Source organism: Phascolarctos cinereus, unplaced genomic scaffold (genome assembly GCF_003287225.1).
Source record: "Phascolarctos cinereus isolate Bilbo 61053 unplaced genomic scaffold, phaCin_HiC Scaffold_1;HRSCAF=81, whole genome shotgun sequence".
NCBI classification, from domain to species: domain Eukaryota; kingdom Metazoa; phylum Chordata; class Mammalia; order Diprotodontia; family Phascolarctidae; genus Phascolarctos; species Phascolarctos cinereus.
The window spans coordinates 234,639,433-234,711,521 of NW_027555514.1; the positions used below are offsets into that span (position 1 = coordinate 234,639,433).

The 72,089-nt window shown below is 39.8% G+C and overlaps 1 protein-coding gene across 1 annotated transcript; it reads left to right on the forward strand.

Annotated features, from left to right (window-relative positions):
- Positions 1-40,266: 40,266 nt before the first annotated feature.
- On the forward strand, positions 40,267-45,314 carry LYZ (lysozyme). Its single transcript, XM_020990236.2, has 4 exons — positions 40,267-40,516; positions 41,008-41,172; positions 42,626-42,701; positions 45,127-45,314. Exons 1-4 carry the CDS (start codon positions 40,384-40,386, stop codon positions 45,191-45,193), a joined length of 441 nt encoding a protein of 146 aa, XP_020845895.1. The 5' UTR covers positions 40,267-40,383; the 3' UTR covers positions 45,194-45,314.
- Positions 45,315-72,089: the final 26,775 nt, after the last annotated feature.

A 72,089-nucleotide genomic window follows, 5' to 3' on the forward strand; every position in this document is an offset into this window, starting at 1 on the left:
TTGAAATAAAAAAGGAAAGTCAAGAAGTCTGCATAATGGGTTCAGGCGATTTGGAAAGATAAATAAAGGTTTGATTGAAAATATGAGAGGCAGACAAGAAGGTTTGGGGACAAATGAGGAGCATCCAAGCCCTTCCTGTCCCTATAAAGTTGCTTTGTATGCCTTTTTGCCAGTTTCAGATGGTTTAAGTATGCTAAGTGTGAGAAGTTTGATAGTATTTGTGAGGAACTTTGACAGTATTTTAAGAAGAAAGGAAAATTATGTAGCTTGATGTGAAAAATAATAGCTCAGTCGAGTTTGAGATGGCCCTATCAGGAAGCACGCCAGCCCATTTTTACCCTGCTTCTGGTTATTTTCCTCCTACTTCTTGTTGGCTCCTTGCCAGACTTGAGTCCTCTTGCTCAGTGCCTTCCACTTGCAAATGACCACTCAGGCTGGCCATCACCCTCTGTCTGAGACCATGACCCATCACCCTTGGACTTGAAGTCAGCTGAGTTCTGAACACTGGCTGAAGAACCAACCATTTGAACAGGACCTGAAGAGGCAGGTTCAGCTCTAACGTCCATTCCTAGCAGGAAGCACTTTCAGAAGCCAAGATCTTCATCTCTTACCCTAAAAGATTTTGAGTCCCATTTATTTGAGGGGGGAAGGATGGGGCAGTGGTGCTCACATCCCAGCCCTAGGATCATGTCTCTCTTCAACCTTTATATGATATTATTATTGTTTATTGTTTTATTATTCTTCAACTGTCATGTATTTTGTCATCTAAAACAAGCATACTTTCACATGTTACATTTTATTCCTGATGAACTTTGGGTAGAATGACACCTTACTGATAGGCTGCCAAAATTATTGCACAAGGCACCAATAACACTGTTTGTCTCATGTGTTACAGCTTTGCGTATGCTACAATGCCATTATTGGTGGAACCCATATGGGATACTATAATAGATACCCCTCGTTTCCTTTCTGGAACTGCTTTTTACAATATTACACATAATCATAGTAAGCATTATCATCCTGTATTTATAAGTATAGATATGCAAACAGTGGTAGGTCCCTTTACTTTTACATGCGTTACTGTTGATAATCTTACTGCTTTTCCAAAAAATGTCCCTCATGTTGCGCGTAACTATTGTAGTGCTAATAGAGTAGCCTTTAACAAGATGAGTGTTTTTATGTATCTACCTAATAATTGCTCATATTGGTTTCCCAATGGTATTGTTTTGTATCAAGGAGAAAGTTATAACAATGTTTCTTATATACCAAAGCCATCTAAACCTCCTCCCTCGGGGATGACTTTAAATCATCTGTTGAAAACACCTCTTTGCCCTTATGATATATCATAATGTAACCATAGTACTTCCTGGTCTCAGCATATGGTCTCTATGCTAAAGAACAGTCACCATCCACATTATTCAGTTTGTGCCCCTAAAGCATATCCTTTTTTGTGTAGACATTATACTACCCCTATTTGTGTATGACACAGCCCAGCCCTCAGACTATCAAAGAATTATGCTGTCCTATCCTTGTCGTATTTCCTACAGTAATTATGGAACACGCACTCTGGGGTTGGTGAATCCAAGGATTGATGTAGTGCCTACAGGAAGCTACTAGCTATTGAAGGAGTATGTATGCTAGTAAATACTTCAGGTTGTGTGTACATAAATCACTCTAGCCAAGTTGATACTGGGATTCACCACCTCCACGAGATTGCCCAACAGATTATGTCTTATTTGATTGGTTTAATCCCTATTGGCATATTAATTCTTATATTTTGGATGTTTTGGTCCATGTACTTTTAATTTGTTGTTTCTCAGTTCCAAGCATTCGCCTCTTACAAATGAGCTCAGTAGAATGTAGGGCAAAATGTGATGAATGAATTCAAAAACACACACATTGCCTAAGACATTGGAAAAGGCAAGCCTAGTGCATCCCTTTGCATACTATAATCTGCAATTGATACAACCCCGCCATGTTGTTGCTATTATGGTATTTATTGGACAGCTCTTACTTAAGAAAGGCTTAGAGGACCAAGGGGTGTATGTTGGGAGGTAGCTGGCTTTCTGGTGATGGCAGGGAAGGGAAGCTATTGATTCAGCTTACCATGAATACTGGAGGCAGTCCCTCGCTCAGATGAGGCCTCCAAAAGAGCAAAGGTTTAGTAGTTCACTTTCCACTCCCTATGGAGACATTACGGAAAGGGAGGTCCTGACTGGTGGGCTAGAAACCACTGTAGGAGGAGGAGAATGTATGAATCCTTGGTAGCAAGTTTGCCCCTTGGTCAGGCAAGAAGGTTCTCACACTTAGCTAATTTCCCCTAGTTTCCTGGTGTTCTAAAACAAATGTCACCCCCCAACAGCAAGGAGGTCAATGGATGGCTGTCTCAACCCTCACCAACATACCAGCACGACTAACCCAGGGGCAGGGAAACTGTGGTCAGTAGAGTCAATGCCATATTCCTATTGATGATCCTTTCTTTGATATGACTGCCACGATCTCCATGCCAAGACCACCCCTCTCATTTTACTCCTCTGTTTTTCTATTAGGAGACACCCATTTTCTAGAGCTAAGGGCCAGTAAGCAAGCTGTGCCCTGAGCTTAGCATAACAGCAATCCTTGGCCCTTACTCTCTGGTTGAACTCTGCTGCAGAAACATACCAGAATTGCTTCACACTATTCCGAGGTGGTCCCTGAGTTTGGACAGGCACTAGCAGAACCCATCTTCTGCTCATGAAGCCCTGCTATAAATCAATCTTGCCTCCTAGTGTATGATGGGGTGTTTCTAAATACAAAATTCGGTAGTAAAATGTAAAAGGAAGCAATTACATTATTAAAATGGGGCTTAAAAGAAAGGACTAACACAGAGGAAGCATGTACAGCTGAAGGGCTAGTCACATTGGAACTTTACTCTCATCTATGTAGGAAAGGAAACAATGTCTACGTCTGGAAGGGTGTAGAAGACTTCTGAACATGTAGAGAGGTGAGAGAGCTGGGGGACAGCACTGGGGAGGGACTTCAGAGTGGTCTGTGGATTGTGATTTGGGAGGGTGGTAGGAGAAGATCAGAGAGGGAGTTTTGGAGGGCTGTGTACATTGGGATTGGAAGGGTGGGAAGAGAGTGTAGGGGGCACTCTTGGAGGCATGGGTGCCATAGGGAATGAGAGGGTGAGGAGGAAAGATGAGGTAACAGGAATAGGGTAAAAAGAGAGACAGAAAGAAAACTAAGTAAAAATAAGATAGAGATTCATGAAGAGTTATTATAATTTTGAATGTGAATGAGATGTTTATAGTATCTCTCTTTCTGGGGGCAAAGAACTGGAAATTGCAAGGATGCCCATCAGTCGGTGAATGGCTGTACACGTTTTGGTTTATGGTTGTGATGGAATATTACTGTGCCATAAGAAATTATGAGCTCAATGATCTTAGAAGCAAGAAGGACTTGCATGAAATGTTAAAGAGCAAAAAGAGCAGAACCAAGAAAACACTGTGTACAGTAACAGCAATATTGTTTTAAGAATGACTTTGAACAACTAAGTAATTTTGACTATGTAAATAAACAACTTAAAAATAAAGGCTATATGAAGAAAGATGCTATCTGCATGCAAACAACCTATAAATAGAAGTATGTATAGAAAAAATTTACATACATACATATATATATACACACACATACACCTATTTTTATCTAATGGTAGCCATCTCTAGGGTGAGGGTAGAGAAGGGAAAAAAAAAAGAAAAAAGAGAGAAAAAGAAATGTGTATGATAGCTTTATTATATATTTAAAAGAAATAGCAAGTTGTACATAATAGATTGACAGTTTCATGGGCAATTTTTTTATTATATTGCATTTTAGAAATTTCTGTTTTATTCCATATTTTTTTTTAAAGATAAGTATAAAAGCTGAAGCAAGAGTAGGAATTGGGGGATGGATATGATGCCATGGAATGCATTTGTAAGATTGATGTGAATAGTACATATCACTGAAGCTCAGAGGAAGGTAAGGAAGGGGCTAAAATGTAACTGCAACAAAAGGGGCTTTAAAAACTGTATACCACTTGTGTGCATGCAGGTGGGGCCATTCTCTGAAGGAAAGCCTTGTGACACTGAATACATTGACCAAGTGACCTTGGAGCCTGTGACACTGAATACAGCATCCGTGAGGGATGTGGGACTTCAGCCTTCAGAGAGAGAAGCAGAAATCCTAGCTAAGACCCCACATGGAGCCTACATGGACCCACATCCATACCTGATCTCTTACTTGCCAACACCAAGTTGTCAGGAACAATGAGAGTGTCTAATTTGACCATCTCTGAGAGGTTGGGGTTCTCTTCCTACAGCTTTCAGCAAAGCCTCTATTCTAGTGGGTTACCCCTCCACCATCAATGTCTGGTAACAGTTACTTCCTTCTTATTGTAACCAAAATCTTGATTTCCTGTTGCTGCTGGTTAGTTGATTTGCCGTGATCCTGTTTGGAGTTTTCTTGGCAGAGATACTGCAGCAGTTTGCCCTTTTCTTCTCCAGATCATTTTACAGATGAGGAAATGCAGGCAAATGGGGTTAAACGACTTGCCCAGGGTCACACAGGTAACAAATGTCTGAGATCACATTTGAGCTCGGGCTTCCTGACTCCAGGCCTAGCTCTCTATCCACTGCACCACCTAGCTGCCCAGCACTGATTAGCATCCCACTATCAATTTTACCATTTAATAGTCCCAATACCCTTGATGACCAGTCAACATCAATTAGCTTTTACAAAGGGATAGTTAATAAAAGATAGTAGCAAAAAAAAAACCAGTGCAATTTATTGAAAAAATAAAGTAAAAACAAATATACAAAAGAGAAAGGATTAAGAGCTCCTTGTGAAGGATTATCTTTCGGTCAATTTTATGTACTGAAAGCTTGACACAGTGCCTGGCACCTAGTTAGTACTTCATAAAGGATTATTCATTGATTGATTGATTGATTGATTGGATGGCCTCCTTCTTTCTGTTGGTGCTGATTTCATACTATGAGGAAGTTCCAATTCCCTCAAGGGGATTAGATAGGGTAGTAAGCTGTCGGCATGCAGCTAGGAACAGATTTGCATAATTTCTGTGTCCTTAGGAGGGTTGCCTAAAATGATAACTAATACAAATTCTTCTTTGGTGAATTTTCATTAATGTTGTATTGGCAATGATAATGATTGACATGTGCATCAGCTGTAGTAGGCATGGGCACTCCTTAAAGCTAGATTTGTGGGCAGGTCTTAGAATTGTGTCCAAAGAATTGTTCAGAAAACTTTATGAATTTGGGAGTCCATTGGATTTTGTGAGATTCCTTGGCACAAGGCAATGTGGGAAGCATCTGCAGGGAAAATATTTGATCCTTCCCAGAATCCTAGAGATCTTTCTGGAATTGGGGTATGAACACTTGTGCCAAAGACTCCCCAGTTGATTTGCTGAGAAAAGAAGCTACACCAGTTTTCAAATTGTAAAAGAGAGTTTCTTATTCCTGTGAATTATAAAGCTTTCTCTCTGTAATTTCTATTGAGGGATGAGTGAGGAGCCCCTCTGTGATGGCTCCCAGAACCGGCCTTGGAAATAGGGGGATAGCAGCATCTCCCATAGTGGTGCTCAGCCTGGCAGAGGGTGGCAGTGCTCAGACTGCGGCAGTGGTAGAAGCTGGAAGGATCCTGGACCTGGAAGAAGGGGACATTAGCAGCACTCAGACCTCCTCATTGGGTAGTTCTTAGGTCCCAACAGTGACATGGCCTAGTACTGATCAGTTCTAAGACCTTGGAACAGAGTCACTGTTGAGACTCCAACAGACCTCCAGTGCCCCTAGCTTCATTCAGACAAAAACAAGCACAGTGTTGTCAAACACAGTGGAGCAGTGCTTAAGCCCTGGCAAAGGGAGAAGGTGCCAGGTCCCACTTGTGGCAGGGTCCATAGCAGTCTTGGCCAGGGAGAGTGAGGAAGACACATGAGTATATGCCAGCAAGGAGAGATCTTCATTATTACTCTACTGACACAGAGGTAAAGATCTCAGGCCAAGGAAAGAAGGAAGGAGGGGAGAAAGAAGCATTCATTTTACGCTTAATACTTGCCAGGCACTGTGCTAAGTGATTGACAAATATTATCTCATTTGATCTCCCCCAAAACTCACAGAAGCAGGTGCTATTATTATCCCATTTTATACCTGAGGAAACTGAGGCAGAGAGAGGTTAGGTGACTTCTCCATGGTCAAACAGTTAGTAAGTGTCTGAGGCTGGATTTGATCTCATTGTTTCCTGACTCTAGGCCCTGAACTCTGTCTACCTCACCATGTAATGCCTCTGCGATTAGGGGACTTTGGTGGATAGGCACAATGCAGGGAGTGGGGACATTACTTGGACTCAGCAAAATAAACAGTGAGGAACCTAATGGCAATTGGAAGTGATGGGGGTCCAAGAGCAGCAGGCAGTGGGATGGCCCATGGCCCAGGCTCCGTGGCAGCAGAGTAAGCAGCCATGCAGGCTTCAAGGGAATGGACATTGCCTTGGACACTGGAAAAAGCAAGTCTAGTGTAGCCCTTTGTTTACTGTAATCTGCAACTGATGGAGCCTCTCCATGCTGCTGCTATTACCTTACCCATTGGCTAGCTCTTACCTAGGAAGGGCTTAGTGGATCAAGGAGGGACTGTTGAGGTGTAGCTTGCTTTCTGGAGATGGTAGGGAAGGGAGACTATTGATTCAGCCTACCCTGAATACTGGAGGCAGTCCCCCCCTCAGCTGAGGCCACTAAAAGGGCAAAGAATTGGTTATTCACTTTCCATTCCCTATGGGGACGCTAAGGAAAGGGAGATCCTGACTGGTGGGCTAGGAACCGCTGTAGGAGAAGTGGTATTTTTGGGTCTTTGGTAGCAAGTTTGACCCTTGGACAGGCAAGATGTTTTTGACGTCTTAGCTCCCTTCCTCCTAGCTTCCTGGTGGTCTAAAACAAAAGTTACCCCTAAAGCAGGGAAGCCAATGGATAGCTCTTTCTTAAACTGACCAATATACCAGCATGACCAACACAGAGGCAGGGAAACTGTGGTCAGCAGAATTAATGTAATATTCCTATTCAGGATACTTTCTTTGACACGGCTGTCAGGATCCCAATGCCAAGATCACCCCTCTCTTTTTGCTCCTCTCTTGATCTACTAGGAGACACCTGTTTTCTAAAGCTGAGGCCCAGCAAGCAAGTTGTGCCCCCAGTTTGGCATAACAACAATCCTTTGTGTTCACCCTCTGGATAAAATCTGCCACAGAAAAATCCCAGAATTGTTTCACACCAGACTGAAGTGGTCCCTGAGCTCAGACAGGCACCTTCAAGGAAGCACATTCTGGTCATGAAGCCCTGTTATGAGTCAAACTTTTTTCTTTGTTGCTATGACCCATCATTGTCAGGACTACAGCTTACTGCACAGCCATTGCTATATGTATTAAGATTTGGCCTCCCTAAAATGTGTCTCCTCCTAGAGAAGACCCTAACATATGTGTGTAGCTTCCTTCCTCCAAGGGAATACAAAAAGCTTTTTATTTATGACCACTGTTGGCCCTATTTTTTATTTTGTTTTTCATTTTATTTTATTTCTTCGAGTTAACTGTGATTGTGATGACTTGTGTGAGCTTTTGGGTATTTTCAGAGTTAACAGTGGTTGCGTAACCCCTGTGACTTTTTGGTCATTTGGTTCCAGACTTGACATGACTGAGTAAACTTCTTTCAGTTCACTGTTGAGTGGAGTAGAAGTGCCCCATTTCATTGGCATTTTGAACCTGATCCATTAGAAGAGGTGAAAATCAGGCCTAGCCCACAGTATTTGTCCTGGTAACAGCTAATTGGAAACAGCTAAGTGGAGAAGGGGAAATTCAAAGAAAGAGAGGCCTGGATGACCTTCCTGCTTCTGTTGGCTCTGGCTGCATCCCACAACGAAACTCCTATTGCCAAGAATGGATTAGGTAGGAAACAGGTTTTGGCTTTCAGCAAGAATGCCAGTAAAAAGGAACAGATGCAAAAGTACTCTGTGACCTTAAAAACAATTCCCTGATGATGATAGATGGTATAAGTTGTGGTTTGTTGTAAATTTTTGCATCAAATGGTGACAGTGTTCTACAGACCCAGGGTCTGGGTCCTCTCTAAAAGCCTGAACTTTGGGGCTTGCCTGAAAACTGTGCTGAAAGAACTGTTTGGGACTTTTCAAATAGAATTTGGCAGTTTATTGGGAGCTCTGTCTATGAACTTTGCAGGATTCTCTAGAGTAAGGTATTAGGTTAAGCACCTGAAAGGAAAATCCTTCCATCTACCCAGCATTTCAGAGATTGCTCTGGAATTGGGATATGGACAAATGTGCCAAAGGCATCCTAGTTGATTTGCTAAGAAAAGGGAACATTACTGCATTGATTTAAAAGAGATTCTTCTACTCTTGTTCCTATGAAGTATCAATCTCTCTCAAATTTCTAGTGAGGGATGAGTAAAGAGGTCCTGTGGGATGGTACCCAGATCAGATCTTAGAATATGAAGACAGCAACAGTTCCTACAGTGCTCAGCCTGATAGAGTGGGGTAAAGCTCAGACTGCAAGAATGGCAGTATCACAAGGAGGTAGTGCTCAGTCACCAGCATTGGACAAGCTCTGGAACAAGAACAACTCGTGAGGTCCCAGCAGTTCCTATAGTGCCTGCAGCTGCTTTCAGCCCAAAACTGGGTGATAAATACAGTGGGCAGTGCTCATGGTCTGGAATAGGGAGGAAGTGCTGGGCCTCAATATTACAGTGCCCATTGCAATGTCTGGCCAGGCCTAGGGTAGAAGAGGATGATTATATCCCAGCAGTGGGAGTCCATCCTTGCTCTACTGACATATAAGTGAAGATCTCAGACCAAGGAAAAAAGGAAATGAAATAGGAAGGAAATTAAGAAGAAAGGAAAGAAGGAAGGAAAGAAAGGAGGAAAGAAATAAGTAAGGAAATAAGTGAAGAAAAGAAGGGCCAAAAAGTAAAAAGAAAGAAAGGAGGAAGGAAAGAAAGAAGAGAGATAAACATTTATTTAATATGTATTTAACATGTACCAGGCACTGTGCTAAAAGCTTTACAAATATTATCTGATCTGATCCCCACAAAACCCTGGCATGAACGTGCTATTATTATCCCCATCTTATAATTGAGGAAATGGAATCAGACAAAGGCTAAGTGACTTGCATAGAGTTAAGAAGCTTATAAGTGTCTGAGGCCAGATTGGACCTCTTCCTTTGACTCCAGGCCCTTAGCTCCACCCATTTTCCCAGCTAGTGTCCATGGCACTGGGTGACTTTGCTACACATAATGCAAAGAGTAGAGATGTTGCCTGGATCCAGCACAATAACCAGTGAGGACCACCAATGGAAATTAAAAGTGGTGGGACCTCCAATGGCGGTAGGTGGAAGAATGACCAGGGGCACAGGACCTAGGGGAAAGGACATTGCCTTAACATTGGCAAAGCCAGCCCTACTCTACACCTTTGCTATTATTGTTTTTCGTCCTTCATTCTCATAGAGAACCATGACATCAGGGAGATGATGCCATGACACGCAAATGAATTGGATTTAAGTGAGGGAGGGCTATGCAAAGTCACCAGCCTCACTTTCTCCTCCAGAGTCATCTGGGTCCAGTGGCCAGATATAGACCAGGACAACCGGAGATGGCCTAGGATGCAGTGGGGGACCTTGGCCTTTCAAGCTAAAGTCTTTAACAGGTCTCAATTTGACTGAGGCAAAGCCCATTCAGTGATTAAAGCAGAGAACAGCCTCTTTACCTAATCAAAAAAAACATCAGTCTAGCAGGGGAAGATCCTCAGGGTTTCTGGCCAAAACTGATAGACATCTTCCTGTTGAAAGTTTAAGTTCATAAAAAAAAAAATTCAAAAAAATGGTACGTGTGTCTTCTCTTCCTCATGCACCTCCCACACTGACTTTTCCATTTGTTTGTTGTTTTGGTTTCTTTTTTCGGCATTTGGGGTTAAGTGACTTGCCCAGGGTCACACAGCTAGTAAGTGTCAAGTGTTTGGTCTGAGGCTGGGTTTAAACTCAGGTCCTCCTGACTTCAGGGCTGGTGCTCTATCCACTGCACCACTTAGCTGCCCCCATTTGTTTGTTCTTATCTTTGCTAATTTGCAACATAGATATTCAGGTCTCTGGTTCCTTTGATGACCCCAGTAGTTGTGTAACTTTCTTGTTTTAATACATTAGAAATGTAGTAGAGCCAGCAGAATGGAAACTTCTTGAACACAGGGACAGTTTCACTTTTATATTTCTACATTTAGTGGCTAACACAGTGGGTGACACAAAGTTGGCATTTAAGAAATGCTTGTTGATTCATTTATTTAGTATAGGGCTTTTGCTGTTGGTTTCAAACCTAGTGAGAATTCTCAAGTTCTAATTTCTTTTCCTATACTTTGTAGGAATGCAAAACTTTAATTACCTCTGAAGAAAGTGTTCCTTGTAACAGGTCTCTTCAGACAACAGGTATTACTGGTTTCCTGGTGAAGAAACTGTCTAATGATTTCCTCACTGAAATTAACCTAGTTTGCATTACTAGGAACGAACTTATTACTGTATAATATAATTCCCTTTTGCCCATGTGCATCTTTTCCTGTAATAGGACTTTAATACTGTTCTGGAATGTGTATGTCCTTGATGCCACTGGCTAGAAACCATTCCTGTCAAACAAGAGAAACCACGAAGAAGCCAGAAGTCACATGGAAAAGAGAAAATTCCTCAATACCAGAAGACTATGTCTTTGTCTATTGACAAAGGAGAAAAACTTTATATTATTTGGAAAGACTTTGCATCTTTCTTCAAGCCAATTGCTCTAGAGGCAATGTAAACTTCATATTTTAACACTAGTTTCCATTTCAGAATGAAGCTCAGTCTGTTGTCTTTATTTTTTTTGAACTTTATTTTTGAAATTTGTTTCATTTCTATTAACTTTTTTTGCACCTACCAATTTTATAACAAAATTTTTCCCCTTTACTTAAATGTGTAGGCATTAATGGCAAGCCATTAAGAACCCACTCTGAAATTTGTGATCTTGCATTTACACACAGATACAAACACTTTTCATTCTGATTTTTTATCCCTGGTTTACATTATGTAGCACAGATGTTTCTGTATTTCTGTAGATTCTTCATATTTGTCATTCTTTGTGGCAATACAGTAGAGGTATTCTGGTGTAGCACGATGGTCGTCAACAAATGGGAGATTAGGAAGAGAGAATTCTGTCCTCACAGAGGCAGCCAATTATCAGGCTTGTTTCCAATACAACCACACTTACCCTTATCCTCCAACACCCCCCACCATTCTGCTCCATCTGCTGTGGAAGCTCCCAACTTCCCTCCTTTCTAAGCTGTATGTCAATCCCTCAGGGCTCCCAGGCACCTAGAACAGCACTTGTGCAGGTATCATGAAAATTCTACCTCCATCCCCTACCCCAAGACCACCTAGAACTACAGTAGGTGCCCTTGGAAGAGTAGATTCTGTAATGGGGCAGAAAAGGGAGAGTAAGGGCTCTGCCTCATCCCTTTTCATTTTAGATGTGGCAAAATAAATAACAAAGGACAAATAGGCTTGGATAGATAGATTGGGATCTGTTTGGACAATATCATTACTTTACTTTCCCCAAAATCCATCTCTCTTCTAAACTGCCTTATTGTTGACAAAGGCATGACTCTTTCCAATCACCCAGGTTTATATATCATCTTTGACCCCTCACTTTCCCTTACCCCACATATACACCTTCATTTAGTTGCCAAATCTTCTTGGTTCTACCTCCCCATTCTCTCACTCATGTCCCCTTCTCTCTACTCATTCGTCCACCACCCTGATTCAAACCCTCATCCTCTCTTGCCCATGCAATCATCATGTCGATCTCCTTGCCTTGAATCTGTCCCCACTCCAATTCATTCTCCACACAGTTGGAAAAGTGATTTTCCTGAAGCACAGATAGGACCCTGTCACTCTCTATTCAAACTCCAATAACTCCGTATTGGATCTACATCCTCATAGTCATCCTTGTTCCTTCTTAAAATTGCCCTTTTAAGGTAAGTTTCTGATGTACATACTTGTTAATAGAGTAGCACATTGTGTAATTCATAAATAAGTAGTATATACACATGGGGGACCGTGCTCAAGATTTTTTTGCTGATAGAGATGCTCTATTAAAAAACTTTGGAGAGCAGTGATGCAGTCGACAGAATACTGGAATAAGAGTCAGAAGACCAGGCTTCAAGTGCCATCTCTGTCACTAGCTCTGTGATTTGGAGACAAGTCACCAACTATCTAGGTCTCAGTTTCTTCTTTGGTAAAATGAAGAACTTGTAGGAGCTCTAGAGTGCCTTTCAGTTAATCTGTGAATCTAAAAGCTGGTAATGTCTTCCTAGCACCTGTGTCTTTCTGCATACACCTATTTCTACTCTCAAAATTACAAAAAGCCTTCATAGTACATAAAGAGTATAAATGTCCAATTATTTTCTGATTTCTGTACTTATGAATAATTTTCTTAAGTTGTTTTTTTCTGCTAATTTCTATGTTTAAGGTTATCTTAGGAATTATCATTAAAAGAAGTAAAGGAAAAATAAGTTTGAAAAGGACTTTGAAAGGTTCCAGAAAAACTAAGAAAGACAAGTAGGCAAAGGTATGAATTTTGATAATATTTTTAGTTTTTTTCTTCAGATTTCACTTTTTCAAAATCAAAGAATTTGGCCAGGAAGAAATCTTGAGATCCATGAAGTCCAAACTATATCTTGAATAGGAATTCTACCTACAATGCAAATAGGAAGAGCTAGATTTGAACTTCTACCTCAAATATTAGCCCTATGACCCTGACCTTTACCCCCCTGGGCCTCACTTTCCTTATTTGGAAAATAAGAGGAGTAGATGTGATGACCTCTAAGGCCTTTCCCTTTGTAAATCTGTGGACTAATGATTTAGAAAAAGGCATTATCCAGTCTTCACTTGAACACTTCCAATGATGTCTTCCAATACCTCCCATAGCAGCACATTCCATGTGTGGACATATGAAATTGTTGGGATGGTTTTTTTTTCATGTTGAACTAGCCTCTCTTTTTCTGAAATGTTTACATGTGTTATTTCTCTTCCAAGTGACAACCCTTCAAATACTAAAATGCAACTATTATGTCCATTATGTCATATCTCTTCTCTAGACTAAACATCACAAATTTACTCCTCTGATTCTCTTATCTCACGGGCTGGATTGGTTTCAGGCCTGTCAGATGTTTCAGGTTTGGAACTGGAACCAAACAAAACACTCAGGCCATCTGACAGTTAACTAAAAGAGGTTTCCTTAGTCATATCATGGAAAGGATATTCAAAAAGATTATATCATAGATTCCAACGTGCAGGGTTACCCTGCCTCTATGATGGAGATACTGCGGTGGTGGTCAAGCCCGTGAGAAAACCACCCCAGGAATCCTTCTTTTGTGAGTGATTTTTGTACTTAGGCACACAGGAAGTGAGGTCAACAACTATGGTCTGAATCTTAGTTGCATGATAAATTAAACCTGTAAAATGGTTTTAATGATATTAAAGAAAAACTAGCCTAACCTGTATAGCTATTATGGCTCCTACCAAAGCACACCCCTTCATGGTAAGTTCTTAAAAGTCTTCCAGGGAATCTTCCATCGCTTATATGACTTTAGCTCTAATACTGGACAAGCCTAGACTTAGGGATGTGAGTAGCCTGGTTAAGAGTAGGTAAAGAAATGCTAAAGCAAACAGATAACAATAACACCCCAAATAAATACACAATAAGGAGAAACAATATACCAGGCCCCTGAAGAAGTTACATCATATGGAACAGAAAGAAGAGCAGAAATCCCAGGCCTTGTCTTCCTCTTGACAAGGGCAAAGGGGGATTGAAGGGATTTCTTTGCTGGTGTTGAGGTAGGATTCTCTTGCTTTGCCCATGCTTGGATCTGGGTCACAGTTCTGGGGGTCGGTTTGGGGACAAGGCAGAACATTAGCATGGTGGAACTTATAGTAGTGGTACAGAGAGAATCCTCCTCATGGTTCCAAGACAGAAAAGAGTGCTTATGGTCACTCATAGAGCAGAGCACAGGCCAGGAAAGGAGCAAACATCTCGCCTTTGATCATAGCACCTTGGAAGAACTGAAAATTTACAGATTCCTAGAAGTATCTCTGAAAACAGCTGCACAAAACCCCCAAAGCTTGGGACGGTACATGCTCCACACTGGAAGCAGACCCCTACTTTAACAGACTTTATAACTCAAGTAATTGTCTGGGATCATGAGTAAACCACGAAAAAAAAAAAGTCAGACCATAGAATTTTTCTTTGGTGACAAAGAAGATCAAAACATACAACCAGAAGACAACAAAGTCAAAGCTCCTATATCCAGAGCCTCCAAGAAAAATATGAATTGGTCCCAGGCCATGGAAGAGCTCAAAAAGGATTTTGATAAGCAGGTAAGAGAAGTAGAGGAAAAACTGGGAAGAGAAATGAGAGCGATGCAAGAAAATCACGAAAAACAAGTCAACAGCTCGCTAAATGAAACTTTAAAAAATACTGAAGATTAATATTAAGAACATTAAATGAATTAAATTAATAATTAATTTGATTGATTTAATTAATATTATAATACTAAAAAATAGCCTAACTCAAATGGTAAAAGAGGTCCAAAAAGCCAATGAGGAGAAGAATGCCTTAAAAAGCAGAATTGGCCAAATGGAAAAGGAAGTCCAAAAGCTCACTGAAGAAAATACTTACACATTAGGAGGGAACCAGCTTGTGAAGGACTTAGAAAACCACACAGAGGTTTTCATATTTGATTCTAGAAGTAATAGGGAGCCACTGGGTTTACTGAATGGGGTTGGAGTGAGGTGACATGGTCGGACCTATGTGTTAAGAAAAAATAATTTGAAAGATGAGTGGAGGGTGGACTGCATTGGGGAAACACTTGGAGAAGGGACATAAACATTTTACAATAGTTCAGGCGTGAGGTGATGAGGACCTTTACCAGGGGGGTGACAGTATCAGAAGATAGGAGGAGGTGTATACCATTGAAAGTTATGTTGACTCAGTGACCCATTGGTCCCAGCCCAACTTATCGATCAGAGTTGGAGGAGGTTCTGTTAGGAAAGGCAACAGAAAATCAAGTCTGCAGTTTTTTGCATTACCTGTGATGCAAGGACACAACCTCTTTTGCTGACATTGACCTATATGAATTGTCTTTACTCATTACAAAAGTTCTCAATAAGAGTTGGCCTAACCTTGAAGCCATCACTAATCTCCAGTGATGTGTTACTGCCTTGACCTACTTGTAATAAACTCCTTTAATCCTCTTTGTCCTTAGTTTTGTCTCTCTAATCAGGGCGAAAGCCCAGATGAAGAATTTCCCTTTCAACAATTCCAAAGACTTTGCTGTAATGAATGGGATAGTGACTTAACTGGAGTTACTCATTCTACTTTTGGACAACTCTAATTATTCGAAGCCTTTTCTTCCTGTGGGCTGAAATTTATCATTTTGTGATTTCCATGCATTGTTCCAGATCTGCTATCACCCTAGAGGTTAAGAACCTGACACATTCCTTCCTGATGACCTTCTTTCTAATATTTGTAGAATATAAATCATTTCAAAGCCAAATATAATGTAATTAATAGCTGATTTAGCATTTTCCAATATCTATTCTTCTGTTCCATGAGTAATTATAATAACTGGTATTTATACAGTAACATGTACAGTCTATGAAATGTTTCACATATATTATCTCAGATGGAGGAAATAAAAGTTTCAAAATTCTTAAAATGTAAATAGATTTTGGATTCTAGCAGAGGTTGTATGACTATTCATCACTTGTGTTCCTAAGAAGATTACACATAGTTTGGGAATGCATTGGAATCCATTCCAGCTCTGAAGTTCTATGATTCTCTGACTCTCTTGTCTTGTATATATGGAGATCATTATTAACCTTGGTTTTCACCTGTTAGAGATTTCTGTGACCCTCTGACTTTGAATTGGCATTAGCCTTGAGGAAGGTAGATTTTAGTCCATCATCTGAACTGTATCTTCCTCTGTCACACTTTGATTCACTAGTAAATCAGTTCAATTAAGGTTTGGTAAGTCTGGTCTAACACCAAGAAACCAGAATCTGTCCCCTTCCCCTCACCTTCATTGGTCTTTGGGATAGAGGGAGAGTTACCATGCCATACCATGTGCTAGGTCTTCTGCCTTCAGGGAAGTAAAGAAATGTAGCCATAAATAGATCTTGATTTCCACATAACTAGGATATGCAGCTCTCAAACAGCAAGGAAGAGGATTTTCAGAGAGAAATAGAATACTGGGGAGCAACTCAGCCTCAATACTTTGAGTAGTTTGACTACTCAGACAGCATGAAAGTATTCCTTCTTCTGGGATTCATCTTCCTCACCATGGCAGCCCATGGTAAAAGATGAAAAGATGTGAAGTTGCCAAATAAATAAAGCAGCTACATACGGATGGCTACCATGATGGCAGGCTGCCTCAGTCTTAATATCATGTGAATCTCCACAAACACAAGCAGAGGAGGGCTAAGAATAAGGGTGACAGTTTCAAAGGAATTCATGATTTGTTGTTCTTATTTTTTTAATTACTATGGGTGATAATATAATTTAAAACAAAAATTCTCCTTTTAAAAACATAACTGGACCACTCAGAAGCCAAATTTTCATGAGTAAGCTGTTAGAGTGGCAACAGGGAATTCAAGCATTATTTAACTTAAAACTTGATCTACAGTCTTCTTCAAAATCCACTACACTAAATCAGTAAGCTTATTTCCCTATGGGTTTGCATAAACTGAGTCCCAAATTTTCTATTAGATCCTTAGCTATGTCCCTATGCCCTGCCCATACCAAGTGCCTCCACTTCAACATTCACTGAAGCCTTACAGGATAGTAGAATATAAAAGCATTCCCTGTCATAAAGTAGTCACTTACAGAAGGTGGTCTCTCTCAGAAGAGAGTTCAAGGCTTTTGTACAAGTATCAGAAATTCTGACTAAAAAGACCCTTCTGCCTCAGTATATAGCTCATTAAAAGTGCTCCTTGGGGCAGCTAGGTGGTACAGTGGATAGTGCACCAGCCCTGGATTCAGGAGGACCTGCGTTCAAATCCGGCCTCAGATACATAACACCTACTAGCTGTGTGACCCTGGGCAAGTCACTTAACACCATTGCCTAGGCCCCTCCCCCCCAAAAAAGTGCTCCTGCACTCTAGTGTTGAGGTATCCAAGGTAGAGATAACAATTCCTATCTCTGTCTCATAGCTTTGGAGGTAAAGTTCCAAAGTGTTCTCCAGGATTAGGTTGATAGTTTTCCTAATATTGCAATGCCTTTGCATTCACTGTATAAATCCCACCTGGTCACAGTGCATGATCTTTCTGGTATATTTCTGTAATCTCCTTACTGGCCATGGCAACAGCCAGTGAAAATGATCAGAGTCCAAAGACAGAATTTCTCATTCAAGGAAGACCAAGGCAGTCAATGTCAATGAATAGAAGAATGTGGGCGGCTGGAAAGAATGGTGTACGAGCAGAGGAAAACTGGAAAGGTAAAAGTAGGGCCAGGTTATCAAGGGCTTTGAAAGCAATCTAAGGATATACATTAAAAACAACAGAAAAATAAGAACTGCCATCTAAATAATGCTTTAAATTTACACAGGACACACTTTAAAGTTTAATCTGCACCATTAATATTTCCTCTATCAATTTCTCTAGTCTCGACAATAGAAAAAAAAGAGTAGGCTAAGCCCTGATTGGTAGTGTTGCCTATTTCCAAAGTATAAAAGCTCACACTGAAAACTTAACCATCGGCTCACTCCAGCAAAAGTAATGCTTCATTCCTGTTGAGTGCTTTCAATCATGTCTGACTCTCAGCTGCCCTATTTGGGGGTTTCTTGGCAAAGATACAGGAGTGGTATGCCATATAGATGTAGACATAGATATAGATATAGATATAGATATAGATATAGATATAGATATAGATATAGACATAGACATAGACATATAGAAGATATAGATATAGATATAGATATAGATATAGATATAGATATAGATATAGATATAGATATAGATATAGATATAGATATAGATACAGATAGATATAGATACAGGTATAGATATAGATATAGTGTGTGTAAGTATGTATATGTATATATGTATATATGAGTATGTATGCATGTGTGTATAGACATATTTATATCTATTTATATATGTGAATGTATATATACACATAAACACACACACACACATAACTGAGGCAGAGTGAAGTGACTTGCCCAAGGTCACAGATAGAAAGTGTCTAAAACTGGATTTGAGCTCAGGTCCTCTTTTATTTCGGGCCAGCGCTCCATTCAATATAGACTATATCAGTGATCAAAAAAGATGACATGAATTCAGGTGTATGTTCCTGGACAAAAATAATTGGAAACGAAGTAATCACTACTAAAATAAATTGTTTGCAGGGAGGTACTTGGCAGAAGTGGAGAGGAATTTGAAGACCAAAGCTACACTCTACAACCCTGGAGATAATAGTATTTATTAAGGGATATTTCAGATCAACAGTCACTATTGGCACAACAATGACAAGATGCATCAAATGAGTGTAAAGTTAAGGGCCTCAGGTAAGAGCAATGGCATAGATTTAGGGCACAATGACACTGCTCAACAAGGGAGATAGCTATGCAGATGAAAATCTTACACAAGGGAAGAAGTTTAAGAAACTGCTAGTTTCTAATTCGCTTTCCAGTCCCTGTCTAATCATTCCCAAGCCCAAAAATGCTATCTCTTCTCAGGAGAGTATCATTTCTTAGTCCTTTGACTGGAATGTAATCAATCAATCAGAAGGAATGGACACAATCCTTCAAATTCTCTTTTAATTTTAGGTAGCTACCCAAATAATGCCACCATGAAATGCCCTTAGGCTAGGGAATGCCTGTAATGGAAATTTTCATCAATTCAGGCTGATCCTATTAGTCAACACTAAAGAATCATAGATGTAAAGGGGATCTTAGACGTCTTCTAGTTCATCACTCTCATTTCACAGATGGTTAAAGTGAAGTCCAGGGAAGTAAAGTGATTTGTCCAAGGTCATACAAGGAGGTGCAAGTGCCCAAGGTGACATTTGAACCTGGGTCTTTAGGCTCCAGAATCTGTGCCTCAGAGGTGTAGCTATGCTACTTCCAGCCCTAACTATTTTCTGTGACCAGTGAACCAAGAGGTTTTTTTTTCCAAATTTCTATTATGAGTGGCCATTCAACTTGGTACAGTGGCTAGAAAGCTAGGATTGGTGGCAGGAAGACATGGGTTCAAATCCTTCACCTGTCACAAGCGGACAACTGAGTGATCACGCACAAGTCACTTCAACTCAGGCAGCTCCCTAGTATTCCTCTCCTCTTAATTTGTTTTAAGCAGGAGTTAACCAAATAATAATAATAATAGTAATGGTAATAATAATTCACTCCCCTTTTTAAATTTGAATTTCATTCATTCATGCCTGACTTTGTTCCTGACTTTTTAAATGGATGACTCTCTACCTGCTGCAGTGCACCCCACACCTTGGTCCTCAAGTCAAGATGCCTGGCTTTATGTTCTGACATTAACACTATGTGTTTGATCATGGACAATTCACACCTCTTCTCTGAGTCTCAATTTTCTCATCTGAAAAATGAGCATAAATGCCTGCTGCACGGGGTTATGGACAGAACAGCACTTTGTAAGCCTTAAAGTCATATAGAAATTCCAGTCAGTTTGATTGAAGTGCTGTGTTCCACTTAGGTCTGGAAGGAGATGAATGAAAGAACAGGCCTTTCTCTACTGCAGTCCCATTAACCTGAAATTTAGGAGAATAATATTACAATATTGTTTCTACTGCCTTAGTGAGTAAGATTGTTTCTTTTAGATAAAATGAACTTGAGATTTGCCTATGCCTGCTTTCATTTCTCTTTCAGAACTTCTGTCAGATAACCTCATTAAAGCAGTAAACTCTATGAAGAAGATTGTAGCTCGATAAAGCATGCAGGCATTGTGTTTTCATTCACTAAAAATAATAATTTATGTCTTTCAGTGATGAGCATGTTCAGTGAAAAAGAGTGTTCAAAGCTAAAATAAAGTCCATTCTTTTCTGTATTGCATAGCATCAACTAAGGTGGTAGAGTATATTCATATTAGCAATCATTTTTTAAATAATAATCTGTAGCACAACCCCTCCTAATAAGAATCCTAAGGTTGTGTGGTGCCATTTTCCTAATTGTAGAGAGGGACAATATGTCACTGTAATAATTATCCAGCAAGGAAGGACAATGTTGGAATTGCGCACTTGAACCACCGATCAAGTGATCTTGAAAGTCTTTTTTCTGGGCTCTCCTGGAGATAATTCTTTTTTAAGAGGCTGCAATATGCATGCTGGTCAAAAGAGGGTACTCAGGCAGAAGACGTTGAGGTTACTCTGCTCACTCTCCAGTCATGCTCTGGCTGTGCTTTTAGCACAAAGCAGCTAGTATTAAGGTCATGCTGGCAGGGTTCAAAAAAGGGTCTGAAATGAAATATTGTTCAAAATGTTAGAATATGAGGTCTTCGGTATCCTCATCCTCTATAATAAGAGCTGGTGTTGGGTACGGTAGAGGAATACTTCTTCAGTGCTGTTAATATATTTTGAATAGACTTCTTCAGCATTGGGTAGGTACAGTTTATAAAGTTCATTTCAGTTACAAAAGGAACTGTATTACATACTTAAAATAAACTCTAACTCTAAGAAGCTTACAACCAAAAAGAAAGAAAAAGACAAATAGTCAAATGGTTATATAAGGAAGTAGAATGTGGTTAAATGTACAACAGACATGCAGAAAAAAATATTAGTTGAAATTTGAAGAGAGAGATCACTTTCACTTGGATGGATCTTGAGAAGTTTCAGCAAGGAGATGACATGGGATGAGTGAACCTTGAAGGAGAGAGGAGATTTTATATGCTAAAAATGGTAGGGCAGAGGTGAGTGACCATTCTATGCATGGGGAACACCATGATCAAAAGCACAGAGATGGTAGGTATTGGAACAAGAACAGGAAATACTGAAGAGTCTACTTTGGTCAGAATATAGAACAGTGGATTCATTTATTGGTTGCCTCAACACTAAGAATCACTTTAGTTTGAGACTCAGTGTAATGCAGAACATTATTTTACCATTTGGGTAGTAGAACCCTTTAGGCCATGGAAAACTCCAAATTCCTTAGCAAGACCCTTATCTGGCTGCTCAGGCTCCAGCCCTCAGATCATGTCTCTGGAAACCTCCAAATTCCTTAGCAAGACCCTTATCTGGCTGCTCAGGCCACAGCCCTCAGATCATATCTCCGGAAGCCTCCATTGTGAGAAAGTTTGCAGAGCATTATCATATCTACACAGAGGGAGAAGGGTGTCCTTGACCAGCCCCCCCAAAAAAACCTCTTCCTCTTGCCAGACTTCAAAGATCCATCCCCCTCCCTGTCCTGTATACTCCCTATATAAACCCTAGCTCAACCCCTGATGGGGGCTGCTTGATTTGGATGTGAATATCCCTGGCAGCCGCGCGCTAATAAAGTCCACAATTTAAAATTAGCTTGGGTCGTCAACTCGCTCATTTCTCGGTATAACATTTTGGAGGCCCCAGCGAGATAGCAGCGTACCGTGTCGCTGCAGAGACCCACCTGGAGAGGACATCGGCCTCGGGAGGGGGAATTGTTCTGTTCTGACTTCTAGGGGAGCCGGCCCCTGATGATGTTCCAGGGCCCCAGGACTCAGGACTAGGAGAAGCCTCCCTCCCCGACTCCGACTGTACCTCATTTCGGCCCTCGTGGACCTGGTAACCCTCTGGAGGTAAATGTTTGCAAACCTGTTTTCTGGTGGGGAACGAGTGCCAGACGTGGCAGAGCACCTAATTAGTGCCTCAATCCCCCAGGCACCCCGAGACGTCGGGACTATGCCTGTATCTGGTTCCTGGTACCCGGTTTCTGGTTCCTGGTTTCTGTCTTAGTTCTGTTGGGCCCGTGTCTCGTTCCTGGTTTCTGTCTCAGTGTTGGTCTATTAGTTTATATGTGTAGAGATTGTGTTTTTAAGAGATTCTGTTTTGCAATCATCTGCCTGAAGCCACCTCTGTTTCATACTGAAAGACAGGTGTCAGACTGGATTGCAGACAGTTTTCTCCAGACTTCCATTGGGAGGATGTGTTTGTGTTCAGGCTTTATTGTTTGTCTGTGTCTGTTCTGCAATAATGGGGGGATACGGCCAGTACATCATTTCCCTCCCTTTTGGGTTGTTTGCAGCCAGACAGCCAAAGGCTGCAGCAGGACTCTGAAAAGTTGCCTTCATTCTCCCCCTCTCCCTCCCCAGGTAACAGCAGCTTCAAAGCAGTGCGTGGATGGGAGAGGGAAAGAGAGAAGAATACTTTATTATTTAGGTTATATGGTTGGTAGAGGGCAAGTTGGGAAGGATTTTTGAAGTGTCAGGTCAGAATTAGAAAGGAATGAGATATGTACAGGTTTTAAGGGATTTTAAATCATTAGAAAGAAAGGCAAGGAAGTTTAAGCATGTAGGAGAGAGGAGTGTGTGTAGAAAATTTGAAGGGAATATGATTTAGTTGCATGGTGTGACTGGAGGTTTTGAAAGTGAGAAGGTTTTGGGACTTTTGCATGAGTAATAGTTTCTCTCTCTTGCATTCTAACTCTGGCCAAGTTTGAGTGTGGAGACAAAGAGAAAAGTTCTTGTGTACCAGAACATAGACAAATGGTTTATATGCTGAGGACTACGGCTTGCTGGGTTTAGTTGATATTTTCCCACGAGCCCCAGCTCATCCAAATTGGTAAATATGTGAGGTTTTCAATTTGAGCATTTGTTACACTGTTTTGCACTTAGGTACATTGAAGGAAACTCAGACGAGTGGATTGTTTTGAGTGCACAGTGAGGGCAGTTTGAGGAGAGAGAGGGAATTATGTCCACCCACCTTTCAGGCTAGATCCCCGGGTGGGTTCTTTTAAAGACTGGTCATTATGGGAAAGAAAAAGCAATCAGAATACTGGTCCAGTACATTTCTAAGTTAACAAGGGTATTGCATTTGGGAATATATTTTGTCTACCCTCCAAAACTATAAATAAATAGGGAGAATGAATGGGTTAGAATAAACTTCCAAATTTTATTTGGAGGAAGTTTCACCTATAATTCTTATCAAATCTGTGTAAACGTTTTCTGTGTTGTGAAATTCCTGAGTAAATGAGAATTCTTGAGATAAAAATTGAGTAAATTTTTAAAGTTTGATAATATTTGTTATTGTGGTAATGTTCTTCACGCATTATAAAAACTGAATTTTTTTCTGTTTTTGACTAAAGAAATTTGATGTCTAGGAATTGTGTAACAACTAGGAATTTAGTTTGTTATGGTACTTTGGGAAGTTATTTATGTTACTTGAGGACATTTTACATCAACTTAGTTTTAATGAATTCCATTTTTAAAGGTTTATTTTTACTTTAAGGTAGAAAGGAAAGATATCTATCTCCTTAAAAATTTCTAACAAATGTTTTCATGAAAGTTTAGTGATTATTCCTTCTAACATCAGGATAAACTGTAAGCTTTTTTAGAAAGGGAAATACTTTTTACAAAGTAATGTTTTGCAAAATCTTTTTGTATGATTTTTAGAAGGCCTACTAAATTTCCATTTGCAAGCTAATTTGTTGCAATAATTTAATACTGATAACAATTATGTCTTAATCCACTGTGAATTTTCTATGTTTCATTCCTATGTAAATTGTGTCCTTGAATTGGCCTTAAATGGGTGCTTTCAGAGAAACAGAGTCAATGGTTCCTGCTTCAGGTAACATAAGAAAGGGCACTGGTCTCAAGAATGTAGGTTTGAAAGTTCAATGCCCCACTCTAAGTTTTTAAGGGGTGGACGTAGAAGTGAAAAAGATAGGACAGCTAAAACATTTTAGCAGAATCTGGAAGTTTTTGGAATAGATCATTAAGGAGTTTTTAAACACCTCTTTACAATCTTGTCACTCCTTTCCCCCACTTCCTCCCCTTGAGTCAAGAGGGTATCTCTGTGTGGGGATCCCAAACAGCGCTGGGTTTCTCTGTTAACCCCTTTCATCCCAGATCAGATTAGGAAGAGAGTGTTTTACCCCCCTCTCCCCTGCCCGCAAATTCACCTTCCCCCACCTGGCTATAGGAAGGAAGGGGAGGGGCAGCAGCTACAGCCTGGAAGTATTTCCAGCACCAGCCATGGGGAGTAAAAGGGGATGGGTCAAGGTAAAGAAGCCAGTCTATAGGGATGGAGTGGCCCCAGAGACTGTTGGACCTGGTGAAAGGGTCTAGAAAGAAGAAAGATTTTTTATTGGGTCAATTGTATTAGTTATGTTGCTGGAAGGGCAATTTCTTTTATAATCTAGAATGTTAAATTAATTGTGTCTTCAAAAAAAAAAGGAGTCAATTTGGCTGTTGGGGCATTTTATATGATCCTGTTTTGTAACATTTCCTTTTAAATATTGTAATTCAAGGAAGTATAAAAGTTTCAAATTTTGTCTCTATTGAAAGGGAATTTTCAGTTGAAATTGTTTTGTTATAATTTATAAAATTTGTGAGATTGTTAACTAAGTTATTTGGGGTTATTGTTTTAATATCAAAACCTAAGATTGTTAATTGATTACTTGTGTGTGAAAAGGAGGGGCACATGGCAATTCCCCTTATTTTGTAAACTTGCCAGGATCCCTGGAAACTAGGGTGGGGGGGGGGCAAGGTCATCTGCCCTAAAAAAAAAAAAATGCAGCTTCCATATGTTTGTTTGACATGTGGCATGGGAAGGAATTTTCTTAATTGAATGGGTTGTAAATTCAATAGAGGGAGGTGTCAAAGTGTCAGTTGAAATTATAGACCAAGATATTTGTGTTTCTTTTACCATTAACATGACATAGCATAGTCTATGTCCATAAGATACCGAGATAAGAAAAGTCCCATTGTTCTGGAGAGTGTTTGGTCCCAGACAGTGATAACAAACAGAAAGAATGTTGGTCAGTTCTATCTGGTCCTGGAAAGGGGTGTTTTTGGTTCACTTGAAAAAAAAAAGAATTAGCTCAGGTTTTTGGCCCTTATTGGGGTTCAATTGATTATACTCACCTCAAGATGTTCCCATTGTTTAAAGGAATTATGAGAGCAGTACTATTTTTCTGTGATCAGTCTCTTACTATTACCAATGTGAGATTAAATTCTTATTATCCAGGATTTGTGATTTTATGGGACAGACATTTACTATTGTTTTGAGCTTTGATTACCAGGGTACTTGTCTGAGTTGCCATAAAGCCAATAGTAGAATGGCATGTGCTGCAGGCTGATAACTGATAAAGGTGGAAGTCTGTTCCTGGGAAGACTTTTGAGGACAACCTTGGACACAGCCTAGATAGGATCTTCTTGACTCTATTTCCCAATTGTGCTATTTCCTTTTTTGAATCAAATGGAGCTAAGGAAGTTCTTTCCTTCTGATATGATATATGACCCTGTCCCTCTGGAACATCCCTGTGTTACCGTAATAGGATGCAAGTACATTCATGGCCACATAATAATAATATAGGGATAACATCCCCCTAAGGAGGAAATGTTTACACACAATAATAGGACAAAGGTGTAATGTGATAGATGTCTAATTAAATAGGATAGCAAATTTTGAGAAAAACAGTAGGATTAGACTGATATGATTGGCTTCCAAGATGTATCTATCATACAATCCAAGCTTTAAGCATGTTTAGGTAGGAAGATCACAGTTTTGGATTTTTACACTAAGCCAGAGAAGCAGAGCTCCCTTTTTGAACTGCCTATGAATTAAACCGATTGTACATGAACAAGGAACTTAATGTCAGTTAATACAGGTAATACTGATTGTATTGATTTGTATGATTCCTGTCTAAGGTTTTCTTTGTTACCCTGATTACATGTAAATCTCTCTTTTCCAAACTAGTCTATTGTGAGCTCTCTGATTAGTTTAATCTGTACCTGACTTAATGTAATTATGCAGTTTTGCGAATTATGAGTAAACTTTGTTATATTGTTTGAACCTAGTCCTGTGTGACTGGGAAAACTGAACTATCTCTATGTGCCTTTAACTAAAAACTTATGAGGGATTCTGGAATACTTAGGAATTCAGTTTCCTTAATACTACTCTGGAATTTGTGTTATTTAAGAACTTTTGTACCAATTTAGTGAAGTTTTATGAACAAGAGTAGAAATGCAGGCAAGCTTTTTAGAGCTCATTTTGGAAATGTTCCTTAGGCAATGTGACATCTTAGGGTACTATAGAACTGGGACTTGTGTTCCTGTTGTGTTCCTATATAAGTTAAGGTTCTTTACAATTAGGTCAGGGGTTTGTGAGAATGTTATTTTGTTATTTGGGTAATATCACACTTGTTTAAAGTTGTGTTACAATTAATAATGTTAAAAGAGAAATGGCTTGTGGTTTATCTTGTCCATGTTATCAGAGAAACATGGCATGACTGAAACATTTAAGATCCTATATGTACTGTGTTAAAATGGATTCTTTCATATATCTATGTATGTATTGGGGCCTGTGGATTAATGTAAGGTATGCATATTGTTGTTTGCTCTTGTTTACTATTTAGTGGGGGGTTGGCAGTATGGGTCCGGCTCTTACGGCAGTCCTCTTCTTTGGATGATTCCTTTGCCAAAAACTAAAAGGGGGAAGTAGGAACTCAGGGTGGATGGCACTAATTCTTCCTTAACCAAGTTCCTGCAGGGACTCCAGAAAGAAAACACAGAGGACTCTTCTAAAATCTGTCCAGGACACCTACCAGTCTCTACCTGTCAGCCTGTACCCGCTTTCAGCACAGGAGACCCAGTCTTGGTCAAGAAGTACACTGCCTCTGGCCTGGAACCTAAGTGGAAAGGTCCCTACACCATGATCCTGACCACTCCAACAGCCATAAAGGTGGACTCTATCCCTGTCTGGCTTCATCATTCACGAGTAAAGGCAGCCGCTTCATCTACCAGTCCTGAGAAATGGGAAACGATACCTGGTCCAGATCCCCTCAAGTTGCGTCACTCCCGAACATCCCCTTCCTAACCTTTTCCCTTGTTTTTTTAATCCTTTGCATTGGACATCCTAATCCCCATGCTCCTTTGCCAAAACCTCAGTGGGTCCTCAAATCTAGGGGCGCTAACCCCGAATACACCCTTACTATGTCTGACTGCCTACCTGGACCCCAAGGCCCTGGTGCCCTCTTCAATGTTCCAAAACCACCGTGCTCTGTCATCCCTTCCAAACCCTTTCTCTGCCAGGGGTTAAGGGTATGTCAGCCTCCTGAGTACTTTGACCTGACAGCATCTTTTACCCTCATGGCCAACTCTACTTATGTGACTCTTGTTATCCCTAATCAACAGTCCCTCCAGTGTCTCACACCCCAGACCTGGGGTTTGTATGCCTGTAAGAGGGGAGAAGGAGTGCTCCTCTCTGTGTATAAACAGGTCCCTGAGAGGTCCCCTTTGCCCATCGGTCCCCTAGGAGGACTGGCCCGCCCACCTGAAATTCCTCCCAATCCTCTGTCCCCCACTAGGATCCCCTCCGACCGGCTCAGCACCCCTCAACCACCTAAGATTCTTCCCAATCCTCTGGCTCCTAGTAGGACCCCTCAGGCTGATCCCCCTCACCCCTCAATTATAAGACTGCTCCGAGCCATCCATAGCATTGTCAACTCCACCAGGCCTGACCTAGGACCTAGCTGCTGGCTGTGTATGGATGCACCACCCCCATACAATGTGGGAGTGGCAGTTAATGGTTCTGTTTCCCATAGCCCAGACTCGGAGAATTGTCGGTGGGAACAACCTAAGTTGACCCTGGGGAATGTCCAAGGAAAAGGTACCTGTCTTACCTCATCCACCACATCCCTGAAAACTTCTCCTTACTCTCCTGTCTGTAATAGTACTGTGGTTGTTCCCCAATCCTCCTCCTCTTTTTATTCAGCGCCATCCGGCACTTGGTGGGCCTGTCTGGATGGGATCACACAGTGTGTCTCCGCTGCAGTGTTCCTAAAAGAATCTGAGCCTCTATGTATATTAGTCTCCATTATCCCCAGGGTCTCCCTTCTTCAGGGCCCGGAGGGTTGGGAGTACTTCAGTCATGAGGGCAGTGTGTCCTACTGAAGCAACGAGCTGTTCCCCTCCTCATCCCTATCCTCAGTGGGGTTGGGGTTAGTGGGATCAACTGCTGTGGGTACCGCTGCCCTAGTCCGAGGAGAGGCCAGTTACCAGGAACTTAGTGCTCAGGTCGATGCAGACCTCAGTCAGTCATCTGGAGCACTCTATATCCCAACTGGAGAGACAGGTCAACTCCTTGGCAGAGATGGTTCTGCAGAACCAGAGGGGTTTGGGCTTATTGTTTCTCAGGCAATGCGGCCTTTGTGCCACCCTAGGGGAGGCCTGCTGTTTCTATGCCAATAACTCAGGTGTAGTTCAGGAGAGCCTTTCCCTAGTATGGAAAAATAGTGCAGACAGGCAGAGGGAACGAGAAGGGAACGAAAATTGGTACCACAGCCTGTTTCGGACTTCCCCATGGTTAACCATTCTTATTTCTGCCTTAGCCGGGTCTTTGCTCCTCCTTACTATAGCCCTAATTCTTGGTCCTTGTCTAGTTAATCGGCTCCTTGACTTTGTTAGATCCTGTATTAATTTAGTTAAGTTACTGTTGGTTAAAGGTCCCCGTTATCAGACCCTGGTGTCTGCCTTCTTTGCACCCTATAATGAGGCAGCCCCAACCACGTCAAGGGTTTGACGTGGTACACAAAAGAAGTGGGGAATGTAATGCAGAACATTATTTTACCATTTGGGTAGTAGAACCCTTTAGGCCATGGAAAACTCCAAATTCCTTAGCAAGACCCTTATCTGGCTGCTCAGGCTCCAGCCCTCAGATCATGTCTCTGGAAACCTCCAAATTCCTTAGCAAGACCCTTATCTGGCTGCTCAGGCTCCAGCCCTCAGATCATGTCTCTGGAAACCTCCAAATTCCTTAGCAAGACCCTTATCTGGCTGCTCAGGCCACAGCCCTCAGATCATATCTCCGGAAGCCTCCATTGTGAGAAAGTTTGCAGAGCATTATCATATCTACACAGAGGGAGAAGGGTGTCCTTGACCAGCCCCCCTCCCCAAAAAACCTCTTCCTCTTGCCAGACTTCAAAGATCCATCCCCCTCCCTGTCCTGTATACTCCCTATATAAACCCTAGCTCAACCCCTGATGGGGGCTGCTTGATTTGGATGTGAATATCCCTGGCAGCCGCGCGCTAATAAAGTCCACAATTTAAAATTAGCTTGGGTTGTCAACTCGCTCATTTCTCGGTATAACACAGTAGAAACTTTGGAAATCCAATAGCCCAAACCTCTTTTTAAAAATGAGAGGGCCAAGCCTAATCAATGACTTCTTGGGGTTTTTTTCAATTTCAAATACATAATTGCCATTCATAAATGTTATTGCATGTCTCCATATTCATGCATATCAAAAACGAATATTTATTCAAGGGTAGTTTTGCTAATCTTCAGAATCAATGGAAACTATTAAAAAGAAGAAGTGGGTATATCTTGATTAGGCAACTACATAATGTAAAGTATGAAAAGAAGAGACTGATTATATTGAAGAATCATATCTGAATTAATAAATAGACATATACACATGTTTATATGCATTTGGCTCAAAATTATGACATTTTGCTCAAATTTCTTCTTCAAAATGTTGATATTCAGGAGAAATAGTGCCAATGTCTGGGCCACGCTTATTTAATAAAAATGAAAATACTACCAAACTTAATATACAGATATGGTCAAATACCAATCAGAATACCAAAGGGATGATTTATAGATCCAGACAAAACAATAAGAAAATTAATTTGGAGAAAGAAAATACTCTAGGATGCCAAAGGAAATGATTTTTAAACATTAGGAATGAAGCAAGAATTGCACTATCAGACCTCCAACTGTATTACAAAACAGGAATAGTGAAAAGTATCAGATATCTTGCTGTTAGTGCCTCATCTATGGGCTGCTAATACTAAGATCTATATAATTTCTTTCTAAGTCTTGAAAGACGCAGGATTTACTCTTAGCCATTCACAAACTCTGAAGGTAAAAGCACCAGTAAATACATCTCCACATCATATGACCTGCCAGCTCCTACCCCCTCCTCTCCCAGTCCTAGTTACACAGAATCCCTAGCTGCCTGCATAAAAACAACCCTCTCCCCTGCTACTTGTCCCCACTTTCTCATCCTCACCTACCCCAGGATGCCCTCTCTAACCCCCAATCCAGCTCTGTCAGCTATTTCTTTGTTCATTCTTGAATTTTCTTGCATTTGATCATTAACAAACTTCCCTTCATCTTACACCTTTACCTTCCCTACTCCTTCCATGTTCTAGGAGTCTCAGAACACTTCCAGAAGACACTGCATCCCTGGCCTCCCTCTCTATTACTGGATGTACCTTCTCATATACTCCCCACACTGTACCAGAAGGAGGCATACTCCTTGTTCAACGCCACAAATTTCAGACCCTCCTTCTGCTATCACTCCATAAACCCTCCTCCATTAAAGGTTACTCTGTGCTCATTGATCCCTCTATGTAGATACCACTCCATGTCATCTATCAGCCCCATGGTTATCTGGATAGGGTAATGAGGAGGAGACAGATAGAGAAATAATACAAAAACAAAAGATATCAATACAAAATTCCTTGAAAACAAACCCCCCTCAAATGTGTCTATCTAAACATGACCAATTATCATTCCAACTTTCCCTGTACTTTATTACCATAGGAGATGCCTAATAAATGCTTGTCAAATTGTTGAATTAGATTGGATTACTACACCATCGACCTTTGAAAGATTGTGCAGAATGAAAGAATGGTCACAGTACTGAGGAAGAGCACATGTCCTGATTTTGAAAGAGGAGAATATGGGAGAGCCAAACATTCTTTATCTTCACAGAGATCTCCAGTCCCTCCTTGTCTCAGTGTTCTGCAGGCTCTCACACTTGTGCTGGCTTCATTTTCCTCCTTTCCCAATCTCAACCCTGCCAGTTCAACTCTAGCTTCTAATACCTTATCCCCTTATTTTATTGCTATTCATGCCTTGTGAAAACTCAGCCCTGGGTTACTGCCCTGCCTTCAGCCTCCCATCTGTATTCTTCACTCCCACAGATGTGCTATTGCTGGAGGAAGTTACATGACCAAGTTCATTGGGTCCAATTCAAATACATGTGATTGAATCTCAACTGGGTGTTTAATACAGTAAAGCAATCTTTTTATCTTCTCAAATTAATTCTCTTTTACATTCCCCAGAACACCTGTTCTAAACCTTCTCTCTTCAAGCCTGCCACACCTCCTCCTCTTCCTTCCATTTCAGTAAAGTACCTTGCCTCAAACTTCACGAGAAAATGGAAGTCAATTACCACAAACTCTTTCCTCCCCTTTTCCATGTCTCAAATCTCCATGTCATCTTCCCTTGCTTTCTCATTTATTACATTTTCTTTTTTTATTTTCATTATGTCGACTGAGCAAAGTTCGCCCGTCAAAACCGTAGAGGAGTCCAAGCTGAGTTGAAAGCAGAAAAGTTTTATTAGGAAGAAAATCAGACACTAGTGCAGAAGCACCACAGTACAAAGTACAAAGGAGCCCACAGCCCAGCAGAGCAGGGGAAGATTTACACTTGAAAACCCCAAAGGGAAGGTTCGGGGAGGAGTTGGGGGAAAGAATGGACAGTCTTTACCAGGAACAAGTGGGACACAGAAGCAAGATGTTTTGCAAGAACGGTTGATTGCAAGACTGGTTTGGGGTGGGTTGGGGTTGGGTACAGCTCCACAAGGCCAGCGAAGGAACACCAATAAAGGCATCTGGGAGTGAGCGAGACTGTGGCTCGTTGCAGACTCGTGCTCGGCTCCTTGTAGCAAATAGGCTTACTCTGTGTCCAGTGCTCCTGACTGGTAAGGTAACTCATAGAAAACAGACATATGAATCTCAAAGGTATTTTCATAACTTTCAACTTAAATACAAAAAGAAAAAATATAGATAACATTTAGATGTGCACAGCAGAGCATAAAGAGAGGATTCAATAAAAAATCCTGAATTTCCATTTCAGACTATTTTTTGTTTGAAAATGTAATAAACACTACACATTGTTTTCAAAGTTATCCAGCTTTTCTGGACTTCCTTGTAAGTGTTCTGTTGTTGTCCACTGTGTACTTTTTTGCCCCTCCCTCCACACTCTGCCTAGAGAAGACTACAATTAAATACAAATATATATATATATATATATATATATATATATACATATATATGTATATAGAGATATACAGATACATACATATGCATACACTTACGCACACACACATATTTGTGTATATATGCATATATGTGTGTGTATACTATACATACTTCTATTATCCATTCTTTCTCCAGAGGTGATAGCATCTTCCTTCACAGGTCCTTTGTAGCTGAATTGAGTATTTATGATGCTCAAGGTAAATTAGTCATTCGAAGTTGTTGCTAGGACAGTATTTCTATTACTTTGTGCATCTCTCTCTCTTTATACTGCTTATTTCACTCTTTACTTTTTCATGCAAGCCTTTCCATGTTTTTCTAAAATCAACCAGCTTATGATTTCTTATAACACAGTGGCATTTCATTACAATCATATAACACAAGTTGTTTGGCCTTTCCCCAGTTGAAGGGCATCTATCAGTTGAGCCAATCTGCTAGGTGTGGGATGATATCTCAAAGTTGTCTTAATTTGCATTTCTCTAATCAATAATGATTTAGAGCATTTTTCCATAGCTATCTATAGTTTTCATTTCTCATCAAAAAACTGCTTATTCATATTATATCATGAATTCCACTGAGCAGAGCTTCTTTGCCTCGGTGATGGCCATGCTGATGTGCTAGTCAAGCACGTGGAAGAGCCACCCCAGGCATCCTTGTTTTAGGGGTGATTTTTATTCTTAGGCCACTAGGAAACTAGGCCAACAACTATAGCCTGAACCTTACTTGCATGAGAAATCAAACCTGGAAGATGGCTTGATACTATTAAAAAAAATACTAGCATAACCTATATAGCTGTTATGGCTTCTACTAAACCACACCCCTTCATGGTAAGTTCTTACAAGTCTCCCAGAGAATCTTTCATCACTTAAATGGCTTGAGGTCCAATACTGGGCACATCTTGGGGTGTGAGTCACCTGGTGTAGGTAGCACCAGGGTAAGTAAAGAAACACTAAAACAGAGAGAGAACAGTAGCACCCAAAGGAAAAACACAACAAAGAGAAGCAATATACCAGCCCCCTGAAGAAGTGACAGCATATGGAGCAGAAAGAAGAGCAGAAACCCCAGGCTTCATCTTCCTCTTGACAAAGGCTGAGTCCCTGAGGTTAAAAATTTGGGCTATGAGGTGGCTGATGCCAAACCTGTGCCATTCATGGTGGGTCTCCCAGTGGAAGCAGTGAGGACCAACAGAAGCAGCACCAGAATCACTGGGCTTCCAATTGGACTTCACTTGGTCATCTCATCAGCTGCCATGGATCCAATTATTATCTCTTATGCAGATGATTCCCAAGCCCTAATCTCTCTGCTGACCTCCAGTCTCACATTTCTGATTTTTTCAGACATCTCCAACCAGATGTCCCACAGACATCTTAAATTCATTATGTCCAAAACTGAACTTATTATCTTTCTGCCTAAAAGTATTCCCCTTCCAAAATTCCCTAATACCCTTGAAGGCAGCAATATCCTTCCAGTCCCATAGGCTTCCAAACTAGATGTCATCCTTGATTTCTCACTTTCTCTCACCACCACCACCGATATCCAGTCTGTTACCAAGGCCTGATAATTTCACCCTTTGCAACATCTCTCAAATACACTCCATTCTCTCCTCTGATAAAACCATCATCAAGGTACAGCCCCTTACTTACCTTACATGTGGACCATCATGAGAGCCTATTGGTGAGGCTTCCTGCCTCTATTCTCGCCTCACTCTAATCAATCCTCCATTGATCCACCAAAGTAATTTTGTGCAAGCTGAGGTGCAACCATATTCCCCTCCCACCCCCAACTCAATAAGCTCCAGGGATTCCTTATCACCTCCAGGATCATATACAAAAGCGTCTATTTGGGGCATTCACCGCCCTCCACAACTTAACCCCACCCCAATCATTGTAGTCCTCTTACTCCTTAGATGCCCCCACTTCCTCTTCCATCCAGTAATGGTAGCCTCATTGCTATTCCAAGTGAAACACACTCCATATCTTGGCTCTGGGCATTTTCTATAGCTTCCCCCCAGTTTTGGAATCCTGTCCCTCCTCATCTCCTCCAAGCTCCCCTGACCACTTTCAAGACCCAGCTAAAAGGCAGCAAGCCTTCCCCAATCCCTCTGAATTCTTGTGCCCCCTCTCTTAATTACTTCCTATTTATCCTGCACCTAGAGCCTTATTGCTCTCTACTGTGGCCTTTCTTTGAATTTCCAATACTTACCACAGTGCCTGGGACAGAAAGTGTTTTAGAAGTGCTTATTGCCTAACTGGCCGCAAATACAAAATCTGAAATTTTAACAAACCATAATTTACGTAAGTTATAATATTCAGGGCATGAATGTTAAAGACACAGAGTACATTTGCACCTGTTCTTAGTTGCTCAATACCCACAGACAGTTTATTATCCAATCAGTTCCCCTTGGGGCAACAGAAGCTTCCTCATGGGATGCAGCCAGCACCAACAGAAGCAGGAAGGCCTCCCAAGGCTCTTTTTCTCTGAATTTCCCCTTCTCCACTCAGCTGTTACTAGGCCAAATACTGTTCCATAAGAAATGATGAGCAGGTGGACTCAGAAAAAAAAATTTGAAGGCTTACATGAATTGAGGCTGAATGAAGTAAGCAAAACCAGGAGTACACAGCAACAGCAACATTGTGTGATAACCAACTTTCATAGACTTAACTCTCCTCAGATACTAGGATCTAAGACAATTCCAAAAGACTCATGATGGAAAATGCTGCTCACACCCAGAGAAAGAATTATGGAGCCTGAATGCAGATCAAAGCATACTACTTTCTCTCTCTCTCTCTCTCTCTCTCTCTCTCTCTCTCTCTCTCCTCTCTCTCTCTCTCTCTCTCTCTCTCTCCTTCTCTTTCTAATTTCTTCTTTTTTATTTGGGATTCATTTTAAATTTCTTCTTTCTTGTAGTTTCCCCCTTTGATTCTGATTCTTCTTTACATCATGATGAATGTGGAAATATGTTTAACATGATTGTGCAAGTATTACATATAATATACATATATATAATTAATATATATTTATATCTTCATATATATAATATATGAACATATTAAATCCCAGTTTATATTAAATCCCAGTTGGATTTCTTTTTTCCTTTGGATTAAAGTGGAAATCCCTTGGCTCAACTCTTTTTTAAAAATTTTTTAAGTTTACTTATTTATTTTTAGTTTTCAACTTTCACTTTTGTAACATATTCATTCCAACTTTTCTTCCCATCTCTTCCCTACTCCCACCCCAAGACAGCACACAATATGATATAGGCTCTACATATACATTCATATTGAACTTATTTTCACATTACTCATACTGTAAAGAAGAATTAGAACCAAAGGGAGAAACTATGAGAAAGAAGAAACAAACAAAAAAAAAGACAGAAAAAACAGAGAGCAAATAATATACTTCGATCTGCATTCAGACACTATAGCTCTTTTTCTGGATGTGGACAGCATTTTCCATCATGAGTTCTTTGGAGTTGTCTTGGATCCTTGCATTGCTAAGAAGAGATAAGTCTATCAGAGTCGATAATCTCACATTGTGGCTGTTACTGTGTACAATGTTCTTTTGGTTCTGCTCGTTTCACTCAGCATCTGTTCATGTAAGTCTTTCCAGTTTGTTCTGAAGTCAGCCTGCTTGTCATTCCTTATAGCACAAGAGTATTCCATTATATTCATATACCACAACTTTTTCAGCCATTCCCCAACTGCTGGGCATCCCCTCAATTCCTAATTCTTGGCCACCACAGAAAGAGCTGCTATAAACATTTTTGTACATATGGGTCCTTTCCATATTTTTTTGATTTTATTTATTTATGATTTTATGATGGTATTGCTGGGTCAAAGGGTATGGACAGTTTTATAGCCCTTTGGGCATATGAACAACTAAATCTTTACCCTTTTAGAGACCTCAGCTGAGGGAGAGACTGCCTCCATTATTCATGGCAGGCTGAATCAATATCCTCCATTCCCTGCCATCACCAGAAAGTAAGCTACCTCCCAACAGCCACTCCTTGATCCTCTAAGCCCTTCCTAGGAAAGAGCTGTCCAATGGATACTGCAATAGCAGCAGTAGGGAAGGGTCCCGTCAGTTCTAGATTACAATAAACAATGTCTATGGCAATGGCCATTCCCCTGAGGCCTGCATGGCTGCTTACTCTGCTACCACTGGGGCCTGGGACATGGGCCATTCCACTGCGGGCTGCCCTGGGAACCCCCACCATTTCCAATTGCCACTAGGTTCCTCACTGCCCATTTTGCTGAGTCCAAGTAATGTTCCTACTACTGCATTATGCTTACCTAGCAAAGTTCCCTAAATCCACAGGCACCAGACGGTGAGGTAGAAACAGTTCAGGGCCTAGAGTCAGAAATAAATAAGTTCAAATCCAGCTTCAGACACTTTGTAACTGTTGACCCTGGACAAGTCATTAATGTAAAGAATATTCCTTTCCCTCTTCCTTCTTTCCTTCTTTGGCCTGAGATCTTTCTCTCTATGTCAGTAAAGCAATGACAAAGAGTCTCCCATTGCTTATAATCATGCTTCTACCAACTGTACCTGGCCAAGCACTGCTATGGGCCCTGCCACAGCTGGTGCCTGGAACCTCCTCCCTTTGCCAGGGCTTAAGCACTGCCCTACTGTTTTTAACACCACTGTGCCCGTTTTGGGTTGAGTGATGCTATAGGCCCTGGAGGCTTTTTGGAGTCTCAACAGTGACCCCTGTTCTAGGACCTGACAAATAGCTAGGCCATCCCATTACTGGGACCTGAGAACTACAACAATGAGGAGGCCTGAGTGCTGTTAATGTCCCCTTCTGCCAGGTCCAGTCTCCTGCCAGGTTCTACCACGCCTGCAGTGTGAACACTGCCCCGTCTGCTGGGCTGAACCATAATATAGCAGTTGCTGCTGTCCACCTATTCTAATTCCACAGGGGTTCCTCATTCATCCCTCAATAGAAATTCAAGAGAGAAAGAATTATAATTCACAGGAAAAAGAGAAACTCTACTTTAAAAATTGAAAATTGATGTAGCTTCTCCTTTTCTCAGAAAATCAACTGGGGTGTTGCTGGCACTTTTGTCCACACCTGGGTCTATATAGGTTCCATGTGGGATCTTGGCTAGGATCCCTGCTTCACTCTCTGAAAGCTGAAGTCCCATGTCCCTCATGGATGCTTATATTCAATGTCACAGGCTCAAAGCTCTCTTGGCCAATGTACTCAGCCTCACAAGGTTGTCCTTCAGAGGACTGCCTACCTGCCTGGGTAGAAGTGGTATACTGCTTTGAAATCCCTTTTTGTAGTACTTTATTTCAACCCCCACCTTAGCTCCCTCTGATCCGTACTCTTGACACCATTCTTACAAGTGTTTCCATGGTATCATATTCATCCCCCAACTCCTCCTCTTGCTTCTGGCTTTAATAGCTAGCTTTTTCAAATTTTTAATCACCCTCTGTTTGGTGACTAAACCTCTCCAATCTCTTCATGGTCTCCTCTTCCCCCCTTTCCAGTCCTCTTATACCTTATACACTCATCCCCAAATTCTAGAACAGGTCATTGAAATGATGGTTTGTGAGCACTCAGAAAAGGAGATGGTAATGGCTAGGATTCATCATGGGTTCATTAAGAGCAATCCATACCAAATTAACCACATGTTTTGGTCCATCTGTTTTTGCTCAAGAGAATGCCACATACATAGAGTTTAGGAATTTAGACAATGCATTTGACAAAGTGCTTCATGGCATCCTTCTGGACACAATGAAGAGATATGGACAAGATAATAAAGTTAATGGGAACTGAAAGGGATCTATGCCTGAACAGATTCCCTTCCCTTCAACAATATTCCAGAGAAGTGGTCATGCAGCCTCTGCCTTCTGTTACTGAGGTCTCATTTTTGCTATTCAGACATTTTGGTCATTTCTGACTGTTCCTGAGCACCTTTGGGGTTTTCTTGGCAAAAATACTGGAATAGTTTGCATTTCCTCCTCCAGCTCGCATTACAGATGAGGAAATGAGGTAAATGGGATTTAGTCACTTGCCCAGGATCACAGAGCTAGCAAGTCTCTGAGGCCAGATTCAAATTCAGGAAGATGGGTCTTTCTGACTGCAGACCTGGCACTCTATCCTCTCTGAGACCTCACTGCCTGAAAAGCTCATTACTTCCTGACCAAGTCTTAGCCAGTTGGTCAACAAACATTTATTAAGCACCTACTAAAGGCCAGGCATTGTGCAAATACTGAGCAAAAGAGAGTCTCTGTTCTGAAGGATCTCAAAGCCTAAAAGGGTAGACAGCATGTAAACACCTATGTACAAAGAAGCTATACAGGATAAATTGGAAATAACAGAGAGAGGAAAGGCAATAGCTTTCAGAGAGGTCAAGAAAAGCATCCTGTAGAAGGTGGAATGTTATCTCCAGCTTGAAGGAAGCCGAGAGGTGGAGATAATCATGGAGAGCATTGCAGATGTGGGGGATGGCCATTGAAAATGCCCAGAGTCAAGAGATAGAGTGTCTTGTTGAAGGAAGAGCAGAGGCAAATGGAAGTGAATCACAGAAAAATGGGGTAAAGTGCAAAACAGCTGGAAAATTAGGAAGGAGCCAGGTTGTGAAAGGGCTTTGAATACTGAGCAGAGGATTTTATATTTGATATTAGAAATTGTAGGGAGCCACTGGGTTTATTGAATGGGGTTGGAGTGAGGTGACATGGTCAGACCTGTGCTTTAAGAAGATTAATTTGAAAGATAAGTGTAGGGTGGACTGGAGTGGGGAGAGACAAGAGGCAGGGACACAAACATTTAAGAATAGTTCAGGTGTGAGATGATGAGGGTCTGTACCACAGGGATGACAGTATTAGAAGACAGAATGGGGTATATATCATTGAAAGTTATGTTGACTCAGTGACCCGTTGTTCCCAGCCCAACTTGTTAATCAAGGTTGAGGGAGGCTCTGTTGGGAAAGGCAAAAAGAAGTCAAGTCTGCAGTTTTTGCATTACTTGTGATGCAAAGACACAACCTCTTTTGCTGACATTGACCTATATGAATTGTCTTTACTCATTATGAAAGTTCCCAATAAAAACTTCCCTAACCTTGAAGCCATCATTGATCTCCAGTGATGCGTTGCTACTTTGCCCTGTTTGTAATAAACTTTAATTCTCTTTGCCCTTCGTTTTACCTCCTTAATCAGGATGAAAGCGCAAATGAAGAATTTCTCTTTCAATAATACAAACTATAATGAATAGGATAGTGAGTTTATTGGAGTCGCTCATTCTACTTTTGGACAGCTCTAATTATTAGCAACCTTTTCCCTTAACTAAAATCTATCATTTTGTGATTTCCATGCATTGCTCCTAGCTCTGCAGTTTCCACAGTGACTGAAAAACTGAATCTATCCCTTCCTGATGCCCCTCATTTGTATATTTAAAACATTTTAAAGCCAAACATAAAGTAATTATTAAATAATTTTCCATTTTGCAATATCCATGCTTCAGTTCTTCCCCATTAGTCATAATAATTACTGATATTTATATAGGGATTATAGTCTAAGAATTAGTTTGCATACATTATCTCAAATGAAGTAAATAAAAATTTCAAACTTGCTAAAATGTAAATAGATTTTGGATTCCAGCTGAGGTTGTATGACTCTTCATCCCTTATGCTGCAGAGAAGATTCCACTTCAACATAGATTGGGAATGGGTTGGACTCCATTCCACCTCTGAAATTCTGTAATCTATGTTATGCTTTGATTCACTAGTAAATAAGTTCAATTAAGGTTTGGTAAGTCTGGTGTAACACCAGGAAAACAGGATCTGTCCCCTTCTCCTTACCCTTACTGGCCTTTGGGATAAAGGAGGAATTACCATGCCACTGCTATGTGTTAGTTCTTTTGCCTGCAGAGGAAGTGGTGAAATGTAGCAATATATAGATCTTGATTTCTGCCTAGCTAGGGCGTAGAACCCTTAAACAGCAAGGAAGAGGAATTTAAGAGAGAAGTTAAATACTAGGGCACATCTCAGCCTGGGCACTTTGAGCAGTTTGATTACTCAGGCGACATGAAGGTACTCTTTCTTCTGGGGTTCATCTTCCTCTCCATGACAGTCCATGGTAGGAAGCTAGAAAGATGTGACTTTGCGAGAAGAATAAAGCCATACCTGGATGGGTACCATGGTATCAGCCTGGCTAACTGTAAGTCTGATTTCCTGTGGTTCTCTGCAATGACTAGGAAAGGAGGGCTAAGAATGTGGGTGACGTTTTCAAAGAAATGTAGGATTTGTTCTTGTTCTTTCCATGTCTCTGGGTGTTTGCCTATTTATGACTATAAAGACTCATACTGAAAACTTAACCATCAGCTCACTCCAGCAAAAGTAATGCTTTGTTCTTGAGTTGTATCAATTATATCTGACTCAATTTGCCATTTTCTTCTCCAGCTCATTATTTTTTGCAGGTGAGGTGGGGCAAACATGATTTAGTAACTTGCCCAGGGTCACCCATCTAGCAAGAGCCTGAGGTCAGTTTCAAACTCAGGTCCTCCTGACTCCAGGACCTACAATTTATCCACTGCACCATCTGTAGACTATATCAGTGATAAAGGAAGATTACATCAATTCAAGAGTATTGGTTTTCCTGGATAATTGATTGGACATGAAGTAATCATTACTAAAATAAATTCTTCACAGGGGTGTGCTTGGCACGGTGGGAGAGCAATTTTAACACCAAAGCTACAAACTACAACCCTAGAGATCAAAGCACTGATTATGGGATATTTCAGATCAACAGTCACTACTGGTGCAATGATGGCAAGACACCAAACTCATTCAATAAGTGTGGAGTCCATTGCTCAGGTAAGAGTAACCTCATGGACTTAGGGTACAATGACCCTGCACAACAAGGTAGATAGCCAAGAAGTTTAAAAAGTTACACCAGGGAAGCTTTAGAAGGCCAATAAGAAATTCCTAGTTTCTAATTAACATTCTAGTCCTTATCTCATTACTACCAAGCCAAAAAAAAAAAGGCTATGTCTTCTTAGGACGGTATGATTTCTCAGTCCTGTTGCCTGGTACATGATCAGTCAAGAGCAATGGCCACAATTCTTCCAATTTTCCTTTCATTTTAGGGAAGGGAAGGGAAGGGAAGGAAGGGAAGGAAGGGAAGGGAAGGGAAGGGAAGGGAAGGGAAGGGAAGGGAAGGGAAGGGAAGGGAAGGGAAGGGAAGGGAAGGGAAGGGAAGCTGCCTAAACAAGCTTCCCCCAATAGATGGACTTAGGCTAGGGAATGCCTGTAATGGAAATTTTCACCAATTCAGGCCGATCCTATTAGTCCACATCATAGGATCGTAGATGGAAAGGAGATCTCAGAAGCCACCTAGTCCTTCACCCTCTCTTCACAGATGGTTAAAGCAAGGTCCAGGGGAGTAAAGTGATTTGTCCTAGTTCATAGAAAAGGAGGAAGTGTCCAAAGTGAGATTTGAACCTGGGTATTTTAGCTCCAGAAGCTGTGCCTGGGAGGTGTAGGTATGCTACTTCTAGTCCTGACTGCTTTCTGTGACCAGTGACCCAAGTGAGTTTTTTTCCAAGCTGGCCTTCTCTGTGGTCAGTCAACTTGGTGCAGTGGCTAGAGGGCTCGAAATGGTGACAAGAAGACGTGCATTTAAATAAGTCCTCAGCTAACAGCTGAGTGATTCTGTACAAGTCACTTCACCTTAGACAGCTTCCTAGTATTCACCTCTTCTTAGCTTGTTTTAAGGATGAATTAACAAAGAAAGAACAAAGAAGAAAAGACAAGAATCATGGCCTTTTTTTAATTTGAAAGGAAAAAAATAATGAAAAAGTATTTCCATGCATGCCTGACTTTGTTCCTGATTTCTTTAAATAGATAACTTTCAACCTGCTGTCATGCACCCTGCACCCTGGGTTTGGAGTCAAGAAACTTGGCTTTACGTTCTGACATTAACATTGACTATTTGTGTTACCATGGACAAATCACATTTCCTGAATCTCCATTTTCTCAACTGACAAATCAGGATAACTGTGTGCTTCATAGGGTAGTGGAGAGAAAAGCACTCTGTGAATTTTAAAGTGATATAGAAATTTGAGTCACCTTGGTTAAAGTGCTGTGTTCCACTTAGGTCTGGAAGAAGATGAAAAAGAGAACATGCCTCTCTACTGAAGCCCCATTTATCTAAAATTTAGGAGAATTACTGTACAATACTGTTTCTTCTACCTTAACAAGGAGGATTGGTTCTTTTAGATTAAATGAACTTGAAACTTGCTTATGTCTTCTATCATTTCTGTTTCAGAAGTTCAGGACGATACCCTTGATAAAGCAATACAGTGTGCAAAGAAGATCGTAGATGAACAAGGCATTGGTGCATGGTATGTTTTCCTTCACTACAAAGAATAATTAATTTCTTTACATGATGGGCATGTTCAGGGAGAGAGAATGTCCAAAGACAAAATTAAGTTCATTCTGTTGTATATTACATAGCAGCAACTTAGGCTGATAGGTCATATTTATATTAGCAATCATTTTTTAACAATATTCTATAAGACAACTTCTCCTAATAAGAAACCTAGGGTTGTGTGGTGCTGCTTTCCTAATTCTACAGAAGGACAATACATCACTATAATAATTATCTAGCAATAAAGGACAATGTTGGGATTGCCCACTAGGAGGCTCTCTACTTGAACCAGCAATCAAGTGATCTTGTAAATCCTTTTCTGGGCTCTACTGGATATAACCCTTCCCCAAGAGATTGCAGTATGCATTCTGGTCACCAGAGGGTGCTCAGCCAGAAGATGTTGAGGCTACTCTTCCCCCACTCCAGTCATGTTCTGACTATGCTCTCATCACAAAGCAGCTAGTATTAAGCTCAAGCTGGTAGGGTTCAAAACAGGTTCTGAAATGAAATATTGTTCAAAATATTAAAACATGAGGTCTGTGGCCTTCATGAGCCCCTAAAGTTTTGAGTTTTGTCTTCCCAGTTCACTGACCACAGCATTCATTGATTCAGAGACTTAGAATATTATGATTATGGACATTATTTTTTATAGAATAAAGCAATTAAGACCTAGCCCTATTTATTTGTCTCTTATCATTTCCTAATGGTTACCTGTCATATTTGCGGGTGTGCAGCTGGGGAGAATCCCAGTCACACTCATAGGAAAGGAACAATGGTAAGAGCATTCCCTCTCCATCTAAGGATCATGATCAAAAGAGAATCTACTTTCTCTCTCACTCATAGGTTCCCAAAGTAGTTGATACCACCCTCTGACGGGTGCTGGAATGATCCAAGGGGGACGGCAGTAGTTAGTCTCAGGTGCCTTGAGAGGCATTGAAAAAGGGAGTGGTAGTAACATAATGAAAGAAGAGAAGAGAAGAGAATTTTGAAAAAACATTCATACATGTTTCATCTGTTGTGTAATGTAGTGATTATATTGTTTTCCAAATAAACATACAAAACGCAAGTTATAACTGATCAGTGGTCAAGTCCGCCAACAGGTCTTAACAAGCAAGTGTTGGCAGGCAAGAATGTCTGTGTTGTTGAGAAGTCCAGCATGCATCAGGAGGAATATTAGCATATGATGATTTGTTTACAATACAATACTATACAGTTACATGACCACAATATTGTATCATCAAAATTTCAATGCAGAAAAAACCCACAAATTAACAATAAATAATTAAATTAAAGTGACATGGTGAGATCTATGTGTTTGGAAGACCTTTTTGACAGTTGAATGAAGGATGGACTGGAATGGGGAGAAACTCAGGGGATGAAGACCAACCAAAAGGCTGTCATTATAATCCAGGTGTGAGGTAATAAGAACCTGCAGCAAATGATGGAACTGTCAGAATAGAGAAGAGAGCACACATGAGAAATATTACTAGGGTAAAAAACACACGACTTGGCCACTGATTAGATATGAGGAATGAGTGGGAGTGAGGGGTCAGCAATCACTTCTAGGTTGAAAGTCTGGGTCAAAGGGAGGACTGTGGTATCCTCTCTAATAATAAGAGCTGATGTTGGGTAGGGTGGAGGAAAGCTCCTCCAAGTCCTATTAATATGTTTTTAATTGATTTCTTTTGCACTGGTTAAGGTGTTCAGTAGATACTGTTTGCAAAATTCATTTCAGTAACAAAAGGCAAGTATTAGATGCCTGAGATGAGCTCCAAGAAGCTTACAACCAAATAGGAAGGAAAAGATAAGTATTCACACGGTAATGAAACAAGGCTAAATGTGTTAGGTGTAGAGGAGACATGCAGAAAACATATTAGTTGAAATTTGAAAAGAGAGATCACATTCACTTGGATGAATCTTGTGAAGTTTCAGGAAGGAGGTGACACAGGATGAGCCTTGAAGGAAAGGGGGGGGTTTTATGTGGTAAAAATGCAGGGCAACAGGGAGTGCACACTCTATGCATAGGGAACACCATCAAAATCATAAAAATGGTAGATATTGGGGCAAGAACAGGAAATAGTGAGGAGTCTAATTTGTTCAAAACATAGAATAGTGGATTCATTTATTGGTTGCTTCAACACTAAGAATCACAGAAGTTTCAGACCTGGTAGAAATCTTTGAAATCCAATAGCCCAATCCTCTTTTTAAAAATGAAAAAACCAAGGCCTAAAGTGTGACTTCGATTAAAATCATTTATTTTTTACAGTTTTTTTGTGTGTCTTGAAATAGATATTTGCATTTCTAGATAATGTCTCCATATTCATGAGTATCAAACATCAACATTTATCCAAGGATGGTTTTGCTCACTGTTTCATTGTTTCATCTCCCTTTCTCTACAGGGTGGCCTGGCGAAACAAGTGCAAAGGAAAAGATGTTTCCAAATATCTCGAAGGTTGCAATCTGTAACCTGCTACCTTTAGCTGAACTCATCGTGATTCCTGTGCCTATAAAGGAGCTTTTTCAAATCAAATATTAAATTTTTCTCTCTTAAGTGATCATTTTCTCAAATAAAATCGGGATACTTGAAGCAACTAGTTTTCAAAATATTTAGTGTGTAATAATGATTTACTGCCTGGCTATATTTTTTAGATTTCTCAGAAAGCTCAAACTGAAACCTCCATGATATTCAGGTTTGGCTCTGAAGAGACAATTTAGTGTTACGAATACTGAAATTCTACAGCTCTAGGAAAAAAAAAACAAAACATGTTCTCAGAGGTCACGTCTTAAAGTGAATGTGTAGAAGGTGAAACCCTGACCTGGCACTGGCTCTCACCTCTATCTCTGCAGAATTCCATTTAAAACACTAAAAAGGAGAATCTTTATTAGGCAATTACACAATGCAAAGTATGAAAAGAAGAGACTGATAATATTTAAGAATTACATCTGAATGAAATTAATAGAGATATACACATAGATACTTTTATATGCACATATACACCAAATTATGACCTTTTCCCTCAAATTTCTTCTTAGAAATGTTGTTATTCTAGAGAAATACTCAGCGCCCATGTCTGGGCCATGCCTAGTTAATAAAAATGAAAATATACCTAACAACATACGGATATGGTCAAATATCAATCAGAATATCTAAGGGATGATTTACAGATACAGACAAAATAATAACAAAATTAATTGGGTGAAAGAAAATAATCTAGAATGTCAAGGAAAATAATTTTTAAGTGGTAGGAATGAAGAAAGAAAAGTATGTACAGACCTCCAACTATATTACAAAATAGAAATCATCAAAACTGTTTGCTACTGGTCACAAAGTAGAAAAGCAAACTTTGTAAGGTCCAAACAATGAATAAATAGGTAGATATAGATATTAATATAGATTTAGATAAAGATACAAATATAGATATAGGTACAGATATATACATTGCAAACCTTATGAATGGAACAGATGAGGAAAGGAAGAATAAGAAATAATTGAACTCAAAAACTAATATTCTAGGCTCCTAAGACCTTTTGATCCTCATTCAATCATTCAATATTATATCTATTCTTCTCAGCTTTGTATTCTCTAAAAATTTGATAGGCTAAAGAGCTAAATTCCTTACTGACAGGATCATAGCCTTCAGCAACAGGCCTCTACTTGAGGGATCAGGGTGAAAGGCTCAGATGCCCAATCTCTCACTGTTAGTACCTCACTTATGGGCTGCTAGCACTGAGCTAAATATCACTTCTTTCCTAGTACTTCAAAGACAACAGGCTTTACTCTTAGCCATCCACAAGCTCTTAAAGGCAAGAGTCCCAGGAAATACATCCCCACCTCTATGACTTGCCAGCTCCTACCTCCTCCACTCCCAATCTCAGTTACAGAGAATCTCTAGCTGTCTAATAAAAGTCACCCTCTCCCCTGCTACCTGTCCCCACTCTCTCATTCTTACCTGCCCCAGGATGCCCCATCTCAACCCCCAATCCAGCTCTCTCAGCTATTTCCTAGTTCCTTCTGAATTTTCTTTCATTTCATCATTCACAAACTTCCCTTCATCTTACACCTTTACTCCTCCTGTTCTTTCCATGTTCTAGGAGTCACAGAGAACTCCCAGAAGATACTGCATCCCTGGCCTTCCTCCCTCCTACTGGATGCACCTTCTCATATACTCCCCACACTAGACCAGAAGGAGGCATACTCCTTATTAAACATTGCCAATTTCAGACCCTCCTTCTGCCATCACTCCACGAATCTCCTCCTTTAAAGGTTACTCTGTGCTCATTGATCCCTCTATGTAGATACTCCAAGTTATCTATTAACCCAATGGCTATCTGGAAGGGGGAATGAAGAGGAGCTATATTGAGAAATAATGCAAAAACAAAAGATAATAATACAATATTCTTTGGGGAAAAACCTCTAAAATGTGTCTATCTAAATGTGATCAATTCTCTTTCCATCCTTCCTTGTACTTTATTACCATAGGAGATGTCGAATAAATGCTTGTCAAATTGTTGAATTAAATGTGATAACTACACCAATGATTTTTGAAAGATTGTGCAGAACAGAAGAGTAGACACAGTACTGAGGAAGAGCAAATGTCCTGATTTGGAAAGAGGAGAATATAGGGAAGGCAAACCTTCTTTCCCTTCACTGGGATCTCCAGTCCCTCCTTCTCTTAGTGTTCTACAAGCTCTCAAACTTGCTCTCACTTTATTTTCCTCCTTTCCCAATCTCAACCCTGCCAGTTCAACTCTAGCTTCTGATACCTTGTTCCCTTATTTTATCACTATTCATGCCTTGTGAAATCTCAACCCTGGGTAATTGCTTTGCCCTCAGCCTCCCATCTGTTTTTTTCACCCCTAGAGACATACTATTGCTAGAGGAAATTACTGACCAAGTTCATTGGGTCCAATTCAAATATATGTGATTGAATCTTAACTGGGTGCTCATTAGAGTAAAGCAATCCTTCCCTTCTCAAATTCTTTTTCATAATCCCCAGAGCACCTCTTCTAAACCTCTTCTCTTCCCAAACCTGCCACACCATCTCCTCCCTGCATTTCAGTAAAGTACTTTGTCTCATACTTTACTGAGAAAAGAGAAGTCAATCACCACAAACTTTTTCTTCTCCCCTTTTCCATATCTCAAAACTCCATGTCATTTTCCCTCACTTTCTCCTTCTTTATTCCAATTTCTGATGAGAAAGTAGACCTTTTCCTTACCAATACCAAGCTCTTTCTTTGTAGCCTGGGTTCCATTCCTTCTCTTCTTCAATAGATCACTCTAACAATCATCCTCTCACACTTTCTCTAGGCCTCCATCTCTCCTTATCTAACAGCTTATTCCTTATCATCTGTTCTTGTTGGCTTCTTCATAGAATCTTTCTCTCCCTCAGGGCCCTCTTCCTAAACAGTAGCTGGAACCCATGTGCCTTCTCTCAAGCTGGAATTCAAAATATCAAGATCTCTCTTCTTTCCAGCTCTTGTGGACACTACCCCTCACTCCACACATGGAACATTGAGGAATCAATCTCTACCAACCAGCAGAGTCTTATGCAAATGACCTCGACCCCTGGTGGCATTAAGATGAAGGCAAGTTGTTTACCTATGGAGCAAGCATGCCAGAAAACATAGTAGAAGGGGTGGCTTTGAACTAGGATTAGCAATGGAATTTTAGCCTATTCTGTCTCTTAACACGTATGTCACTTAAGGGTGCAGCTAGGTGGTGCAATGGACAAAGCACTGGCCTTGAAGTCAGGAGGACCTGAGTTCAAATTCAGCCTCAGACCAAACACTTGACACTAGCTCACGACCCTGGGCAAGTCACTTAGCCCCAATTCCCTTAAAAAAAAAACCCCGCTTAGCACTGTGGGCAGCATGTAGCAATGTTTATTAACTTTTTGTTGACTGACTTCTCTGGACATCCCTCTACCATACTTTTGTTTGCTGGTAAATCAGATCCATTGATGCTGAACAAGTCTGGTCAGAAAGCACAAACTGTTGCTCTCCCTCTCATTTAGCCTTCAGGGGAAGAGGGAAACCGCCATGCCCTTCCATGTGCCAGGTCTCCTACCTTCAGGGGAAGGGAGGAAATGTGGCTATAAATAGATCTCCATTTCTATATAGCTAGGGAAATGGAGCCCTCAAACAAGGAAGAAGATAAAGTTAAGAGAGAAATTAATTATCAGAGTCCAGCTCAGGCTCAGCAGTTGGAGCACTTTGACTATTTGGACAATATGAAGGTCTTCCTTCTTCTGGGGTTTGTCTCTGGTTTTGTTTGGTCATGACTTTGCTGAAGTTCTGAAAGATAATGACATGGAGAACTACAATGGAATGAGCCTGTCTGACTGTAAGTCTGATCCTCAGATCCTGCACAGAAGAGGAGGGCTAAGAACAGGGGTGACAATTTCAAAGAAATTCATCATTTCTTCTTCTTGTTTTTAAAATTTCTTTGGCTAGTGATATAACTTAATATAAAACTCTTCAGTTTAAAAACATAAACTGAATCACCTAGAAACCAAATTTTAAAGAGTAAAGTTTTAGGTTTGGGAGAAAGGGAATTCAAACTGTAATAACATCAAACATGACTTATTGTATCCAGAATCCACTGAAGAAAGCCAGCTACTTTATTTTCCTACGGAGTTGCATCATCTGAGTTTCAAATTTTCTATGAAATTCTTAGCCCCTGGTCCTACCTCCTTCATGGTCAACATTTAGGTCCTGGAGCCTTCCAATACTTCTGAACTGGGGCTGGGAGGGGGGGGTTCCTTGTTAAACTGTGTTGAATTTGAGAATGTGATGTCTCTTACAAGAGTTCAAGTTTGTTTGTTTTCCTACAAAACCCAGAAATTCTGGCCCAAAAGACCCTTCTGCCTCTGCATTCAGCTCATCAGAAATGTTCCTACATTTCAGTGTAGAAGGGCCCAAACTAGAGGTAACTGCCTCCATCCCTGTCTAATACAGTGGTTATATGGTCACCCATAGTATTTGTGTATGGATAGAGAGTCAACTTCAGGAGCCCCTTCATATCTTTAAACTTCAACATGTAAGAGAAGAACCTTTGAACTAACTACTGAAACTAACATGAAATGGAAACAGTACCAAAAAAAGGGACCTCTCATTAAGAATGAGCTCCTTGTTCTTGGTGAGGGACATTTCCTACAAATGAGAGAGCAGGCTGAATGCAGTATGAATTTGGTCATTGGTTCCACCCCCAGGAGAGCAGCAAAGGTGGGGAACCTGTAGCCTCGAGGCCACATGGGACCCTGGTAGAGTATTTCTAGGGTCCTACATCTATAACTCAATTCCTTTGGAGGTCATTCATTACAATCCCCTCATTTTTTTTGCAAATGAGGAAATTGAGGGCCCAGGAGGTGAAGTGAGTTATCCTAGGTCATACAAGTAGTAAACTTCAAAGGTGTTGTTAGTTTAAGTTTTGGCTGAAGGTATGGCCCTAAGACAGAAGGAGCTCAAAGATATAATTGCGTCACAGCCTCAGTATCTCGTCAGAGTCCTGATAATAATTAAAAAGGAAACAAAATTTCACTTTTTACTAAGTGCCAGATACTGGGGACACAAAAATAAAAAGCTTCTTTCCTCAAGGAGATTACAGTCATACAGAAGGGACAGCACAGGCATCCAGGTAAGTGCATTATAAGACAAAATTTGTCTGTCAGGATGAAAAAGAGGTCTAGACAAATGCTCTAGGCCTGCAGTGGGGAACCTGCAGCCTCAAGGCCACATGTGGCCCTCTTGGTCCTCAAGTATGGTCCTTTAACTGAATCCAAACTTCACAGAACAAGAGGGTCACATGTGGCCTCAAGGCCCCAGGTTCCCCGCCCCTGCTGTAGGCCAGTTTGAGGAAGGAAAGAGCACATTCATCTGGAGAAGAAGGCATTCCAGAGGAGTGGTCACCAACAATGTCACAGGCTCCAGCAAGGTCAGTGAGGTCACACACTGAGAAAGGGTCACTAGGTTTGGTCTCTAAGACCAAATACCCCTTGGAGGGGCAGCTTCAGCAGAGGGAGTGGCAGGGTCAGAATACAGATTGTATGGGGTAGAGGAGGAGAATGAGTGGTAAGGAAATACAGGCAACATAAAACACAGACTCAAGCTTGGAGAAATTTAGATGGTTTAGTCCAATCTTTTCATTTTTCAGTGGAGGAAACTGAGGCAATTAAGTGTTGTGAAAGGCAGTAGGTGCCCAAATTCAAATCCTGACTGAACTTGGGCTGTGTGAACTTGGGCCATTCAATTCACCTCAACAAGTACTTACGAAGCATCTACTTTGGGCAAGGTACTGGGAATGTAGAAATGAAAAGCAGCCTTTACCCTCAAGAAGCTTCCATTGTATTGGGGAAGGGCAGGTCCCTTCACCTCTGACCCTCAGTTAGGTCATCTGTGAGATGAGGAGATTGGACCAGATGATATTTAAGGGGCAAGCCATTTCCCTATCTGTGATCTTACAAAGTGATTTGCCACTGTAAGTGGCACTGTAAGTATTTTCTATAAGAGCTGTTCAGTCACTACATAATAGGATTTTACAGAACCAGCATGTGAATGTTGTTATTGGATGCTGGGGCAAAGAGTTTGCTTGGATGCACTATTTTAGCATGTGATGTGGCTTTTTTTTTTAAAGGGTTCTTATACTGAGCCATTAGAGGCAGTATGTCAAAGTGAAGAGAGAGCTGGCCTCATGGTCATGTGATAATGGAAATCTGCAATAATGAGAAACAGGTAACAAAGTTGAGAACATGATCAGTGTATTAGCAAAGCTAGTTGCCAATAAATGAGGCCCAACACTCCTCAATAGCCAAGGACCCTGTAGAGAGGTCGAGGAGCTTCCTTATAGTCAATAAAGAGGAACTGAGACAAATAAGGAAATCTTAAGTAAGATTGATGTTAGGTTTTTTTTTTCCTGATTGGTTAACTCACGGTGGGCTAACCCATCCTTAGTACCTTGAACAAGGACAAGAAGAGGGAAATGATGGTTCTGGGGATGAGGAACTAGGATCTCTAAGTAGTAAATGCTCCTTTCCTCCAATTGGCTAGGCATTACACAAGCTTATTCATTAATAGACTATTGACTACATCAGTGTAAATTTTGTAAGCTTCTAACTTGTAGAGCAAAATAAGGAAGTATTACAAAACAGAGCTTAGGCTCATAAGAGTGGGGAAGTTAAACTCTGACAACTTACTAATATAAGCTAGTTTGATTAAGTTTAATAAATCATAGCAGGCCTAGCTAAAAAAATTCAGTCTGATACTATTGATTAAACATGATTTCCAATTTGCGTTTCTCAGTCCAGAAGATCATGGGTTCAAATCCCAACTCTGACCCAGGTTGATTTTTGTGACCCCAGGCAAGTCAGGGTCCCAGGTAACTCTCAAAGACTGAACTGTGGAGCAGATGCTGGTCTTCATTGTTGGAGGGAACTCCCTCAGGTAGAATTCTTTCTGTCAAACTGATCATAGGTTTGGTCCAAAAATAAATAAAAGAATAAAGCCAAAACCTTACCCATCTATCCATTCTTTATTATAGTTCCCCATCACACTGAACTTTATCATTAATAATTAATGGGGATAATTAAGGAGGGAGACATTATACAAACAACTATGTACAACAAGCTAAATACAGGATAAATTGGCAATAATCAACATAAAAAAGGGATTACCAGGGGTGGGTGGGGGACCTGTAACCTTGAAGCTACATGTAGCCTTCTAGGTCCTTGGGTGAGGATTTTTGACAGAGTCCAAGTTTTACAGAACAAATCCTTTTATTAAGGGGATCTGTTCTGCAAAGTTTGGATTCAGTCAAAGGGCAACACTTGAGGATCTAGAGGGCCACATGGGGCCTTGAGGCCACAGGTTCCTGACTCTTGCTAAAACTAAAGAGGGATCAAGAAAAGTCTACTGTATAAAGTGAGATTTTAGCATGGGACCTGAAGGAAGCCAGGCAAATCAAGAGGCAGAAATGAGGAGGGAAAACATTCTAGGTATGGGGGACATGCAGAAAAAAATGCTATGCATTTGGGAGATGGAGTGTCTTGTTCCAGGAACAGAAAGAAGACCAGCATCACCAAATGGAAGAGTTCGTGGTGGGATGTAAGGTCAGATTTGAAGGACTTTGAAAGCCAAACTGAGGATTTATATTAAAGATAACACCAACAATAACTCATTTACATCATTTTAAGTTTGCAAAATACTGTTACTTGCCCCTATTGTGAATCAATTAATTAATCAACAAAGTGCCTACTGTTTGTCAGGCACTTATCAGGCATGAACAAAGACAAAACTGAAACAGTCTCTGCCCTCAAGGAGGTTATGTTCTACTGGGCAAGACAATGTGTCTGTAGTACATAACTAAGAATATAAAAAATAAAATACAAGGTAATTGGGGATGATGAAGGGAAGGGACGAAGGAATTAGGATTGTGATATTATGTCTTTTGCTATAGCTGCCATGACAGCTATCTACACATGCAAAATGATGTGCAGAATCGAGACCAATAGTCCAGATAATTCTGATCATCAAACAGTTGTCTAAACTATCCAGATAACTGCCCAAAATAACTAAAAGGAGCAGGGTTATGGTTGTTCAACTAATTCAGATAGTTTTGATTTTACATTTGATTTCTATAGACATGACATCTGCATGTGGCTTCTTCATAGAGATATAAGGAAGGTGACACATTCCTCTCTTCTCAACCACTACCTAGGATCATAACGTTAGAGCTGGAGAGACCTTACAGAGTTACCTAGCCCCATCTTATCATTTTATGCATCAGGAAACCAAGGCTTAGAGAGGAAAGTGAGGCAAACAGGTTAAATGAACTATAATAATAATAATTAGATAGATAGATAGATAGATAGATAGATAAAAACTCCTTTGTTGAATCTTGCACACACACATGCTGTCTTTAAATACTTATCAAGGACACCCATATTCAACGATTTGATAAAGAAACCAGCTTCCTTTGAGAATATATCCCAAATATAGAGATCAAATTATTTTTGTAAAGAAAGGAGGAATGAAATATGAATTCAGTGCAAGAGGCAGAATTTGGTAAGGAACAGGAAGATACAGGTTTCACCAGTTTCCTTCCTCACATCAGTGACAGCCATTACCCTACATTCTGTCTGGGTGGCTCCACAATGTCTTGCTCCAGGCTTTTCCCAGCATATCACTCATCCTCTCTTGTGTTTCTCTTCTGGAGGAGTATGTGAAAGCACTTGGTCAAGGAGGCTGTAGAGAGGGGATATAGTTCTGTTCCTCCCCACACCGTCCCGTCTTTCTCCTCTTAGTGCTACTACTGCATTTCCAGAGGTCCTGAAGACCAGCCCTCTATGTACATGTACCCAATTCTGGTTTTTTGAGAGATTTCAGTTCTCCCCTTCCCCACAGAACTAGAAGAGAGCCATCTCATTTATCATAGCGTCAGCTCCCAGGAGCTCAAGTAGGGAAGATGTTGGAAGCATTTGTCAGCTAGGAGACTATCTCCAGTGCCCTGTTATACTAGAACTGAATATAACTTCACTTCAATGAGGGAAAAGGTGGTATACTGGAAAGCACCCTGGACATGGTGTCCAGTTCTGACACCAACATTTATTGTGTGACCATAAAAATTCACATTTCCTCTCTGAGCCCAACTTTCCTCATCTGAAAGATAGAGATAAATGACTGTTCCACAAGGTTGTGGTGAGAAAAGTATTCCGTAAGTGTTAAAGCACTGTGTATGACTTCAAGTCAGCCTTAATACTTTGTTTCACTAGGCCTGGGAAAGCATGAAAGAGAGAAAAGATCTTTCCCATTCTCAGTTACTTTGAATTTAGGAGGATAATCTTACAGTATTGTTTCTTTTGAACAAACAAGTAGGATGAATTCTTTTGGAGAAATCAACTTGAAACTTGTTTACATTCTCTTTCATTTCTATTTCAAACTTTTGCCAGAGAACCCTACTAAAGCAATAAAATGTACAAAGAGAGTTGTCAGTGATCCCCAAGGATTTTAAATTTTAAATTATTATAAAGAATAATTTGTTTCCTCCTGTAATTGAGTATATTTAATGAAGGAGGCTGTGTAAAGTCAGAATAAAGCTGTACTGTATTGCATACCAGCAACCAGACTACTTGGGTACATTCAATATGGCTATAAGGTATTTCAAATAAAAAAACATTTATTAGGCACATGCTGTACACAGAACATTGTACTAAGTGCTGAGAGAGATAAAAATATTAAGTAAGATATGGCCCCTGTCCTCTTGAAACTTACAGTCTAGGAAGTGGATATGACATAATTAGTTACAATTAGTTAAAATAGATATTTGGATAATTAGTTATTCTTGAAAATGATACCTAAATCCATTGTGAAATGCAAACCAAGCTTAAAAGGAGGAATAGTTACTAATTCTACAGTTCACTGAAGCCTTCATCAAAGAGATGACATTTGAACTAGACCAGGGGTGGGGAACCTGTGGCCTTGAGGCCACATGTGGACCTCTGGGTCCTCAAGTGTAGCCCTTTGACTGAATCCAAACTTCACAGAACAAATCCCCTTAATAAAAGGATTTGTTCTATAAAACTTGGACTTGGTCAAAAGGCTGCACCCAAGGACCCAGAAAGCCACATGTGGCCTTGAGGCCACAGGTTTCCTACCCCTGAAGTAGACCTTAAGGAATAGATGGCTAGTATCAGACGGTTAGAAAGGTAGCATTCGTCGCACAAGGAATAGTATGAGCAAAGTGGAGACAAGATAACAACAGGTCATGTACTGGGAACAGGAACAGAGATCTAGTGGATGAAGTGTGCCATTTGAGGCAAGTGTTCTATGAGATAAAGCTGAAAGAGTTGGGTAGTACTAGACTGTGGAGAGATCAGAGTGCCAGGCTGTGTTTGAAAATGATTTGTTGGGCAATAAGAAGCAGTTAAAAGATTCTCATGTCAGTAGTCCCATACAACAAGAACTATTCAAATTCATGCAACTTAGAGCTTGGATGCAATTCATTTTAACGTTTTCAGAAGAAGGAAATTTAGCTGATACTTGAAGGTAGCCAGAGAAGCTGAGAGACAGAGATGATGAAGGACAGCATGCCAGTCATTTTTCCCCATGCCTGGAATGCTCTCTCCTCATCTTCCTCCATCTATATCTATATCTATATCTATATCTATATCTATATCTATATATATCTATATCTATATCTATATCTATATCTATATCTATATCTATATCTATATCTATATCTATATCTATATCTATATCTATGTCTATGTCTATGTCTATGTCTATGTCTATTTCTATATCTATATCTACGTCTATGTCTATGTCTATATCTATCTGTATCTATATATCCATGTCTGTCTATGTCTATATCTATGTCTATGTCTATGTCTATATCTATATCTATTCTATGTCTATATCTATATCTATATCTATAGCTATGTCTATGTCTATGTCTATATCTATCTATATCTATATCATCTATATCTATATCTATATCATCTATATCTATGTCTATGTCTATATCTATATCATCCATATCTATATCTATGTCTATGTCTATATCTATATCTATAACATCTATATCTATATCTATATCTATATCTATATCTATATCTATATCTATATCTATATCTATATCTATGTCTGTCTATGTCTATCTCTATCTCTATGTATCTATATCTATATCTATATATAGACATATAGATATAGATATATACACAGGCCCATATATGTGTGTGTGTGCATAGTGATACTTATACCTTATACCTATGCATCTCTCTATATATAATGTGTATATGTAAATATACATAATATACATACATATGTATGTGTGTGTATTCTCACGCACATAACCCCAGTTGTACCTAAGCCCACTGGTATGGGACTGTCCTCTTTAATGGAGATAACTGCCCTATCCTGTGTGAAGTTCAAGGTGGAGTTTTTGGCAAGAGCAGAAGTCTTTCGTTTTTAGTCTTCTTTAAGCTCCATAGTCTCTAGCTATTACTGTTGTTGTCATTTTGTAATCATGCGCAACTCTGCATGACCCCATTTAGGGTTTCTTGGAAAAGATACTGGAAAGGTTTGCCATTTCTTTCTCCAGTTATTATTACCTTAATGTCATATACCAAAATAAATTCAGATTAGTTACAGGACCTGAATATTAAAGATAAGACCATAAAAAAATAGAAAAGGAGATCATATAGTTCTGATTGCTGTGGCTAGACAGCGAATTCTTTATAAAACAGGGGATAAAGGTTATTAGAAAGATATTATTTTAATTACACAGAAAGTTAAAGTTTTTTCATGAAGAAAACTAATTCATTTAGAATAAGAAGGGAAATAGTCACTTAGGAAATGACGTCTGTATTAAATATCTCTGATAGGACTAATGTACCAGTTACATGGACAACTAATACAAATAACACAACCAAAAATGAGGAAGGTAAAATGAAATATATCAGTAAAATTACATTTAAAAAATATTCACTTATTAATCCAGAAGACCAAATTGTGTTTTCTTTGTTTTTGTTCTATATAGCTTTCAAAACACATTATCATTGCTTCATATAACAATATATTTCTGTTTTTAAGGAAAGTGTGCTTATCATGAAACAACACAACACTAAGAAGGCTATAGCTTTCCATTTCTGTACTAACTTTAAGCATTAGAACTACAGGCAAGATAGAGGTCATCAACAAAAGAACTGAATTTGCAAATAGTTTTATGTTTGCTACTTTTTCATATCTGTGAACTTAGAGATGTTAAGGCACAAGCATGACTGAATTGAAGCTTCTACAATCAATTTCTTGTCATATTCCTTAAGACCAGCCTATTACTTCAGCATCATGGTTGACCCCTCACAGGACCAAAAACAGATGTAGCCTAAAGTTTTTTTGTTTGTTTGGTTCATTGGTTGGTTTGGTTTGGTTTTTGGCAAGACAATTGGAGTTAAGTGACTTGCCCAGGATAACACAGCCAGTAACTGTCAAGTCTCTGGTCTGAGACCAGATTTGAACTCAGGTTCTCCTGACTCCAGGATCGGTGCACTATCTACTGCACCACCTAGCTGCCCCCATCCTATAGTTTTTTAGCTGATGCAGCAGCTTTTCCCTTTCTCAGCAAATCAGCTGAAAGCAGAAAGACACTTCCAATCCCTGAAAGACACCCCTGGAAACCTGAGGAGAAAGCATATGTTGGGGAGTCCTGCAAGCACCAGGGCAAGTAGGAATTAGGGCAAAGACCCCAGAGTCTATCTAGGTTACATGTGGGGTCTTCTCTAGGATCCTTGCTTCTCTCCTCTGAAGTCACATCTCCCTAGTGCATGCTATATGGAGTCTCATAGGCTCAAAGGTCTCTAGTCAATTAGGAAGCACTCAGCATCACAAGATGTCCTTCAGGGAACCTTCCAACACATCTGGGGTAACTGTATTACATTTTTTAAAAAGTGAAGCCTCTTTTGTTGTACTTCTATTTCAACACCCGCCTTAGCTCATTCTGAGCTTCAGTGATCTGAACTCTTGCCACCACTCTTAAAAGCCCATACAATTTTTGAGTTCATCCTTCAATGCCTTCTCTTGCTTCCAGACTATACTTGTCTTTTATACATTTTAGCTTCCCAATGAGCATTCTGTGTATCTAGATTGGTTTCTTTCAAAAATTCTCTTTTTTTCTCTTGGAATAATTTATTTGTGCCTTTAGAATTGCATCCCTTTGGGGCTTTATTTCCCTGTGTTCTTTCCCTTAGTTCATGTGAACCCACCTATCACTTCTTTGATCCCTTTTGTAAGCCAGTCTTGACAAATCTATGATGTGAGTCACACTCTGTCTGACTTTTCTCTGATCTTCTATAACAAATTCTAAGATGACTTGTAATTCTCTCACTTCCAAGCCTCCCATCATTTTTGTCACTTAGCAGTCACTCAGTCAAAAAACATTTATTAAGTTCATACTATGTGCCAGGCACTGTGCTATGCTGAAAATGCTAAAAATGCTAAATGAAAATGCTAAAAATGCTAAAAATGAAAATGATAAAAGATATTCTGCCCCTAGTCTCAAGAAGTTCATAGTCTAATGAGAGAGATAATACATAAACAACTCTGTGCAAACAAGCTACATAGGAAGCCACTGAAGTTGACTGAATAGTCTGACATAATTAGACTTGCACTTTAAAAAGATCGATTTGACAGCTAAGTGCAGGATAAATTGTAAAGGGGAGAGACTTGTGGCAGGAAGACAAACCCAAAAGCTATTATAGTAGTCCAGGTGTGAGGTGCTGACAGTATGTACCAGTGGAGAGACAGTGTCAGAGTCACAATATGAGAGACATTATGAAGGTAGAAATAACGGGACTTTACAACAGATTAGATATGGGGAGTGAGAGAAAGTAAAGAGTTGAGAAAGACATCTAAGCTGCAAACCCAGGTGCCTGGAAACACAGTTACCTAAATAGTAATCAGGAAGTTATGAAAAGTGGAGGATTTAAGGGGAAATAGAGTGAGTTTAGTTTTGGACATGTTGAGTTTAAAATGTCCATGGTACATCCAATTTGAGATATTAATGGGCCGTTGGAGATGCAGGTCTGGAGGTTAGGAGAAAGGTTAGGACCAGATAAGTAGATGGGAGAACCATCAGCATAGAGGTGATGATTGACTCCACAGAAGATAATGGGATCACTAAGTGAAATAGGATAGAGAGAGAAGGAAAGAGCGCCCAGGACAGAGCTTTGGAGGATACCCACTGTTAACAGGCATGACCTAGGTGAAGATCCAGGAAAGGGGACAGAAGGAACAATAAAAACAAAGAGAATCAAGAAGAAGAGTGTGATTGACAATGCCAAAGGTTACAGAGAGGTGATGAAGGATGAGGACTGAGAAAAAGTCAATAGATTCGAAAATTGAGAGAACATTGCTAACTATGGAGAGAGCTGTTTCAGTTTTTTGATGAGGTCAAAATCAAACTGCAGAGAGCTAAGAAGAGAATTAGAGGGAAGGAAGTGGACACATTTATATTCTTCTTGAGAAGCAGAGCCAAAAAAGAGAGGAGAAAAATGGTTGGATCAGGTGAGGGATTTTTGAGGATGGGGGACACATAAGCATGTTGGTAGACACTAGGGAAACAGCAAGAGATTGATGATAAGTAAACATGGGAATAATAGAGGTAGTCTTCTGGAGAAAACTGGATGGCATGGGATCACTTGTGCACGCAGAAGGGTTTGCCTTAACAAGGAAAGGGGTCACTACTTCATGCGAGAGAGGGGTAAAAGAGGAGATAGTGGCAGAAGACATCTGGGTGACATCTGATAAAGAGGTGGAGAGAAGAGGAAGTTCTCAGTGAATAGCCTGCATTTTTTCAGTGAAATTTAAGGTGAGGTTCTCAGCTGAGGAAGTGGGACGAAGGAGCCATGAAAAGTTTGAAGAGAGATGAAAAGTTTTGAAAAGCCACTGTAGTAAGTGGGACAGTAAGTAACATATAAAAGGATTGCCTTGCCACCATGAGGGTCCAGTTATGGACCCAATCACATGGTTTCATGATTTTCTTCACCTTCATTCAGCAATACATGCATGTATAGGAGTGAAGGCAGAAGGTAGTGGGACTGATCGTAAATGGAGGTGTGGCAGGGCAAGATCAGCATTATGAAAAGGGAGCAAGGAACTCAAAAGAAAGGATAGTGCATTTGAACTGGTTCATCAAGGGGCCAAGATGGAGAAAGGAGAGTGTAGCTAGTGCAGGGTGTGAGGGCCTGGGAAAGAATTTAGAGATCAAGATTTTGGAGCTCACTGTGAGGTCAAAGAGCAAAATTTGGGACTGCAAGGCAGAGGGAAGAGTGGAATAACAACAAATTGTAATCTGATAAGGGAATTTCAGAGTCAATGAACATGGAAGTGGTGCATCTGTGGGTGATGTTGAAATCCAGTGTATAACCATCTCTGCGTGTAACTGAGGTGGAAAGGGGTAAGATATGGGAAATGAATATTGGCAAAAGCAAGATGGTGGAGTAAAAGGAAGTAGTGTGGTGAGCTCCCCTCCACAAACTTCTCTAAACAAATCTAGAAAATGCACAAGACTAAACCCCAATGGGGAAGTCCAGAAAAAGCCACAGGGCGTCATTTGTCAAGACCAGCTTGGCATAGGGAGACAGAAAGAAGGATTTTAGACACTGGAGACAAGGTTGGGCCAAGACCATGTTGAAGGAGGAGCACTTCAGCACCCAAGAAGGAACTGTGCATCAGAGTGAGAAGAGGCCCCAGAACCAATCTATAGCACCACCTGACCTATACCAGGTCACTGAAACCAGGACAGGTGCAAAGTAGCAGCTTTGTCAACCATTGCCAAGTTCTAGGTCCCAGATCCAAGTTACAGTGAGAATAGGATCTATGCAGGGCAACGGCATTCCCTGGTAGGGAGAGTCTCTAGGCTGTATATGGAGAAAGGAAGCTCAGAAGCAACCAGCAGCAACAGCAGTGATGTGGCTCAGACCTCGGGCACAAAGCAGACTCTTACTTCTAGCATCTAATCCATCCTTCCAAAGAATAACTAGGGTAGAAATCACCAACCAAATAGGACCCTACAGTTCTACCACTCTGAGTCAACAGAACTTTTCAGATGACTGATAGGGGTAAAGTTCATCAGGAAAACCCAGGTCAGGAACTTGCAAAGCTGGGGGGAGAAGGAGGGGGAATGGTAAGTGTGTGCCTCCATCAGACTTTGCCTTGGATAAGAATACTTTGGGAACACTAAAAGATCCCCTGCCCTGTCCCTGAGATCTTGGAATATCACAACACTCAATAGTACCCCAAAAAAGCAGCCACAAGACTAGCCCAGACCTTCCTTCCAGAAGTGTGACACAAATCCAGAAGAAGAGAATGGCTCCAAAACACGTACAAGCAAAGCCTCAGGGAAAAACAGTTTGGGAACAAATTCACCTAGAATTCTTTGGAAGAGATGAAGTAAGAGTTTTTTTTAAAAGAGTTTATTTTTTTTATAAGTGGAATGAGAATGCTTAAGGGGGAAAAATGGAAAAGAAATGAGAGCCATAGAAGAAAGAAAAGGAAAGGGAATTAACAGTCTAACACAAGACATATAAAACCTTGTCCAAGCAACAAATTCCCTTGAAAATTTGAATGGACCAAATAGATGCCAATGATTCCATGAGGCAACAAGAAATATTTAAACAAAGTCAAAAACTTCTAAAAAAAAAGTAGAAAAAAATGTAAGGCATCTCATAGCAAAAACAACTGACTTAGAAAACAGATTGAGGGGGAAAAAACTTTAAGAATTCTTGGACTATCAGAAAACCATGACCAAAAAAAAAGCTTAGGAATAATATTTCAAAAAATCTTAAAAGATATGCCCAGATCTCTTTGAACCAGAGGGAAAAGTGGAGATAGAAAGAATCTACCAGTCACCTTCTAAAAGAAATCCCAAAACCAAAACCCCCAAGAACAGTATAGCCAAAATCCAGAGCTTCTAAGTCAAAGACAAAATACTGCAAGCAGCCAGAAAGAAATAATTCAAGTACAGGGGAATCACAGTTAGGATCACACGCAATTTATCAGGCAACACTGTGAAGCAATGCAGAGCTTGGAATATGATATTTCAGAAGGCAAAGGATATGGATACAGCCAAGAATAACCTGTCCATTAAAACTTAGTATAATGCTACAGGAGGGAAATGGATTTCTAACAAAATAAAGGACTTGGAAGCATTTCTGGTAAAAAAAAAACAGAGCTGCAGAGAAACTCTGAAGTTCAAACACAGAAATGAAGAGAAACATTAAGAAGTAAACAATAATAAAGGAACAAAGAAAACCTGCTTACATTCAAATATGGGGAAATGATACATGTATCCCCTCTGATCCCCATCATCATCATCAGAGTTCATAGAGTAGTTCAAATAGACATGTCCTGGGAGTAGTTCTGTTATGTCTTTAATGGTCTTAGGAAAAGAATGAAAAGAAAAGGAAAGAGGAATACACTGGGGGAAGAGAGGATTAGGAAGGGAAAGTTAGGGGAAATTATCTCATATAATCAAGATATACATGTAGACTTCCACACAAAGAGGAGGGATTGGGGGGAGGAGAAGAGGCTGGTACTTGAACTTCACTCTCATCTGAACAGGTCAAAAGAAGGAAGAATACACACACAAATACACAGTTGCATACAAAAATACATTTAACTTAGCAGAAAAATAGGAGGGAAAGGCAAGAAGATTGGAGGGGAAATTAGAAAGAGGGTAGGCTAAAAGAAAGATTCATCCTGAGCAAAACAAATTTTAAAGATGTACAAAAATATCTGTAGCTCTTTTTGAGATGGCAAAGAATGGGAATCTGAGGAGGTGTCCATAAATTGGGGAGTGGATAAACAAGTTACAGAATATAAATGTGATGGAATGTTATTAATGCTGAATTCTTATCAGTATATTGACCAACCAGGATTCCAGAAGACTAATGATGAAATGTGTTACCAACCTCTGGATAGAGGTATGAATAGATATTTCTATTTCTAGAAAGACTCAGAATGCAGAATGATGGGATGAAGGAGTAGCTTATGGGAAGTGAATAGGTTGAGGAAAATAGTGATTGGGGTCCTTGAGAGAGAGTGTATGTTGAAGTCCCCTAGTATGAGGGTAGGAGTTGGAGAAGAGAGAGAAATTGTGAGCCAGGTACCAAACTCATTGAGGAAGGAAGGAAAGCAACTAAAAAGTCTGTAGACAATAGCTACCAGGATTTTGATTGGGTTGTAGAAGCAATAGCATGAACCTCAAAGGAAGAGAGGTTACTGAATGATGGAGGAAGAGAGAGAACTTGAAAGTGACAATGGGGAGCAAGGAGTATTCCAACTTCAACTTGGCTTCAATGAGTAAAGGTGTAGCTAGTACTGGAAAGAGTAGCCAAGGAGGCTGTCACCAGGGAGAAGTAAATATCACTTGGTTTTTGCTATATCTTTTTAGTAAATATCCCTTTATAAAAGCTAATTGATATTAATGGATTATCAGTGGAATTGAGGTGATTATCAACTAGTTGAATTGAAAATAAGGTACTAATCAATGGTATTAGGGAGAATGAGGAGGAACTGTTACTGGCCATTGATACTAGAGAGACAACACATTCTAATAGAAACTTGTGCTGACAATAATAGTAAGATACTTCCAAGAGGTACCTCTAGAACTCTAAGGAAAAGATAAATTCATCTACACTATAAGGTCCTGTAAGCATCAAAGCAAGTAGGAACTGGGGTAAAGACCCCAGAGTCTGTATGGGCTACATATGGGGCTTTCTCCTGTTGTGCTGCTTCTCTCTCTTAAATCTGAAATCACATCTCCCTCATGTATGCTGTCTGCATACTTTATTCTCTCTGATAATTTGGAGAAAAGAAAGGCATTCCTCCAGCCCCATTCACATTCTCCTCCAGGGGATACACTGGGTTCACTTTTTGCATGCATAATTTAACTTGCGCTTGGCAAAAATACAAACATAGTACACCTACATTTCAAAGCTAAATTCCTCTCCCCTTTATACTTGCTGGAAATAAGCCCTTCAATCTATCATTCTTATTGGTAATTTGCCAAACTACAGTAGGCAACTGTCTTTTTTTTTCACCATTACTTTCTTTATTGCATTGGAGCCTCTTAAGTGAGGTTTGGTTTACTTATCATATGCTTCCCATCTTTTCTTTTCTTCAGCTACTTTTGATTGGCAACTAGCACACTCTTCTAGCTGTCTTCAGTACAAAGGTCCTAAACAGAAAAAAAAATAGCTGCAGGACTATGTCCTCCTAAATCTAGTAATCCACTTCTCTTCATATTCTAATTTTATGACTCTACCAATCTCCGCTCTGACCAGCTTCTACAAACCTGATGATATCAAATTAAGTACTAAAGTTAATTGATCACCAAAAGCTTCTTCTGCTTCCAGTGACTGCTGTAAATTATTGAGACATTTTAACAAATGGGTGAGAAGTAGCTGTTAGGGTGAAAAACTAGGTTAAAATGATGACACCATGTTCATGGGCCTGGGGAGCTAATAAAAGTCTTTTGCTAAACTTAAGACCACCCACTATAATACAATTCCTACCTTGGCAGCCCTGGCCAGGCTATCATGCTCCTCAGGAAACCCATCTTACCCTGCTTTGATTGGTACTTCTTTAATCTGGCATAGAGATAATGCTATCAAGAGCTCTTACCAAATCAATGTGCTAAAAAAAAAATCTTGAAAAATCTGATGGGAGTCAGCATACACCTGTTTCAAGAAGTGCTTCTGGCACTGCTAGTTACAAAATGTGGCACACAACTGACTCACTAGTTTTTATGAAGCATCAACAAACCAATGTCCAGCTCAAGTTGACTATTTCATAATATTTTTCAGTTGGGTGTTCAGGGACTTAAATTCCTGGTTTACCCATCCATTGTTTCAGTTCCTATCAATTTTAGAAATAAAAGAGGTCTTATAGTTCATCTAATCCCATCTCTTCATTTTAAGTTGGAGAAATTTGCCCAAGGGCATGCAGGTAGTAAGTGGTAGAGCTAGGTTTTGAATAGGGAACACATGGTTCTAAAATACATGGTGGTCTCCATTAGACCAGGCATAGGATTGGCAGAGTTCTTACTCTCTCTGAGCCAGATGGCTGGTCCTGTAATACTTAGGGGACTGGCAGTCCAGTTTGAAGGATCAATTAATCCAATTATCTTTTTATTTATTTTTTTTATGGAATAAAATAAGCATTTCCATAATAATATAATAATAACAATAAAAATTGCACATGAAACTGCAAATCTATTATGTAAAATTTGCTAGTCCTTTTAAATACATAATGAAGTTACCATGTAAATTTCTTTTTTATCTTTTTTTCTTCCCTCCCCCTTCCCACAGAGATGGCTACCATTAGGCACAAGTATACATTCTATACATACTTCTACTTATTCTTTCTCTGGATGCAGATAGCATCCTTTGTATTAAAGTCCTTTGAATTAATTTGGGTATTTATAATAGTCAAAATGACTTAAAGTTAAAACAGTTAATAATTTTAGCAAAGTAGCAGGACATAAAGTAAATCCACATAAATCACCAGCATTCCTATATATCACAAACAAAAAATCTGCAAGAAGAGACAGCAAAGATACTCCATTTAAAATAACTCTAGACAGTATAAAATACCTGGGAGTACTCCTGCCAAAACAAACCAAGGAAGTATATAAACAAAATTATTTTTTAAATAATTTTATACAAATAAACCAGTTTTAAATTATGGAGAAATATGAATTATTCATGGACAGGCAGGGCCAATATAATAAAAAGGACGATTTTACCTAAACTAATTTGTATATTCAATGCCATCCCAATTAAATCACAAAAAAAGATTATTGTACTGACTTAGAAAAAAAATAATAGCAAAATTCATTTGAAATAACAAAAAGTCAAGAATATCAAAGGGAATAATAAACAATGTGAAGGAAGGAGGTTTAGCAATACTAAATCTTGTTGTTTATTCTTTATTCTTTTTTTTTTTAGGCAATTGGGGTTAAGTGACTTGCCCAGGGTCACACAACTATTAAGTGTTAAGTATTTGGTCTGAGGCTGGATTTGAACTCAGGGCTGGTGCTCCATCCACAATCCACCTCGCTGCCCCTTGTTCTTCATTCTTGAAGAGGACCAGTGACCTCAGGGGGGTAATGTCATGACTTGCAAGTGAATTGGATTTAAGTGAGGCAGAGCTATGCATGGTCATCCATCAGCCTCACTCTCTCCTCCAGAGTCATCTGAGTCCAGAGGCAAGACATAGGTCAGGATGACTGGAAATGGCCCCAGATGCAGTGGGGGACCTTGGCCTTTCCCAGGTCTCAGTTTGTCTGAGGCAACACCCATTCAGTGATTCAGTGATGTAAGGCTAAGTAAAGGAGGCAAAAGATGGCCTTGTTTGCTTACACACACACACACACACACAAAGAAAAAATCAATCTGGGAGGGAAAAATCCTCAGGGTTCTTAGCCAGAACCAAAACAACTGCTATTAACATTCACTCTGAGTCTTCAAACCCAAACAATGAGCAAATGATGCTTGGGCTGGAACCTATTATTAGCTGATGAGTGATTTGTTTTTAAGGCATAGACAAGTAGTTCATCTGAATCCCAATGGGCTTTATCAAAGCCTAGTTTTCTAGAGCTAGGTTTTAAGAAATCACAAATGAAACTACATGGACAAAAGAGTGACTTGTCCTAGTTTCGGGGGAAGGAGGAAATTATAGAATAAATAAGTAGAGAAGAAATATCTTAAACTATATTATAAGGCCATAATTAACAAAACTATCTGGTACTGGCTAAAAAAGAAAGCTGAGATCAGTGGAACAGAGTAGACATACAATTTACTGCAGTAAACAAATATAGTAACCTTGAATTTGACAAGTATAAAGATTTAAGAATTGAGGATAGAATTCATCACTTGGTAAAAAAAAAGTGTTGGGAAAACTGTGTGTGGGATAAGACCCTTACTCAAATAAAAACAAACACTTAAAGGTATCTCAAGGTAGGAACAGAAAGTTTTATTTTCAATTCTCCAGAATCGGATGTCTCTCCACCAGTATGTTCTGGTGAAGGGAAACAAAGTACAGAAGCAGAAAGCCAGGTTAAATAACCCCAACAGGAAAAGCCCCCTCCCACCAACTGACCATTACTTGGCTCACAATCTAAAGTGTGAAAATCTACCTCAGAGACAGAGAACAAAGAAACAACATACATATCTATTTTTAGCACCTTAGTTTGCTAAAGTGGCGCCAAAGAAGCAATTAGAATACGCGGTCAAGCTAGATGCTCATGTAGCAAGATCACCGTGACCAGAATGTAGCAACAGGATACAGGGGGGTTTCAGGCTTGGCAAACTTTAACTGCTAATGCGGCACTGGGAGAAAAGGGGAACTATAGAAATCTATACTTAATCCTATTCTACCCCCTGAACTTATCTCAAAATTCAGGATAGTCTTATCCCAAACCTTAATTACACTGAGGAGTCTTCACTGGGACATCCCATTCAACTGGAAAGCAAAATCGCAGAAATTGAGCATGACCAATATCTTTTAACATTTACCAAAATAAGGTCAAAATGGATACATGACAAATGAGAAAGTTGAATCGTTATTATTCACTTTGGTATGATAGGAGTAGTGATTATAAGTTCTATATATTTGGCCCCAGAGAGGTGAGCTGCAGGTGGTACGTCACTTGCATAATCATAGGGAGCTAGCTAGACTTCCACCCTTGTTTTTCCTTGTCATGGTGACCAAGTCCAATGTGGACTACATGGAAAGTCCTCCCAAATTATTTTTTGGGTTTTTTTTTTTGGGGGGGAAGGGTTTGTAAGGCGATTAAGGTTAAGTGACTTGCCCAGGGTCACACAGCTAGTAAGTGTCAAGTATCTGATCTGAGACTGGATTTGAACTCGGGTCCTCCTGATTCCAAGGCCAGTGCTCTATTTACTGCACCATCTAGCTGCCCAAATTTTTATTCATTTATTTTTTGGCTAGGCAATGGGGTTAAGTGTCTTGCCCAGGGCCACACAGCTAGTAAGTGTTATGTGTTTGAGGTCATATTTGAACTCAGGTCCTCCTGAATCTAGGGCCAGTGCTGTATCCACTACGCCACCTAGCTGCCCCATCCAAAATTATTTTTTGTACCTCTGGATCATTCTCTGTTGTCCAAAATGAGCAAGTGACCATCTTATGACCATCTTATGACTATGGAGTCAGTAGAAATATTTCCTGTCTTGCTCAACCCGTAACTCTGCTGATACATTGTTCTGCGTATTTGAGCCTATGTATCACATGCCAATCAGTGGAATTATCCTGTATGTGGTATAGCTGTTCTTGAATATTTACATATTTAACCCTATAAAAATAGGGCCCTGGAAGGAGGGAGCATCTCAGATTGTGAGGAAGATCTGAGGTCTACTTCATTAGAGGGGACCATGGACCTTTAATACAGTGTCATTGGCTCAGAACTGTGTTTCAGTCTCTCTTGTTATAGGTTGGATAATTTTTATCACCACATAGATATAAAGAAAGATATTACAAGAAAATTTGAAGAACATGGAACATATTACTTATGGACAGGTGAACAGTTTATGAATAAACAAGAGATAGAGAGCAGAATGAAACATAAAATGGAAAATTTTGATCACATTAAATTAAGAAGTTTTTGTGCAAAAAAAACAAATGTAGCCAAGATCAGAAGGAAATCAATTCACTTATCAACACACATTTATTTAGTAGTTACTATTTACCAAGTAGTGTGCAGAGGGCTGGATATAAAAAGGAAGAAAGAAATAGTCATTGCTCCCAGTCATTGCACATTCTAACAGGAGAGGCAACATTTAAATAATTAGGTACATTCAATCTATATACTGAGCAATTGGAAAGTAATCTCACAGGTGAAGGCTCCAGCAGCTGGGAGATATAAGAAAGACTTGCTGCCAAACAGGTTATTTAAGATGAGTCTTTCAAGGAAGCCAAGGATTCTAAGAGGGGGAGATGAGGCAGGTCACCAACAGTTGAGATATGGGACAGGATATAACAATTGATTAGTCTAGCAACAGAATTGTAATTGACACCTTCTTATCAACCAATTAATCAACAATTATTTATTAAACATTTACTATATTCCAGGTACCATGCTAAGTACTGGAAATACAGGTACAAAGAATGAAATAATCCCTACTCACCAGAAACTTACATTCTAATGGGAAGACAAGTACATTTATAAATATATGTAGCATAACTATAAAGCAAAAGAAAACATATAAATATATGTGTTATGTATATATGTATATTTGTATATATACACATGTATGTTTGGTTAAATACAAATAGTTTGTGATGGATAGCATTAACAGCATTAGGAGGGATCAGGAAAGGCTTCATACAGAAGACAATAACTGAGCTGTGTCTTAAAGGAAGACAGGGAGTCTATGAGATAGAAGTAAGGAGAGAATGCATTCCAGCCATGTGGCTGATATAAAGGCAAGAAGGTAGGAGGTGGAGGGTCCTGTGTGAGAAACAGAGAGAAGGACAGTTCGGTTGAATCACAAAGTATGGAAGGGTGAGTAATGACCAATGAGACTGGAAAAAATAGATTGTGACCTTTAAAAATAGTTTTAGGCCTTTAAAAGCTTTATAGAAGAGTTTATATTTTTATACAAAAGGCAATGGAAAACTCCTGGAGTTGACTGAGTAGGGGAGTAACATGGTCAAATTTGTCCTTAAGGAAAATTACTTCAGCAGCAGTGTACAGGATGGACTGGTATGGCAAGAGATTCGAGGCAGAAACTAATTGGGAGTTTTGAGGAAATCAAAATTATTCTGTATCATTTAATAATTGATTCTATGCTGTAACACACCCTATTCTATATTACTGCTCCATTTTGTTAAGCCACATTTCTCCATTCTTGAGTTAAACTCAGAAGTATAGTTTTCCTTCCCAGTTAGTTTAAAGGTCTGACTGAAAGAAAAAGTTGTTATCATTCATACCATTAGCCCCTGGGACATCTGCTTGTGGTCTATAAGTCCCAACTGGATTAACCTAATGCCACTCCTCAAAAGATATGTCATGTGTCCTTGCCTTGACATATTGTCTGTCCTTATGCAATTAGGGGAGGTTTGATCTGCCATATTCCACAATCCATTCTAAATGGCTATATGACTTTAATATTAAAGATCATACTGTAAAAAAATGAGAAGAGAAGCAGATCATATAACTCTCACAGTTATGTGTAGGACATACATTCTTAACCAAACAAGAGACTGAGGCCATCACAAAAGATAAAAGAGAGAACTTTGCTTACATGAAATTGGAAAGCTTTTTCACAAACAAAATTAATGCCCCTAGGATAGGAAAGGAAGCAGTCAAATGGGAAAAAAATATTTCTATCAAATTTCTCTGATAAGATTTTAGAATCTAAGATAAACAATTAACAGATATATATGTGTATGTATATCTATATATACACACATTCATATATATGTATGTATGTATGTATGTATGTATGTATGTATATGTATGTATAGCCATTCCTCAGAAGATAAGCAAAGGGTATGAGTAAACAATGCTTAATAAAATAATAAAGTATTAACTACCACATGAAATATAGTCCAAATCACCCATAATAAGGGAAATCAAAATAACTCTGAGATTTCACCTTACACCCTTAAAACTGGCAAAGATTACAAAACACAGGAATAGAGAATATTGGAGAGCTTGGGAGAAAACAGATACATCAGTGCATTCTTTGTGGAGCTATGAACCAGCACGACCCATTTTGGAAAACAATCTGGAATTATGCAAGTAGGCAGCTAGGTGGAGAAATGGATAAAGCACCGGCTCTGAAGTCAGGAGGACCTGAGTTCAAGTTCAGCCTCAGAAAAACATTTAACACTACTAGCTGTGTGACCCTGGGCAAGTCACTTAACCCCAACTGCCTTAAAATAAAAAAGTGTTTGCTTCTGAAATTATGCAAGTAAAGTGATTAAAATGTTCATACCCTTTGACCCAAAGATTCCGTTACTAAGAAAAAGTCCCCATATACCAAAATATTTATAGCAACACTTTTTTGTGATAACAAAGAAATGAAATAAATTTGTTACCTGTCCACTGAGGAATGCTAAACAAATTGGAGCATGTGAATATAATGGGATATTATTACTATACCATAAGAAATTACAAATGTGATGGATACAGAGAAACATGGAGAGATCTGTGTGAATTGATGTAGAACAAGATAGAGCCAAGAACACAATACACATTGTTACTACAACAATGGAATTGGGAAGAAATAACCATATCCTTTTCCCCCCACAAAAAAAAAATCAAAGTGAAAGTTCCAAATTATAAGGAACAAGCACAGTTTGAAAAATGATTGGGTCAAAGAAGAAATCATAGAAACAATCAATAATTTCATTCAAGAGAATGACAATAATGAGACAACATACCAAAACTTATGGGATGCAGCGAAACCAGTTCTTAGGGGAAGCTTTATATTGCTAAATGCTCACATAAATAAAATAGAAAAAGAGGAGATCAATGAATTGGGCATACAACTAAAAAAACTAGAAAAAGAACAAATTAAAAATCCTCAAGTAAACACCAAATTAGAAATATTGAAAACCAAAGGAAAAATTAAGAAAGTTGAAATTAAAAAAACTATTGAACTAATAAATAAACTAAGAGCTGGTTTTATGAAAAAAACAATAAAATAGATAAACCTTTGGTTAATTTAATTAAAAAAAGAAAGAAGAAAACCAAATTACTAGTATCAAGAATGAAAAGGGTGAAGCTACCACCAAGGAAGAGGAATTTAAAACAATAATTAGGAATTATTTTGCTCAACTATAT

Coding starts and splice junctions, on each gene's coding strand:
- LYZ (XM_020990236.2), top strand. CDS start 40,384: ATGAAGGTACTCTTTCTTCTGGGGTTCATCTTCCTCTCCATGACAGTC. Junction 40,517..41,007: donor TGGTATCAGCCTGGCTAACT/GTAAGTCTGATT, acceptor AATTCTTCACAG/GGGTGTGCTTGGCACGGTGG. Junction 41,173..42,625: donor GTGTGGAGTCCATTGCTCAG/GTAAGAGTAACC, acceptor TTTCTGTTTCAG/AAGTTCAGGACGATACCCTT.